The 62,377-nt window shown below is 34.3% G+C and overlaps 4 protein-coding genes across 6 annotated transcripts; 1 reads left to right on the forward strand and 3 right to left on the reverse strand.

Annotated features, from left to right (window-relative positions):
• Positions 1–3,056: 3,056 nt before the first annotated feature.
• On the reverse strand, positions 3,057–8,182 carry LOC131929806 (transcription factor MafB-like). The gene has a single exon (XM_059286192.1). It carries the CDS (start codon positions 7,839–7,841, stop codon positions 6,696–6,698), a length of 1,146 nt encoding a protein of 381 aa, XP_059142175.1. The 5' UTR covers positions 7,842–8,182; the 3' UTR covers positions 3,057–6,695.
• A 2,634-nt stretch (positions 8,183–10,816) lies between these two features.
• Positions 10,817–22,660, reverse strand: LOC131929808 (uncharacterized). 3 transcript variants are annotated; one of them, XM_059286196.1, is made up of 11 exons: positions 22,641–22,660; positions 16,108–16,395; positions 14,427–15,698; positions 14,209–14,323; positions 13,904–14,088; positions 13,672–13,764; positions 13,211–13,292; positions 12,792–12,962; positions 12,497–12,692; positions 12,076–12,200; positions 10,817–11,856 (listed from the first exon to the last, which is right to left on the reverse strand). In XM_059286196.1, exons 2-11 carry the CDS (start codon positions 16,364–16,366, stop codon positions 11,475–11,477), a joined length of 2,880 nt encoding a protein of 959 aa, XP_059142179.1. In that variant the 5' UTR covers positions 16,367–16,395; positions 22,641–22,660; the 3' UTR covers positions 10,817–11,474. The 3 variants fall into 3 exon arrangements, with proteins under 3 accessions (XP_059142179.1, XP_059142180.1, XP_059142178.1); XM_059286197.1 differs by lacking the exon at positions 22,641–22,660 and adding an exon at positions 22,625–22,639; XM_059286195.1 differs by lacking the exon at positions 22,641–22,660 and having other exon boundaries at positions 16,108–17,263.
• Positions 22,661–23,179: 519 nt separating this feature from the next.
• On the forward strand, positions 23,180–50,523 carry LOC131929807 (protein fantom). Its single transcript, XM_059286193.1, has 37 exons — positions 23,180–23,316; positions 24,406–24,507; positions 24,721–24,847; positions 25,098–25,153; positions 25,569–25,666; positions 25,779–25,859; positions 26,268–26,392; positions 26,614–26,676; positions 27,160–27,300; positions 27,754–27,859; positions 29,179–29,325; positions 29,875–29,948; positions 30,562–30,701; positions 31,523–31,629; positions 31,995–32,112; positions 33,027–33,145; positions 33,639–33,740; positions 34,748–34,822; positions 34,986–35,063; positions 35,295–35,410; positions 35,653–35,722; positions 36,125–36,254; positions 36,840–36,934; positions 37,399–37,558; positions 37,977–38,131; positions 40,990–41,211; positions 41,948–42,133; positions 42,755–42,935; positions 43,189–43,242; positions 43,392–43,493; positions 45,783–45,808; positions 46,011–46,044; positions 46,180–46,346; positions 47,028–47,217; positions 48,979–49,063; positions 49,179–49,321; positions 49,917–50,523. Exons 2-37 carry the CDS (start codon positions 24,441–24,443, stop codon positions 50,027–50,029), a joined length of 4,053 nt encoding a protein of 1,350 aa, XP_059142176.1. The 5' UTR covers positions 23,180–23,316; positions 24,406–24,440; the 3' UTR covers positions 50,030–50,523.
• A 1,835-nt stretch (positions 50,524–52,358) lies between these two features.
• LOC131929809 (ER membrane protein complex subunit 4-like) lies at positions 52,359–56,582 on the reverse strand. The gene is made up of 5 exons (XM_059286198.1): positions 56,466–56,582; positions 55,453–55,573; positions 54,117–54,270; positions 53,483–53,640; positions 52,359–52,641 (listed from the first exon to the last, which is right to left on the reverse strand). Exons 1-5 carry the CDS (start codon positions 56,510–56,512, stop codon positions 52,606–52,608), a joined length of 516 nt encoding a protein of 171 aa, XP_059142181.1. The 5' UTR covers positions 56,513–56,582; the 3' UTR covers positions 52,359–52,605.
• Positions 56,583–62,377: the final 5,795 nt, after the last annotated feature.

Raw genomic sequence — 62,377 nt, forward strand, 5'->3', positions numbered from 1 at the left:
GACTTTTTTCTCCGGGGGGGGGGGGGGCACTTGAAATTTTCGGGGGGGGGGGGGGGGCGGTAGACTTTCTTCGGGGGGGGGGGGGCGGACACTGTTAAAAGTATATATTTTCTATATAAATTATATAAATTTCATTTCGTTCGGGGGGGGGGGGGGGGGGGGGCGATAAAAAATTTTCGGGAAGAGGGGGGGGGATGCCATGAAGAAACTCTGATAAGGATAAATATAGCCGATACAATCAGTGTTAAGATGTGAGCATATAAAAATCATTATAATTTACCCCACCCATCGTTTGGTGGATGGGGGGGGGGGGGGGGGGTAACTACCTTTGGAAAATCTCCACATTTTTTATTATTAAAAAAATGTTGTCTACATGCATTTTGTCTTTATCTTTATTCAACCAACAACTACTGTAGGCTAAATTATGATGTTCGCTTTGTGGTACCTGCTGTCGAAATAGAAAAAAACAATTTCACTCATTTTATTTTATTTCAGATCGACACTGGTATCGCTGGTAGAATTGGTATCGCAGGTAGAAACTACATTAAACACGAAAGTATCGATCCACACAAAACTCTTGTACTCAAATGATACACATACTTTTCATTTTAATTATATAGTGGAGAAAATAAAGTTCTCTATAACACAAATTCAGGTACTGGTTACTGATAGGCAGAGAGGACTTTACTTCGGTGGGTATAATCGATTATGCTCGCCGGAGATCGAAGATCGATTCTAAATCTCACAAAATCTCCTTGACGTAAACTAGGTTACTAGGTCACAACACACGATTTGCTGTGTTGGGCCGCAGCATGGGGTTGTTTGTAGTATATTTTATCTACCATTACTTCCATGTGTTTGACTAATGCATTTTGCTCCGTACTTTTCGATTAATCATTCCCATATTTTCCTGATGTTATTACGACCACTAATAATGCCTCGACTCCATTCTAACACTAGTCATTGCTCTAGCCTTAATTAATAAGGGTTAAGTTAAGGTTTTAAATATCCCTTAACGATTCGAAATTTTTAAAATTTCGAATCGTTAAGGGATATTTTAGGTATGATGCCATTGCAAATCGATAAACACAGTTTCTTGAGGTCTAACGGAGCAGTTTAGTATTTATAATATAACTAGATCCTTTATCGTTCTATATAAATAAGGAGGCAATACAACTAACTAGGCCCTAGACTCTATACACCAGTGAGCTTTCCCACACACCTCATATTCACGACAAGCCTCAACCTATCCCTAACCTAACCCCTCATCTCCAACTCGGGCCGTGTGGGCGTTTCGTCTGATGGAAAGTGATTTTGTTTTAATTAGCAGATGTGTGATAATAGTGCCATTTCGCTAAACCCCGAGATCCAATGATAAAGTTCAGGAAATGCCATTAGTCAACAACTTATGTACATCAATGTTTGTCAGTAGCAAAGGACATAATTAATTAGATAATGAATGGCAGAATGGTAGGGAGATCTAGTAAGCGTGGAGCACAAACATTTTATAGTTTATATCAAATTATAATTACGTAATAATTTATTATAACTTTTAACTTGCGCAGGAAGATGATTTTAAACTAGACCCAAAACACAAAAAAAAATATATAAAGCTTGCCAGCTCCTAGACCTAGATAATTAAATTTGCATTGAACTATGATCAGGTTGAACGTGAAATGATTCTGCTTAAAAATATCTGAAATATTTAGAACCAAGATAGGCTATTCGGCTATATGAACATGAAGCCTCCATTAGGCTGAGGCCTTTTGAGAACCACTCGACTTCTGATGATTTACACTTACTGATATGGATTCATTGTATGCCTACTATTTCAGCTTTATTAATGCAGTGGTAGCCCAAACAGCATAGGGTGGCTTTGAAGAGAAAAAAAGTTTTCCTTCTAGATTCTAGATCTAGATAATAAAACAACGTTCCACCGAACCCACTTAAACTTTCTTAGCCTTTCGCCTCATCATTCGCCCTACCGCTGGGAATGAGATAATTAAAAATTAAAACACACTGCGAGCACACTTTAAGAAGAAAAAAAGACTGACATAAATATAAAAAACGCCATAGCCACATACATCTAATAATCTAGCTCACTTTCTACAGCCATAAAATTAAGCTTCTCGAAGTACCAACTAATGCCTGCTAAAAACAAATTGACACATCAAAATCCAACGGCTTTAACTTTACCAAAACCCATTAGCCAGCCTAATCGACTGTATCCATCTCAATTATAATATTATCTAGTCGATAGATCTCTATTCTATATGCCATACATTAAAAAAAAAAACTCTTTAGGAAGGTATTCAGTGAAAGACTATTAATATAAGGAATATAGACTTGTTTAAGCGTGGCAGTATTATTTTTTTTTCAAATGAAAACGTAAATTATTAAGTTGGGAAGAATTAGATCTAAATTTACGCACTGCTGAACACTGAGTGTGACAAAGTAACAGCAGCGCCGCCCTTAGGTCGATGTAATAACCATAACACACCGTGTTCCTGTTGCACACACCAAGCCGGTTCTTAATGATTTTTCCCCCACACCCATTTTATAACGATTAGTAGACGATACAGTATTATTTCAGAGGAGATGGCTTAAACCCAAGCACGAGTTTACTACTACTGTGCAAACTTTTGATCCAACACACAAACCTGACGGATTCTCATTCAAATATCGAACCATTGCCTATGCCAAGACTAGGCAAAAAGGAATCCATGAAACCGCTACAGGCTGTGTGGCCTAAACTCTATTGATCACAGGCATAGATACACCCAGGTTGTTCAGAAGAAATGTTGGAATATTGATCATTTCATCAAATTGAACAATGGAAATAATGTTAAAAGCAATACAAAAATACTGTATAATATACAGTGTATATAATTAACTGTACTTCTGTGGTCTCCAATGGAGCAATATATTTTCTGTTTAGGTTAACTTCTCTGTATATCATGATTGAGAGCTAAGATAGTAATAACTTAAAGAGAACTTCAGCTCATCCCTGATGTCAAAGCTAAAAATAAAAGAATCAGTGAAGAAAAAAAACAGTATTCAATTGATCAGGTTATTTTATTACTTTGAGAAAATAAACAGCAACATACAAAGAGAACATAAGTGCAGGAAACAACTCAATGAAACATATTTTTTTGAGTTTTCCATTTGACCTTACATTTTTTTTTTTCCTTTTTATATGTGACACGCTTGAGAGAATGCTCTCAAGCAGTTGAGAAAGTAACAGACTGTCATTATATGAAGAATAATAGTATATCATACAAACTGTACAGGATGCATTCATTTACTGTTGCCCATGAGACACAAGGCACAGAAAAGCTTTATCACATGTTCTGTACATAGGTATTGGTTACAATCATGTTTGCTCTCATTAACTTGAACAAAGTGTTCAAACAAACAAAAACTGAACACGGTAAAAACATATTATAAACAATTGAGAACATCCGCTAAATTCATTAAAGTAGCTGTGGGAGGGGGAAAAATGAATTAAAACAAAGTTGATAAGAAAACAATTTGTTACCCTATATATAGCAAAGAGTGAAGAGATACAACACAATAAATATCACATTAAGATCTATCTTTTTAGCACTCCCAAAATTTCTTTTAGATCATACCTTGCTCCATTTATTGCTCTTATGCAACATAGTTTAATTATCACATTCTAAAAAGTATTGGTTAATAAAAAAAAAAAAAACATGCAGTTCCTCCTTCATACATAGGCTTAATTAAAAACTAGGAATTCTGTGAACAGCACAAAAAAATTATATAATTTAAAACATTTGCTTCTTCCAGATCATAGTAACTTGTGAATAAAAATTAACAGACTTCATGCTGTTTTTGAGTATACTGAATATCCTTTGTTAATTAAAATTTTAATTTATGATCTTAATATTAATTAAGGCAGTTAATTTTCATGTTATAGGACAGTCTGATGTCTCAAATAATGGATTAGACTAATTTCTTTTAAAACCTAATAGATCTAGATCAAATCTTAAATTTTGAATAAAATGTAAAAAAAAAAGTATTACAAAATAAATACTCCAAAAACAATGTTACATTTTTTTTAACAATATTAAAGCAAAATGAATGTAATTGTGTAAAATTATAGTTTGTATTAATAAACTAACTTAATTTTAACATAAAAACCATTTCTAGCAAAAAAAAAATGAATGAGATCAAATTACTATGAAATAGTAAATAAAAGTGAAAAAGAATACAATACTTGTTAGCAAAATAGTAATTTGTGTATACATGAATTTATTTACTGAAAAAATATCTGATAGACTGTGCTAGGGGATTCAGTTATATTGATACAATACTACACAGCATAAATCAAACTCACTACATGGACTACTGTTTCATTCATCAAATTTAAATAACAATGCAAAAGTATAATGGTGTTTGCTGGGGGTATACTTTAAGCTATAGTAATATTACATGTAGAGACGCAAAATCATTCTACACAAGAATATTTGAAAAATACAACAAGCAGTGCAGTTAGTTTGGTACTAAAACATAATCAATTGTCTGCAAGTACCGAGTGAAAGCAGCCATGAAATGCTTCACAAATTAGCTGCCAAAAGTACAATACAACACTGAAAATATTTTTTTTTTACAATATCGCATTGTAATTCAACTTCATGAACATAGACTGTTTTGAAAAATATACACGCATTTATTATTGATAATTCTTTTGTTAAAATGTGCTTTAAACTACGCCCAGAAACACTGCTGCAAAAGCTACAAATGTTTTATCATGAAAAGTTATTAGCTGCTTTTTATTTTAGAAAGAAGTTTGGTTTACCTGACTCATAACAAAATTATTTCAATCTTTTTAAATTGTTTTTTTTTTCCAAAAAAAAAGTTTAAAATTGTTACATTTTTAAAATTCTATTATTTATTACTTTTAGAAAACATATCTTTTTAAATTATTGGAAAAGACTTATAAACAATTTGATAAAAACAATTCTTTTAAAAAAAAATATAAAAAGTTAAAAGAAGCTTCTATTGAATTATTTTAAAAATTTGAGATGTGCAAGCCACAGATGTTTAAATTTGCATCTTAAAAAAAAAAGAAATAGTAAAATAACACTCAAAATTCAACATAGCTATACAACTTTGCTTGTCTGCTTATGTGAGGTACATAGAGTTGTTTACCAGTAGTAGTAGTAGTAGTAGTAGTAGATTTAAAGGGAAATAAATGATTTGTGAAGTATCATAGTTCACCACAAGCGGTCACCGTCCCATAGTCAGCAAAGTAACTATCACAGAGTATATGATGCAAACAGTAACAAAAAAAAAAAGTACAGATACAAATGCTTCTTTTTAAAAAATGGTCACATGATCAAGCATGAAGTTACAGAATAGACTAAAAACCCTGATCATTATGGATTAAACAATCCAAATTTATTCTTATTAAATGACTAAAAACAGTTTTATCACAAGCCAATGATAGGACAAAATGTTATTTCTTTGCTTAGTATTTACACAGGTAACAATTGAATGGGTTACTGGTTGACGAAAGACTTCATAGTGTATTTCTTAAGCGCAACAGTCTTGTAAAACAAAACAAAATGTCAAAAGTTTTGACGAGAAAATCCATTGTTTTAGAATTCTCCCCTAGGCCATCATTTAAATATTATTGCGTAAAATAGTTAAACATGAAAACATGACCTGCAGGCATTGATATATAATAAAATGCAAACATGAATGCTACTATAAGTTATAAAGTATACTATAATGAATGCCATTTTGTTTGAATAGTGGATTACTTCTTGGAAAATAAAGGTTTGACTTAGACATAACATACAATAAGATCTTAAATATTGTGCTAGGAGTTACTATAATATATTTAACATACATATTTAAGAATTAATACCTTATTTCTGTTGACATTAAGTTCTTATACTTTTAAAAAACAAAATAAATAGTTATGATGCCTAAAACTGTTCTACTTTTGTAAAATTCATACTGGTATGTTTTTTATGTTAGAATTTATAATTATTGACTATATGAGGGTATAATTGTGTCTTTTTGTTTTTACCACATAAACACTGGGGACAATTGCTGCCTCTCATTTTAAAGAAAGGAAAAGTAGAAATAATCATAATGTTGAATATATTACAGAATTGAATGTCATCTGATACAAAACAGTAAGGACACTGAACAAAAGTACACAAATGGTGCTGCTTAATTCATCTCACGCGATATCAAATTTAAGCATGATATGATATGAATGCTACCTCAGAAATCACAATGACATGGATTTGTTGAATTTAAAATAAGTCCTAATTTCCAATGGTGAACTAAAAAAAAAATCTACTACATTAGCTTTAACTCTATGACTCGACAATTAACATTTACAAAACAGTTTATTGAATAATTACTAGGAACTACAAATTTTTAAATGTAAATATAGGCCTATTATAATTTATATTAATTGTATATTTAAATAGCTCAAAGACCTTTTATTGATCACAGGTAAAGAATAACACAATATCCTTATATTTAATTAGAGTATAATTGTTTACTATAAATTGTTATTTATAAAAGTAAACACTTTTAAAAGATTTTTTTTTCATCCATTAAAAATTTGAAAATGAATGTATACATATATTTTTTTAAAAATATTTCAAAGTGACTGATGACAAAGATTGTTCTGCAAGACCTGCACTAATCTAGATAAGAAAATTGTCACTTCCATTGGGGGCTGCCTTTGAGATTGAAGCATTAACATTGGTGTTGCCATTATCTTCTTCTTTAATTCTAGCAAGGAACTCTGCGAATTCCGGCTTATTTTTCAGATTAGAAACCGTTGCTCGAGATGCACGCACCAACTCAGTCTTGAGCAGCTGGCAGCGCTGCCTGTAAAAATCTCGCTCTCTTACAGATGCACTAAGCTGGCGTTTCAAATCAGATATTTGTTGCAAAAGCGATTTGTTTGTCGTTTCTAATTCACTTTTTTGCTGCATGCGTTTCGACCGACAGTTCTGAGCATAGCCTCTATTTTTTAATGTGCGCCTTTTTTGCTTGAGGCGCTGAACTTCGCTTTTTGGACAGCCCTGCAAGCGCCTGTTCAGTTCTCTAACAGGTAATGAAACCAAATCATCATCATCAATAACAGAGCTTTCAGGGGACATAGGAGGTGAACGTACAGAGTTGCGCCTGGATGATTTGATAGAAGTCATACAACTGCTACTGGCAATACTTTGAGAATCATCTTCTACATCCAATTCGTTATCCTCATCATAATCTATATCAAACTCATTGTTACAACGCCCTGAAAGATCTTGGGTTTCTGACTTGACAGATGGTGAAACTGGGTTATGGTGAACATTTGCTGGCTCCAAAGAACGTAATAGCTCATCGAGAGTGCTCGACTTGCCATCGGGCTTAAGGGGCAAGTTGTTGACAGCATCTGAACACTGGGATCCTAGTTTTAAAAACCAGTCCTCAAAATAGCCCCGGTCTCCGAAAGCGCTGCCAAAACTGGATAACGATCGAGTAGGCGAAGGAAGGGATGACTGAGAGGTTGGTAAAGGAGTACTCGGAGAGGGAGGGATGGAGTTGATGGGAGTAGTATGAGAGCTGCTAAAATTGCTGCTAGCACCAGCTGACAATGGTGGGCTTGGGGGGACTTGCAGCTGCCCGGTGACCTGACCCGTGACCCCAGCACCAGAACAGGTTTGCTGCGGCTGGGGGGTTGCCGCACCACTGCAGAGGCCTAGTTCTGACTTTACCATGGAGCTGTGCAGCGGATGCATATCGTGCCCGTCCATGAAAAGATCGAAGCTTTCGATGTAACTTTCAGCAAGCTCATCCATGGTTGAAATGAAGGGAATAAAGTAAAAGACCTAGTTTAAAAAAAATAAAGGTTCAATGTTAGTTTGAGCCTGGTGTTGCCTCGCTCCCAAGACTAGGTCACTGGTTTTTATCAAGCCTTTTAACTTGCGAACAGTTAGCAAGCCGACAATTCGTCTTTGAGTTGTGTGTAGTTTTCTTCTGTCAACGTGATAAGAGAATTTATTCCACGTGAATAATGAAGATAATTTCACACAAAACAGAATGATAATATCCAGTTAAAATTACAAGCACGGACTGGTAGTTCACCAGCAATTCAGTCACAGCACAAATTCAACGAACTGCACAGGCTGAGAGCTAAGGCAACGACAGGCACTGAGGGGATCCCCGTCGGCTTTTATACTGCTGCATACGTCACAGCTACTATTTCAGGATCAATGTTGTTGTCAGCCAATCGCTGGGCTCAGAATACAATATTTTAGGCAGCTTGTTCAAGGCTTTTTGCGATAAAGAGGCTAAGGTGATATATGCTGGTTTTTACCGGCTGAAAGTTTCAGACTAAATAAAAACCATACAATACTACAGATTTGTAAGAAGTCATACATATTATGCTTGGAAACATTCTTGGTCTAGTAATTGATTAGATCTAGTTGTGAAAAGCAATGTTTTATAATAATTATTATGGTCAGCCTGTTGAAGCAACTGGGATTAAGCCCTCTATCGTGGGCTCGGTTTCTAGCCGGTAGCCTGCAAATTGTTTCTGAACAGGATCTGTCTATTTTATAACCGAAATTGTCAATTTAAAAACCACCGAATGAGAAACATTCTGCTCATATTTGCTCACTGTCGGAACTTTTTAACTATGGCCGGCGAGATCGGCACGTGCCTACTTCATGTTTTACATGCGTCCTTCACCTTCGTAAAACAATTTTAAATAAAATTGTACTATTTCTTATTTACACAATTTAAAATGTATTTAAACGTGTACTTGTCAGAATTTCTAGTATTTTAATAGCGAAAGATATTTTTTAAAACCATTTTCTAGTGCCGGCATCAAAGTCCCCGTTTTAAATGTACAGATCATCACTATAAATAGAAACTGCTTCCACGAAACCTTTAACCTCTCTCCTTTCCCTTTTGCGGCACAAAACCGTCTTTGAATCTCATCGACCGGCGTTGTTTAGCATAATATAAATCCCTGTCCATATTCATCTGAATAGTTATGATATTAATTCCGACATCCAAGTTAAATTAGTAAGCAGGGCTGTGATTGGGTATAGGCCTACAGATGCACATAAGGGGCCTAAAGTGTTGGATCAGCTGGAGGCCTATATCATGTTTAGTCAACTTTGAAGTAGTGGATAGTTAAGGCTTTAAAGTTTAAGGTCACTCTAAGACCTACACATTTTACTCATCGGCCTGCTATTTTAACTGAAGGCTAACTATCGGTTACCTAGAGTGAAAAAAACGAACTCAGTTTAAAAACTAACAAACGCCTATTTGTTAATGATAATAATAATAAAAAAACCCACAAGTTTTCTACCTAATTAGTTAAATAGGCTATATGCACCTTTACATTCGAAATAAACAACACTACCTACACATGTAATGTACCGATAACAGTTGAGTAGATAAAAAAAATTAAAGCAACGAAAATGCCCCCCCCCCCCCCCCTCCATTGCAAATGGGGAAAAATACTGTTAAGAAATTATAATAGATAAAACATTCTGCCATTTAGTTGTACAGTCAGTTACGTAGGCACACAAGTGACCAAGCGTGTGCCTGGACAACACACAATGTTGTACTCTATAGAGATGGGAGAAAGTGGTGGTCGTGTGCACAACAGTGTTTCTCAGTTACGTTAAGTCACTCAATTCACTAAATCAAGCCGTCGAAAGTAAGAATTTAACCAACATGCACATCTTGAAATGTCTCCATTATAGCATTTCCATAGACTGACCTTTGAATGCAGTGCATCTCTAACCACGTTTTAACAAAAAAAAAAAGCAACAAAAAACAAAACTTATTTGTTTTATATACTCTGGTGGTCAGTGGGACAATGTGTGGTCATTCACCTCGTCAGCCTGGGATGAACCTGGTGTGAGCCAGTCATAGAGTAGTTGCCAAATCAGGTGGATATGTGTTATATTAAAACTTGAAGGGGATCCTTGGCTCTAAACCATCCAGGACCCTAGTGACCATTATGTCACAATGATAATGTAAATATTATAAGGCATATTGGGGTGGTAGCGGACAAACTTCAACTCTACTTCATCTATCATCTCTTTATGCCAACAGGAATTTAAAAAACAAAATACTAAGTTTTTCAACAATATTAAGTTTTTATAAAATGTTCGCTCATGTTAATCCTTTTCTCTTGCTATTACTGTTTTATCCCCCCCCCCCTGCAGTTGTTCATTTATAATAATTATTAGTAAAACAACTTTTTCATAAACAATTGTGTAAGTTTACAGTTACACTGATTGTAAACTTTCATTAAAAAATACAGAAACAACAACAAACAGAATTAATAGTTAAAGAACAAAAAAACTCCATTAGTTCTCAAATATTCTTTTAATAAAAAAAACATTTTTAAAAATGTATATGGTACTTACCTTGCTGTTAGCCTTGGTTGATCTACAGGTGACCCATGTTGCTAAAAAAAACTTTTGCAATATTAATTACAGAGATTAAAATAAAAAAAAAATATTTATAGATATTTGTTTTTTTACAAACAGGCTGCCTAGTAGTAGTACTTGTACAAGTGGAAAAATGCTCAATACGTTTCATAAATCAGGTGTGTTAAGTCAAAATATCTTTCTTAGTTTTTACTCATGCATACATTGGTAATAAAAGCCAGACAGTAGTGCAAATTACATGTGTTTACGGTGTATTTCTTGTAGTTAGCATTTCTGTAAACAAACAAATGTTTCTGCACAATCTGAAATGTTATCAGGTATAATTTCATTCACTCACTGCAACAATTTTAAATAAAATATTTTTAGGAATGTGACGAGTATTTTCTTGAGGCATTACTGTACTTGAAAAAAAAAATGTAAATGTAAATACATTTTTTAATAAACATTTATCTTCTCTCAGATCATTATGTTAGTTTTATGTTTCATTAAAAAGTTAGTTCTAATTTACAAATTAGCGCCAAATTTAAAACAAAAATGAAACTCTACTTATGTACTGTCCTATAACTACTATAAGGTAAATGCAGTTCTTTGGTTTTTGGTTGTATTTTAACTGTAAAGTTTTTAAAAACTTTAAACTAATATCACATTGCAATAAAATGGCACCAACTCTACACTGAATGGAGCAAAAAATGAAAAATGGTAAGCAAGTACTGGCAAGGCAAGAAAAAATATTTTTTTCCCCAGTTGATGTTATAAGTTTATAAACACTTTAAAATCACAATTTTAAAATACTAGAAGCTGCACTGAAGTGTGTCCATTTCTAAATTTAAAAAAAGTCTCAAAAAGCATATCAACAAAGTTCAGAAGTAAACAAAATGACATTTCAATTCTAAATTGTTGTCACTAAATATACCTTGTTTAGTTTGTGAGGTTGTTGATACTTTTAAAAACATTTCAACTAGATAAAATTTTTATCAAGTGCTGTATAAGTAGTTCATAAAAATTCAATCAAAATTTTTAAGGCATAAATGATGGAGTGATCTTAAACTGTACGTCCTTTATAGGTTCTTCACTTATACTGTCTGTCATCACTGAATTATTAGCATCTGGTGGAGATGACACGGAGAGGTAGATTTTATCATCAGTGTTAACATTTTCAATATCATTATTGCTGCAACTGGCTGTAATATCTGATGGTGAACCAGATAAAAACATTGGTCTTATCCGAACTGACTCTGTGGTCTCCGAGGGCTTCACGTCGTTTGTTTCCCTGGACCGCAGCGAAATAAAAACTGGTTGTGATGTCAAAGGGGCAGAAGTCACAGTCTCAATTGCAGGGGGTTCCCTGGCAACATTTGGGGGTTGACCTACCTTGTCATGGCATGATTTCAACCTTTTACTGTAAAAAAATAAACAAACAAATACATTCTAAAAAAAAAACAGTTCACTAAAATTTAATTTAGAAACAAATCTATTTTTTACAATACCAGAAATAAGTAAAGTAAACCTTACTTTAAAATATAGGTTGTATAAAATACCTTAAAACTTTATTTAAATGGTATGTTTTAATTATTCTTTATTTGAAACGCTTCAACTTTAAGTACATAACAAATCTTACATTTGTCCATAGCGTACATTCTCTTCTTGTTTCCGCTTCCGGTGCAACATTCCACATTTATCACCACGGATACATTTCCCAGTGTCAGCAAACAATGGACAGACAAACGAGTGCAGCTTTTTACACTGGTAGAAGAGAAAAAGTAGCCCACAATAATAATTAACAAATTAATATTTTACTTAGATAATGAACATCTGAAATTTGACCACAAAACTTTTAAGTTTAAGGGTACCATTTCTTGATATCCTGTGTTCATAACAAAATTTAAATTAAAGTAAAAGAATGAAGTTTTAACACCATACTAAATAATCCATAGGCATTAATAAAAAGTTATTTAATATCTGCTGCATGACTAGGCCGCTGTAGTATACATATTACTATCGAATGCCAAGTAGATTTTTGAAGACATATTAGACCTTACCTTATCTCCAAGAACACAAAAACCATTAAGAAAATCTCTGCAAACAGGTGCAGAGGGGTTAAGCTTGACGTGAAGGTAAGGACAAGATTCCCTTGAGCACGCTCCTCGCAGGTAAAACAGGCACACTGGCATTTTCTCAACAGATGCCTTGTGGGAAAAGGCACAGTTGGTAACATTACACTTTCCACGCAAAAATCTGAGGGAAAAGAAAAATTAACAATTTGTTACAAATCTTATAATAAATATTGTTTTTAACTGATATTATCAAAAGGTATAACTACTATAACCACTTTACCTTGTGCACATGGCAACTTTGTTTGGGTCATGAATGTAAGGACAGTTATCTCCCCTGGAACACTTGCCAAACCGACCAAAAAAGATACAATACTGTTTGCTCCTTTTAGATTTTTGGTTGTCCTTTTTGAATTTGGCAGCTGCTATGACAATACTTCTGTGAAGAACTCGGCTGGGGAATAAACATTTTTAATAATTCAGCTTATCTACCCTAACTGTTTTGTCGTAGCTTTTGTTTTCTGATCAAACTAAGTTCTATTGATGAATATAAATGTGTTGTAGCATAGCATAATTTAAACCTTCTTCAATCATCATCAATCTGTGAGCACTCTGAGAGGAATCAACAATTATTCTTCTTATTAATAAACGATAACCTTTACCACATAAACTGTAAATATTGCTCAAATGTGACTTTATTACCTGGCTGCAAGTCTTGTATGCTCCCCCACTATTTGCGCTAGTGCTTCTTGTTTAATCCCATCATGCTTCACTTCATCCAATACTATTAAATGTAAATATTCAGAATATAAAATTCTATAAAAGAATCAACCAAACATGTTACTTAAAAAGAGAGTTTTAAAAGTTAATTTAAAATACAACCTTCCTGTGAATTACACTCAGATCAATTACCCCTCCAATTCCCATTTTATTTGACAAAATTCGAATTTTAAAACATGAATGAAAATAAACTATAGTAGATTACAAAATCGTAATCCAATAAGTTTAAGACTAATAGTTTATTTGAAACATAGAAATAGCCAAGATTACTGAAGGCTTGTATTTATATACTTATGTTTAGAACATTTTTTTTCTAAATGTTGACTTACCATGTTGGAAGCTCTAAAACAAACTGTTACAGTACTTTCTTAAATTTAAATTACCTTTTTCAGTTCGGCAAAGTTTCTTGCCTCTTGCATCAATATTGAAATGTATACCTCGTAATGAAATAAGTTTCATCTTTTGCCTTCTCCAATCTAAACAAAAATAAACAAAGAGAAACAGCTAATAGTTTAGTGTTGGGCGCTGCACACTATCTTAGTAAGATGTGGCCAAAGGAATAAGTTAAAAGAATAATTTTCAAATATGACAAAATAAATTTTTAAAATTACTAACTTTTCTCACAGGGGGAATTGATCTTCTCAAAAGGAAATTTCCAAAGTCTGGAAGATGGACTGAGAACGTTTCTCCTTGCTACAGTAAGTTTCCTGCCATTAGACTGGTAGAGAACATCATCAATACGGATCAGATTTGGCTTGCTGGTTTTATAAGGCCTCCAAGTGTTTCTGCTATTTCTGACACTTAAAAGCATTTAGAAATCATTATAACCATAAATAGTAGTAGGTAGTTTTATTATTTATTCAAATAATTTATTTTATTATATGATTCAAAATGTTATAAACAATAAAAAAATGTCTTACCTTGTAAATCTGGAGGATCTAATATACCCATGTTTAAACCTCTGTTTCCAGTAAAGTTTTTGTAAATTAAGGTATTGAAGATTAGTTCTGGACCATTTAAACTGTGACCTCAGTCCTACAATAGTAAACAAAACTTTCTAGCGTACAGAAAAATATTGGCTGAAATTAAACTTTTACTTCAGGTCTAAAAAGAACAAAGTAATTAAAGACAACCTTACCAATAGGTGTAGGAATCTTTGACCACTTATGCCGTGTAGACATGCGTTCATTTAGGCCAAAAGTTGCTGATTCCTGTTTGAGGATGTTATTTGTTTTATTTCGTCTGTCTAGTTTATATAGTAGTTTATTCTGTGGCAGCACAGCTTTTGTTTTCACAGATCTTTTATCTATCTTCATTTTACTATTGACATTCTCTGTGTTGAGACTTTCTTTTGAAACATTGAGGAAAAAGCTGCTTTGGCTACGTTTATGTACATTCTGTGAAAGACTAAGTTTAGCAGAGTGACCTTTGACAGTGCCGAAATCATCAAAGATTTTTCTGGGGTTGTGATAAAAATGTGGGTTAATTTTTGAGGCAGATGTGGGGGAGAGCCTCTTTAGTTTATATTTACTGACTAGTTTAGCTGCGCTTTGTATATTTAAAGTTGGAGTTCTTCTCGTCACAGCCAGTTGGTGTTTCTTTGATGGAGTTGACTGGGCCATTCCTGGAGCAGGTAAAATACTGTCTTTCACATTTGAAGATTCGCTGGTACTTTTTTCTTTTGGGGTACTGGTCTTTTTAACAAATTTAAATCGACTAGGGCTCTGCTGAGCAAAAGAAAAGTTGTGTTTGTTTGCAGTTGTTTGTTTTGTGGATTCAGATAGCTTATGAGGTAACGTTCTATTGGTCATTGGGTTATAAATAGCTGTCGTTTTGGTCGGTGAATGGTATGACTGATTCTTGTTTAGATGAGCTGGATCTTGTCCTTTGAAAATGTCTATTTGTTTTCTTGCACTGGTTAGGCTAGAGCCAGTAAATGAAGAACCAGCAGATAAAGCTGAATTACTACTGCATACTACGTCTGTATCAGTAGCTGTTTTTAACAATTTAGATTTTATCTTATCCCAATTATCTGTTGACCCATCTAGTTTGAGCTTATTATATGAAGTTTTGCCTGTTTTGTGGGCTTGGTTTCTAGCTTGTAATTGACTCTGTTTAAATTCTATGTCATTCTTCATGTATCGAATCTTAAGTTCCATTTCCTCTAGGCTTTCTGGTAATTGTTTCAGGTTGAGTTTACTCTTCGTCTGACTGCCGGATTCAGATTTTTTCTCAACAGGTTTGTTCGTCTGATTTCTAGCTTGTAACTGTCTTTGCTTGAATTCTATGTCATTTTTCATGTAACGGATCTTGAGCTCCATTTCTTCTAGGCTGTCTAAATACTTCTGTGGGATCACATTGTCAGTCTTAGTAGTATGATTTGTCTCAGACATCTTGGGCTGGATTTGGCCTGTAAGGAAAAATTTAATTTCACAAAGAGAAATAAAAGAAAAATAACTGTAACTGATAGGGAAAAGCAATCATAATGAGATCATTTCAGAAACGTTAAGACCACATCAAATATTTAAAAAACATTGTTTGGGAAACATACAACTGTAATATAGTAATAATTAAATTATTTATGTTAATTATGATGTCCAGATTACAAATTAACAAAATATAAATTAACAAAAATATTGTCCAAACCTCAACAATTTTTCAAGCTGTGTGTTGATGGATTTTTAGAATCACATAAAATAATATATAGTTAAATATTCGTTTTATATTTTACAAAAATAAAAAATTATTTAGAAAGGTGGATATACATTTGTTTAACTAAATCGGATTCCTACGGGTGTAAAATAAATTTAAATATTTACTCTTTGGAGGGACAACAATCCGCTGTTCTAAATTGTTTCCATTGTTTCTGGGCAGAACATAACGATGATCATTTCCAGTCCTATCAACATCATATGCCAATTTAGTTCTCCCTTCTACACGCCTGTTAACTAATGTACAAGACAAATGGTCAACATTTCTACTAGCTGCAATGTTACTTATGACCAATCTACTGGATGGGGCAATCACTGTCCGCTGCGAGTTAACTGAACAATTACTTCTGTTCGAGGCATTTTTCATGATGTCCAAAAGATATGAAATGTTCTAATCTATATATGATGAAAAACTATTATGAATTACAAATGAGCCAGCAGTGTAAGGAATTCTAATAAAGCTTAATAATTATTTGATGTGTACGAAAAGTTGAACATTTTAAAATAAAATTTCTTAGTCTTAATTATGAATTAACTTAATAAAATGAGTTATCAATTTGGTTAAATTTTTTGAGTCGACTGTTTGAATCCCTGGCAGAACAAGCCCCAGTGTGGCCTCAACCTACTGGCAGCTTGTTGCAGAGAGTTAAACAATCTATACTGAGTAATAATTTAGTTACAAATTTTGTAAGACATCCTACAAACTATAAATTTTTAAATTTGTGCTGTTTGTAAGAAGGTAGCTGTGGTAGTCTCACAATATAGTGTTGGTTAATATTCTGGAACGGCATAGCAGAAAAAAACCCCAGTAAAACAATGGCGTAGTCTGTCACGAAATTCTGGAATTCATTGGGAGAACTGTAAACCATGTTTTATTTTGGCACCATCTTTTTTCTACACAGAACATTTAAAAATTTGGATAGATTGATTTAACTGCATTTCAAATACTGTTTAGCTAATCATTTTGTATTGCTGATTATTTTTAAGTGTTTTTTCAAATTAATGTTGCTATATAATTTTTACTAGGCCCAGGGGTGGGACCTAGCAACTAGGTCTAGAATCTGGTTGACACAATTCTTCTGATAGTTATTTCTGTAACTTAAAAAAAAACATTAAGTACTACATTCGAATTTATTATTTATATTTAGATCTACTAGATCTGATGAAATAGTCTAGAAATTATTTGAAAAGCTCATTACACATTTTAAAATCATATAATAGGATGTTATTAAAATAAATTTGGTTATAAAAATCAACTGATTTTTGTTGGACTTAACTAAAGATTTGATGTAATTGATGTTTTAGTATTTTAGGTAACTAAGCAAAATTTTTTTAAAAAAAAGGCCAAAAACAATGTTTTTATTTATCACAGAAATTGAAGACAAAAAAATGGTGAGACTTAAAAAATTGTATCGACAAAGTTTTGAGTACAAATTATTACGACTTTTTTTTAAGAAGTGGCGTTTTCAAAAAATATATCACAGAATCTAAAAAAGCACGTTTTTAATCCATGTCATGATGGAAGGATTCTAGTCAACTACTAGATCTAGATCGCCTCAGTTAAAACATTAGGCCCTAATAATAATATTCATAATAAATATTTTAGAATTTTAGTTTTAGGCCCCCTACAATCTGATTTAAAATGGAGACAAGCGTGTTGACGAGATTCCTTCCATAGTGTTGTTGACATGGAATAAAAACGTGCTTTTTTAGATTTAGACCGTAAAAAAAAATAAAAACTTAAGCCTAAAATTAATTTAGAAATTTTATATTTTTAGAATAAATGCTATAAAAGTTGCAAATCCAGAGAACTTGAAAATAATTTGTTGAGTTTAAGGCTACATTTCTATTTATTTTCATCAAGCCTAAGTTATAACCGGATGTTTCACTTTCGTAAGACAAATATTGATTGGCTGTACAGTAACTTAGTGATCAATAACTATTTGTTTACAAAACTTTGCAGATCAAGTTTTTAAATAACAATGCAAATTTAAAACCCCATGACCTAGTTTTCTATTTTTAGCTTACAATGTGTACAATAAAATTTTATGTCGGCCTATCTAATAGCAGGATGCCATTGTTTATGTCGCCATTACATGTGAAAACCAAATTGTTTTTGCTTTTTTTTTTTATTTTTATTTAGTTACCGAAAATATTAAAAACATCAAATACGTCCAATCTTTAGTGAAGTCCGAAAAAAACCAGACAGACAGGATTTTATAACCATATTAAGTGTAACTACGCCGTGCAAGATTTTTTAAATTAATTTATACACCTCTCAAATACCTTTGAGACTTTTCTCGCTTGTGTCCATTAAATAGTTCTCAACAAACATTACTGAACTGAATATTTGCGGTAATCTATCGTTTTAGCGTAATCAATTCGGCTGAGATAGTAATGTGCGGGAGAGGTAACTGATGAATATATTTGTTTAAATAAGTTTATTTAAGTCAAATTTTACAAAATATCACAGATAATTGATTTAAAATAACAATCAGTGACCAAAACAATTAAAATAACATGAAACTAACTTTAAACTAGGTGTTTGAGATAAATATTAGTAGAAAAAAACAGCGGCCATCTTTCCAAATAAAATTTAGAGTAGTTTCCCTTGATAAAAATGTCTATTCGTATGTATATTGTGTTGATTTTGATGTTTAAAATACATACCTGAAGAATATATTCGTTTTCGTTAGAAATTGTGATTAAGGGTTCGGGTATAGTAGAACTGCGATATGATATTAAATCATTATCTTGTTTTTAGTAACTATTGGGTGAGAGGGCAATCGTCGGGAAAAGTATGACGTCATTTATGGGCGACCCATTTAATTAAGCCTAGCTGTTTATTTTGTCTGTAGACATTAGTCTTAGGCCTACACTTTTTCTAAATTAAGATTATTGTGTTTTTTAAAATAGGTTCAAATTTTTATTAGTTACATTTGAATACCACATGTTTTTTTTTTCTTTGTCTTCTGCTGTCATCAGTTTTTGATTTCTTCAGTAGTCAATGTTTACCCCTCCCCACCATCCATTATACAAAAAAAAAAATAAAACACCCACTATATATGTCATAGCGTAGATATATAGAATTAGACGAGTAGAGGTTACTAAGGACGGTACGAACTTGACGGTAGACGATTTGGTGCGAGAGTATTATGCGCGTGTTCAATAAAATATGTGTGGCGTGAGTGTGACGTGAGCATGGTGCGACAATGTACCGATGACGTAAGACGCAGCAGTGAAGTTAGTTGGGGGTTAGATATAGTAGAAGACGGACGTATTTTGTTTTTGATATTGTGCAAATGACCTATAAGTGTGAGTTAATAAAGTTCATGTTATTTCATAAACGAAGTTGTTGACATTGTTAATGGAGGCGAGCGAGTTGACGAGATTCCTTCCATAGTATTGTTGACATGGAATAAAAACGTGCTTTTTAGATTTAGACCGTAAAAAAAAATAAAAAATAAAAACTTAAGCCTAAAATTAATTTACAAATTTTATATTTTTAGAATCAATGCTATAAAAGTTGCAAATCCAGAGAACTTGAAAATAATTTGTTGAGTTTAAGGCTACATTTCTATTTATTTTCATCAAGCCTAAGTTATAACCGGATGTTTCACTTTCGTAAGACAAATATTGATTGGCTGTACAGTAACTTAGTGATCGATAACTATTTGTTTACAAAACTTTGCAGATCAAGTTTTTAAATCACAATGCAAATTAAAAATCCCATGACCTAGTTTTCTATTTTTAGCTTACAATGTGTACAATAAAATCAATGGCGGCCTATCCAATAGCAGGATGCCATTGTTTATGTCGCCATTACACGTGAAAACCAAATTGTTTTTGCTTTTTTTTAAATTTTTATTTAGTTACCGAAAATATTATAAACATCAAATACATCCAATCTTTAGTAAAGTCCGAAAAAAACCAGACAGACAGGATTTTATAACCATATTAATTGTAACTACGCCGTGCCTGATTTTTAAACTAATTTATACACCTCTCAAATACCTTTGAGAGTTTTCTCGCTCGTGTCCATTAGTGTCTGCGGAACATAAGAGTGATTCCCGTCCTCCTCACGAGTATAATAGTTGCCGTATGAATAGTAGTAGACCAGAATATATTGAGATTATATATAAATCGCCCATCACAATATAGTGATATCTCCCTCTAGAAAAAAAAAAACTAGATCAACCTACAGTTCGTAGGAAAATTAGAATCTATTACTTATTCGTCTGTTAAAAAAAAAGAAATACGTCATTTTTCTCAACCACGCCGTTTCATCCCCCACTAAGCACAACGTCACAAAGTTCGCGGCGCGCGTGACGTCATTTGTCATTAGGCTAATGTTTAAGAAAGAGATACCGCGTAATTAAAAAAAATCGAAACAGGCACTAAATGACTATGGCGATGAGGCTTTAGCAACATTTAGCCTGACGAATAGATCTAAATGACTTTAGTTCGGTGAATTATATTGGTGTTTAATTTATTTCAGTGACATGATGTTCTCCCTCTACTATACAAATTCACGTGCTTTTAAATTCTGCAACATGCTGCCCTGAGACGTTCGGCTCTAAAATGCCCGTGACACAGCGGCTTCGGTAAATGCATTTAGGCTCCCGGTCCCACCTATAAACTTCGTTTTCCCATTAAGCTCCACGCAAAACGTGTGATTAATATGTGGACATAAGCGGCGCTAGTGGTGGTGTCAACAGGGGCCAAGCTCAGCTCTTAAAGGTGCTCCGCACTTCATAAAAGACAAAATTGATGTTCAGATATCGTCGGACTCTGGCGTTTTGCCGACGGCCGTACTCCTAATGCACAGTCTTAGAGGCTGTCCACTGCTAACACTATTTTATGTTAAATTTAAGCCAATACTGAGCTGTGGCTTTACATTAGCTCAGTGGCGTAGCGAGGTCGAGTGTCACCCGGTGCGGCACTTAATGGTGTCACGCCCCCCCCCCCCCCAGAGGCGACAAATTTTCGATTTGTCCCATTTTACCTGCTAGTCAATAATTGTCTTGGACTCTTGTCGAATATTGTTGCCAGGAGCTACTTAATTTGAGCCTTGTTGTCAGAAGTTATTTCATTTGGGGTCAATATAGTGCGCCCTATTTTCGTCGGTAGGCATTTAGTGGCAGGCCTTTTTTGGCGGGGATGATGTGCTGAGGTTGTTTAACACCGCTTAGGACAACAGGCATGCAATAGTTATGATCATTCGTTATGGCAAAGGTATGCATGAAAATGAACGCTTTATGTTCCTCATTTTCATTGAGCACAGCTTTATAGAAGATTCCAAAATAGACGTCACACATCCCCCCCCCCGACCACCCTGCGTAAGTTGACGTCATATTAGCATAGCATATGTGACATCGTTTATGGACAACCCCATATAAATAATATAACTCATTTTGGGTATTTGGTATCAACATTTTGACAACAAAGGTTATTCAAAATGTATAAAGGACTTGACATCTACCATAAATAACATTGCACACTTAAGGGGTGGAGTAACTGGTTTTGAGACGACGTTTTACGCGGGAAGGGGGAGGGTAAGAAACGTGAAACGTTAAGTATTTCGCCTAATACAAAAATGCTGAAAATATTTCTTTTTTGTTAGAATTATGGCTTGACTTTTTAATAGACAGGGCAAAAAGGTAATTTTCGACATTACGACTATTTCATGACGGCGAAAATGGGGGGGGGGGGGGGGGGGTTTAAGGTGAAGAGAGGTCAAAAAAACGGGACGTCATTTATGATTAAATCACTAATTAAAGGAAAAAAGCATGAACATATTAAATGAAAATAGCAAACAAACAATAACACAAACAATAAGAATGAACTCAAACTAATATTTAAATAAACATTAGATATGTAGTGGTAGCTCTATTAAAAAAAGGGAGTATCTTAATGTATAAAAATTGCATCTCATAATAATAATTCTAGAACAGATGTTTATTGTCAGTCAATTAAATTTTTTAAAGGGCAGAATAAAAAAAACGCATGCTTTGTATTTAAACACAAGACTAACGTATTTAATAGCAAACATCAATACAGTTCCATACAAATAGAAATTAAAGGGAAATGACTCAAAATAATAATTTCTTAAGATGGCCGCTGTTTTTAATAGCAAATTTAGTATCTGGAACATCGCTGTTAAACCTTAATTTCATGACATTTTTATTGATTTAACCCTTAAATGTGGTTTAATATTCAATTACCTTTAGTATTTAAGTAGAATATGCAAAAATTTATTCATATTTAAGCCATATGTATTAGTTACCTTATCCCTACATTACTAGTGAGTGACGGCCGAATTGATTACGCTAAAACGATAGATTACCATATTTGCCAAGGCTATAATATTGTGAAATTACCATAACTGTAGTAAAGTATAAAAGTAGTTTATGTAACGCCTGTACTCATTGAGTAACTCAACTGTACTGTAACAGTTACAGTAACAGCAGTAGTGAGTAGTGCAGTCTGGCGAAGTAACGGAAATCGAAATGTTTACAAAAATCCCCCTCCTTTCCCCCCACCCCGTTACGGTTAAATTGGCTTAAATTCAAGTAAATGTATTCAAAATTAATTAAATGTTAGCGTAAACTTATTAAGTAACAACATATTAAATTAATGACATGTCGTATGTCAACAGTTATCTCAATTCTTGTTTACTGACTGGATTTAGTTGACAGAAATCTAGACAAGCTCTAGATTCTATTTTTAATCGTGATTTCCGCTTTCGAGTCAAGTTTTTAATTTACTGTTGAGTGTAAAGTCGTGTTTCAGTAATCGCGTTTTGCTGCGCTTTATAAATAATGATTTTTTAAAACAAATTATTGATCTTGGTATATAAAAAAACAATACTTTATCTCAGTCTTTATAATTCTTGAATTTATAAACAATAATAAATTAAATGTAAATAAATAATAATAATAATTATTGAAAGACTCTAATAATTTGAAAAAAAAATCAAAATATAAATATTCCATCTTTAGCTAGATAATAGCGCGCGGGAGAAGCGATCACGCAGAAGTGTCTGGAACAGGAATAAAGTCTCTTAAAAAGACTGATAATTAGTAATCACTTGTGTTTCACACTCCTTCCTTATTTTAATAAATTTAAAACTGTCAAGACTAGATTTCCACAAGTGAAAATCGTGTATCCAATAGCTGCAATAGACGCCCTGACTAAAGTATTTCCGGGTGAAAATACAGAAATGATTGAAAATAAATATTGACATTCTTTTGGTTCTATAATAAAGCATCTTATTTGAAAAAAAGTAGTTTAATTTCTTCATCTCGTAATATTGAAGTAAGTTTTGAAAACCTATGTATAGTAAATTAATAATCAAATTCTTAAATAAACATATCTCTTGTAAAGCGCCACAATAACTGAATAAACAACCACAAAAAAAACATGCTGAAACATGCTACAATCCTTGTTGATTTATTAATTTATTATTAAATTATTATATTTTATTGTTATATTTTATTATTATGTTTCAAAGTTAATTAACATAAATGTGTCTCTTAAATGCAAATCCACAAGTTAGTCAAATAGTAGTATTAACGATTCATTAGCCATTAGTCAGCAAGCACAGTAGGTTATTTCATAGGCCCTAATTATAATAATATCATAAATTTGAGATAAAATAGTGACATTAGGGCCCAATATATAATAATATTTATTCATTATTAGTAGAATAATACATGATTAAATTGGTCAGTCCAATCATCCAATAATACCAACCCTGTAATTGTATCAATTTCCCTAAACAACCTCTAACCAAAACAATGGTTGGACTACTTTTTATTTGGTTTCAATAGTAGAATGGACGTCCTCACTGGGATCAATAAAAACACTAACAAATGCTTGTCTTGCAAAAAGGAGGCAAGATGTGTGAGGTAGAGTAAGAGAAGTAGGGTGATCTATTCTATGTTGGGTGAGGATTCCAGGGTGGTGTAGTGCAGCATTTAATTTTCAAATGGGAAACCAGGTTATTTAGTTTAAGTATAAATAACCTTTGAGACATAAAAAAGGATGCATATTTTAATTTTTTTTTCATTTAATTTTTGATTGGTTGCATTTTCTTTTACATTTTAGTTCATTCCAGAGTTTTATTTAAAAAAATTACTATGAATATTAAAATTTTTAGAAAAATGTTCATAGGCTTCCTAGTAATATATATTATACAATTGGAAACAATGAGGGAGAGTTGTTTTTCAGTTTGAGGGTCATAAAATGTAATAATAATTAGCTTCAGTGAGTCTTGCAGTACTTTGCTCTTTCTTTGTTTGGAATCAAATTATAATAAATTTGCCTTAGTGTGTAAATACCACAATTCACTTTTTTTACTGAATTGTAAGCATATTTTAAAAAATTGCTTTGTCACTTTTTCAGATTGAAACAAATGGTTTAGGAACCTGTAAGTTAAAATGGCTGATGATTTAATACCAACCAGGGACACTAGCAATAATGCTCTTCGAAATGTCCCTACTGAAGGTAAAAGATTTTTGTAAACCGTTTTGAACTTGATTTTGTGCTTTTCATGCTTAAACCATTTTTATTGTTACTTTAGGTATTTAGAAAATCTTATAGGCATGTCTAAATACCACCACACCATCAGTGAATAATCTGCGTATTTAACATTGGTCTAGCAAATTTTATAAATAGTTAATTAAAATTTGGTTTATTAATTAGATGAATTTATTACAGCTGCTGTTCAGCGCCCGCAGGTCAGTAAATTTACGAGAGATGAGCTTGAGGACAGGTTCCTCAGAATGTATGATGAGTATTACATCCTTAAAAAGTATGCCAGGAAACAAGAGGATAAGATCAAAAGGTACACAGAGTTGTTCCTTTAATGTCTGTATGTAAAATCTTTTGAAAGTACAAGAGTAAAAACCTTATTTTTTTCAAATTTTAAATAAATCTTGAAATAATGTCTATTGAAGAGATACTTGAGAACTTTCACATGACTTAAAAATGAATATTTAATGTCATAATTGCACTTTTTCTTTAAAAAATTGTGTGCTTTTCTATAAAACTGTTTAATTAGATTTATTAAATTTATGCAATAATTTATACCTTAGGATGGCAACTAAACTCCTTCGTCTAGTTAATGACAAGAAAAAGCTTGAAAAAGAAGGTAATTTTGCTCCTATTATATTTCTATGAAAGCATTATTATCCAAACCAAAGACGTAACCCATTCATTATTTATTTTCATTTTGAACAAAAATTGTAGCGTAAGAGACTTCATAACTACCTTTTTTCATTAGGTTTATAAGTCTGTACTTATAAATTCTGTTGGATATGACACTATAACTGAGTAATCATAAACAGTAATCTGGTTCCATTTCATAACCCCTAATCTGACTGATATAAACAGATACCCCTTAAAGTGACTCTTCGGCCACCCTACCCAACCAGATTAACCCCTAGCAAAGCATATTGACCCTTTTTAAAATGTTGGTGTTTTACCAGATAGTTATGAGCTGTTGATACTTCTATGGTAGCAAAACTATTTATAGTTGCTCACACATTGCTACTTTTCTACCCTAGGTAAAGGTGGGAAGAGTATCGAGACGGAGGAGAAGTTTGAAGAATTAAATGCACAGATCAGAGCTTTGGAGAAACAAAATGCTCAGTTAAGAGAAAAGGTAAATTTGTTTTCTTCAGTTTTGGGTGATACTTAACTTTTTATTTAAAACTGTATATGAAATACAAATGTTAAAGCCATACAGTACTGATATCTTGAGTGCTCTGTTACAGTTGATGTTGACAAAACAACAGCTGACGTCAGTGGGGACCAAACGAGGGACATACAATCATGTCAGGGCTGTCATCAACACGGTAATATTTCAGCTGTTATTTTATCTTGTTTTTATAAGGAACTTTTCTACACCAGCTTTTTCGTCATACATAAACACACATATTTTTTAAAACAAACACCAACACACAAACAATTTAAAAAATTCTAATATTAGAATGCAATCTATGATATTACTTAACTGTCCATAGTTAAACATTTTGAATCTCCTGTTTTTCTCAAATTTCAAACTATTAGTTATATTATGTATTCAACTTCTAATATTGTTTAATTATTTAAACTTACCATAATTTTATTTATTAAAAAATTATTTGGGTATAGAATATTACAAAACTGTAATAAACTAATTAAAATTTTAACAAGGCCAAGATTTTTAAATTTTGGAATTCATGCTCATCTTGTTTTTTTTTGTTTTTTTTTATTTCACAAAGAACCTTCCTCCCGGTAAACAAGGAGCCACAGTGCATATTGACCCACGAATAACTCATAAAAATCTGCGAGTTATGGGCCCACCTCCAGGGGCCCAAACCCTGTCAGAACATCAGCTGATTAAAAGGTGAATTGAATTCTTTAATGTATTTGGTTTTGTTTTACTTAAGATTTCTTTAATTTGATCATCATTAGGTGAATAAAATGGAATTAGTTCTGGCATAATTTACATACATATTAATTATTGGGCAACTTTTTATTATGAAAGTCGTTTTTATTTCAGCCTACATTATTCTGTAATGATTAAGAAAAATAATCAATTTTTAAAAATTTCAAATATCTTTTCAGTTCTCCACCAGCTCATTATGGTCCAAGCATGCTAGAATCTACTGTTGCTGAAAAACATAGACTGTAAGATTGATAACATTTGTTATTTTAAGTCAATAGTTTATTAGTTACATCTAGATTCTTGTAGCTCATAGTAAATTTGACTCTTTAATTGGCTTGTTGATATTTATAGGTTAATAATTGTTTTGAGTAAAAATGTTTAAACCATTTTATAGACTTTGATAACTATTAAATTAGTTTTACTTAAAAATCAAGTTTAGAAAAGCAATTTATTTAATTTTTCTAATTTTCCCAATCTATGGGTCACAAACCCCATTGAGGAGGGGGGGGGGGGGGGGGGGGGGGTCACAAAGGGTTTTCTGAGGGTAGCCAACTTGTAGACTAAATTAAATAATATTATTTTAACTGTATATGGGTTGTGTGAAACATATCTTTTATTTAAAAGAGATCGTCAGCTTGGGAAACAGTGGTTTAGCAGAAGTAGAACAGGTGATTACATATTTCCCTTTGAGTTTGATTGTGCGTTCATTTATCTGTTGCTCCCAGTGACCAGCTGGCCCAGATGCGCGAACAGATTGTCATCTACGAGATGGAGATTGAAAACTTGAGAGAACAGAATAAATTACAGAAAGCTGAGTTTGATGAAGATTTGTTGAAGATTAAGCAAAAAATTACATCAGAGCAGAAGTAAGTGCAGTTAAATGTATTCACATACGCTGATGAGATCTGTGTGAGATATTTTCTTTTTATAGAGTGTTTAAATTAATATTAATCACACAACCATGCATAATTTGTTGTTGGAGTGTAAAAATACATTTGATTCATTTTGTAAAGTATTCATGATGTATTTTTAAAATGTTATTTTTTTATTAATATATGCAATGCCCACCCATAAATTATTATGCACCTGGGAAGAATGGATCTAACTTGTCTGATGTGGTGAATGTGGATATACTTAGTGTAGCACTGTATACACTTTAAAAACAACAACAAAAAGCTTGTATCTAATGTTTAGAACTAGCATGTAAATCAAAATTTAGGGAATCAACATTTATACGACTTACTTTTTGACAGACTCTTACTTATTGGTTTAGTAAACTCTGTTCTTAAAAATGTTTATCTATAAAAAAAAAACAACAGACACACCTTACAAGAGAATATTGATATGATCAAGCTACAGCGTGAAATTAAAGAAAAATCCACAATGTTGATTGCTCTACAGGACAAATATCAATACTTGGAGCAGGTTGGTTTATTTAGATGATTCACTTAATTTTAGTTGGTTAATTATTTAATATCACTTTTTTTTTTTTTTTTTAATTTACTTTTAAAGACAGCATTTGTCTTGTCAAACTTCAGGTTAGGTTAAAAGTATTGAGAGTTGTTTCTCAGGATTTCACTGTTTGGGTCAAAAGTAGGGTTTAGAGTATGAAAAGGATTATGATTAGGTTAGAAATAAAATAAAAGTTAATTCTGAAGCACATTACTCTTCTGCTTTCTTAAAGTAACTGATACGTTATTATTGACAGTAGTTGTACATTTATAGAATGTTAATTCAATAAACCGGGAGTGATCTCTCCTAAACTTTCTCGAATATTCTAATATAACACTACGTGGGATGGCAACTCGGAATATAGACATTATTTTTGTTTACTTAAACTTTTAAAAATAGAATAAAATCTAGTAGAAAAATGAATTAGTACTTTATAAATTTACATGCGTTTCTGAGAAATCGGAAATTGCGTAAATTAGCGTCTTCCGGTCAACGGAAATTACTCAAAATTTGATAGAAGGTAGAGAATTAGATCTTTTACTTACATGTGAAATTTCATTTATCTATCTGAAATAGTACTCAAGTTTTAGGCTTTTGAAAAATTCAAAGTAGAAAAAGTACCACTTCCGGTTATCGGAAATCGCTCAAAAGTTGATCAGGATCTACGATTTTGATAAAATACTTATATATGAAATTTCATCAACCTAGCTGTAACGGTACTCAAGTTATCGTGTTTACACACAGACAGACAGACACACAGACAGACACACAGACATAGGGACAAGATTGCAAAATTATGTTTTTCCGTATCAGTGAGGTGTAAAACGTCAAGATTTGTAAAAATCTCGTACAAATCTCGATTTTTTTTTGCATGATTACAAGACTTTCTCTATACTTCGTATATACGAGAAAGTAAAAAACACGTTACTCTGTTGGATTCACTAAAGTATAAGTTTATAGCAAGAAAAATTTTTAATAGTCTATTGAAAAGATTTTTCCTTAAACATGGTTGCAGTGTTTGTGATTTAGGATTTTTGTGATAAACTGTATCTATAGATGTTTCTTAACATTGTGAGCAAAGTATTTCTTCACTAGTTCATACTTTTGTTTCAGCATTAAAATTTTAACAGCAGAATTTTCTCAAATTTAAAATAACGATGACTCTTTAAAATATACTCAGATGTGAATTACCAATTCATGCATTTGATTCAGCATAAAAATGTTCTCATTATTAAAAACAATGCTGACTCTTTAAAATATATTCAGATATATTAATATTAATATTTGAATAGAATAGCCGTGTTGTGAAGCAGAGCCATGATCAAATCCTGCACGAGATGGAAAGTTTGACTCTACAGTTCCAAGAGGAACAGAACAGGAACCTCGCCTTGCAGAATCAGCTGAAAATGACAGACAACGACCAAAGGAAGATTTTTGAGGTATGCTCAGTGCCGGCGCCATGTTATTTAGCGCCCTAGACAAAACTTATTAAAATTTTACCCTGAAGATGATATTTGATAATTTTTTTACAAAAAAACTTTTCTGCACATTGATTGTAATGTTTAATTTGGATAAAATATGACATAGAATTGATAACAATGTTGTTTGCTTACTGCTACAATATAGGCTTATATCTTTAAAAAAAATCTGAATTGATCAGTTGCTATAGCTGAATTCCACCACTGTTAGGTTAAGGTTTATGTTGATTATGTAAAGCACATCCATAGCCAGTAGAGCCAGATATAGCTGTGTGGTTATTTGACCTAGTGCTGCAGGTAAAGCACAGCCATATTTATAGCTGTCTAGCCATTGTATCCAGTGCTTCAGGAAAGCACAGCCATAGCCAGCAGTGTAGCTTAAGACTGTGTGGCCATTGAACCCAGTGCTTCAGGAAAGCACAGCCATAGCCAGCAGTGTAACTTAAGTCAGGGTGGCCATTTAACCCAGTGCTTAAGGGAACAATATTACAGTTCATATTTCTTGTACAGCTGCAGGAGCAGATCAATGACCTACAGAGGGAGTGTCAAGTCCTGAAGGAAGCCAATGAGAAGCTGGTCACCAGGTACAGTCACTCTTCTGTTGTTGATGTGCCCTTGCTGGTGTTTGAGTTTACTGTTGCCATGGTTACTATTCCATGGTGGCTATTGCCATATCTATAATTAAATTCATTATTATAATTTTTTACTTTCTCGTATATGAAGTATAGAGAAAGTATTGTAAATCGTGCAAAAAATCAAAATCGAGATTTTGACAAATCTAGTCATTTTACACCTCCCTGAGTTGGAAAAAACCTAGTTTTGCAATTTTGTCTGTGTGTCTGTGAACACGATATCATGAGTACCATTTCAGTTTGGTGGACAAAGTTTGGAATTTCGGTATAGGATTTTTTTTTCTCGATTCTCTCAAATTTTGAGGGATTTCCGGCGAGCGGAAGTATTACTTTATGCTAATTCTGATTTCTGAAAAAAAAAATCGCTTCTACTGGACTGACTTTTCAAAACTTTTCATGTAGGTTTGGACTCGATGACAATACATTGTGACATACACTTTGGCTGAATTAGATGTTTAACTTTAAAAAAATTAATCTACGTTTCCTTTATGAACTCATCTTCATCTGTCGTATTGACCACCCTGTCTGAAAGGGTAACAGTTCTCTTTAACACTGCTGTTTTCAGTGCCTTTGACCTGGAGAGAGAAAGAGAATGGAGACAGAAAGAAAACACCCTGAAGGTTCAAATTGCGCAGCTTGAGGCCACACTCAAGTCTGACCTGGGGGAGAAGGGCAGCATCATAGATAGGTACTCCATGGAGAGAGGTAATTAACCAATGTCACTTTAATTGTCTTGTTTGGGTAGGATATAAATAAAAGAGGGAACCCAGTTGCAAAACTTGCTGAATCAACTTTTTGAAAAAAAAAAATTTCTCCTAAAAGCCTGTCAATTATAATATACGAGCCGGCCCGCGGCATAACATACGCCGCTATTTAGTTGTTTCTAATTTTCAATAATTCATAATTTGTGAATTCGACAGTACCAAAGCTGACACTGAAAATATTTCTTTAAAACACTATAAGTAGCTCGTTAAGGACCATAACCCCCCCCCCCTTCCTTCCCTCCCCCCCTCCTCCCCCCCCCCCCTCCTACGTTTAAAATCGTTGGCTCTGCTTGTAAACATTTAGAGTGAACACAGCTCACTAAAACCATGTAGGGGTGGGGAGGTAGGGAGAGCGTTTGCAGCTTGTTTTCTAACGGCTCGAAGAAGAGAATTATATATATATATTACACTTTTATGATTTAAAAAATAAAATCAAGATTTCATCTTTTAACAGTAAAAAATCATTTTAAAAATTTTGAGTCAATTTCTAGAAAAATCAGTCTGAAAGTTACTTAGCAGGTTTTGCAAGTGAGTTCACTTTTAATTTGAGATCTAGTTTTGTTGTAACTTTTGAAGCAGATCCAATAAAGCCCTCACCAACTTGTGTGAGTCATGTTAACTTCAATAAGACATTCCAGTAAAACCCTTACTGAATGATCCTTTTATCTATTCAAGTCCCTGAAGCTTGTGGTATATCACATATCTTACTGAAGCCTACCCCTAGCTGATTTTCCTATTATTTTCCTTGTAAAATTTCCCCAGATGCCCATGAGAAGCTGCAGACAGAACATCGTGAACTATCCATCAATTATTACACCCTCAAGGAGCAGATGGACGACTTGAATGAAAAAATGAAATTCTTCACCAAGGTTTGTGTGCAAGCACATCGATGAGTATAAATAAATTATGCATCAAATTGGGGTCATATTGTTTGGGGCCATGTTGTATGGGTCCTTTTGTTTTCAAATGTTTTTGTTAAAACTGAATCATTAGGTTTATTTTCTCCCAATTATTTGTTTACCTTATAAGTGTAAACAATAATTTATAAATTTTAGTAATGTGTATTAAAAATTAAAAAAAAAACTTGCAAATTAAAGAGATAATACAAAAGTGTAGAAAAAAAATCAACCAAAATAATGATAGAAACCAAGTTAATGACCACTATTTATAAACTAGTTGAGCTAAAGCAGACTAAAGTGAAAGTAAACAATGTTTAAATTTTCCTCCATGACAGGAGAGCCAGGTTGACTTTACAGAGATAGAGGAGGCCCTGGTGCTCATCAAGCAGAAGAAACAGAGAGAGCAGAAGCCACCAGACTTTCTACAAGCTGTTGATGATGAGCTCTCACAAGGTCAGCGTGTGTTCTGCCGCCTCATACTTTACAGCTACTGCTGACCCCTACATGACATCTAATGCTGCTTCATACATGACATCTACTGCTTCCTACATGACATCTAATGCTGCCTCATACATGACATCTACTACTGCCTCATACATGACATCTACTGCTTCCTACATGACATCTACTGTTGCCTCATACTTGACAACTACTTCTGCTTCCTACATGACATCTACTGTTGCCTCATACATGACAACTACTGCTTCCTACATGACATCTACTGTTGCCTCATACATGACAACTACTTTTGCTTCCTACATGACATCTACTATACAATATGACATCCTCACAATACTTTTTAATTTATTTATTTACTAATAATTCAACCAACTGAAGAGTTTGAAAAAATTCTGTGATCACACCATGTTAAGGTATAGTATAGTCAATTCTAGCATCCTAAACTTTCCCAGTCAGATGGAAATTGTACCTGGATTGACATAGTGACTTCCTCTAGACAAGCACCTGTTTTGTTACCATAGACAAGCTGGATACTCATTGGTTTGCAGTCATTTGATTGGCACCTGTTCTACATAGATATTATTCTGTGCTGGTCTTCTCAAGGTTCTAAGACAGGACTTAGAATTGAACTGTTAGGACTTTGTATAGTATTTCAGCTCTAATTTGCTTCTGACATGGGTCAGAGAAAAAAATAAATGGATTTTTACAGTGCTGGCAAGAAATTATTGCCAATAATGGATCTGAATACATCTACTATATTTTTTTGTGTGAATCACTATACCCAGCCATCTTTATACTCCTTAATGTGAGTCAGGCACCCATGATAGCTGGGTTGGCTATGATGAGCATTTGAGCTCTGCTACACAGTCTCACCAGATATAAAAGAATTCAATACAAATCATTTCCAGATCACAAGAAAGCTCTGGTCAACCTGCAGGCGGAGTTTGCTGAGACAGTCCATGAGCTGGAGAAGACACGCAACATGTTGATAGTACAGCACAAGATCAACAAGGATTACCAGGCAGAGGTGGGGGTCACAGATCATGTGTCACACTTCACAATACATAGTTCACAGTTCAAAGTTCACACTTGACTGCCAACACCTACACTTCACACCAAAATGCTTCACACTTCACATTTCATGCCGCACACTTCACATCTCACACTTCACACCTCACACTTTATACCTCACACATCTCACACTTCATACCTCACATCTCATACCTCACATCTCACACTTCACCCTTCATACCTCACACTTCATCATACCTCACACTTCATACCTCACATCTCACACTTCACCCTTCACACCTCACACTTCATACCTCACACTTCACATCTCACACTTCACAGCAAAAGACCTCACACTTCATACATCACACTTCATACCTCACACTTCTTTATATTTCATGCCTCACACTTCACACCCCACACTTCACAGCTCCTGATGAAAGTAGAACATTTGAAGTTGTGATTAAGTCCTATGTCACAGTTGGCTGAAAGTATTTTTTACTCTGTAGGTTGGAATCCTAACAGGCAAGATGGATGAAGTAAAGAGAGAATATGAAACCAAGTTAGATGAATATGCCAGGCTTTTGGATATACGCGCTGCCAGAATAAAGGTTATTTTATTTATTTTTTATCTTACATTCCAAAGTAGCATTGCTGGGGAAAAAAAGAGCTAGTCTATAATTTTTTTAAAATTAAATCTCAGTGATATATCAAAGTTAATCTTCAATCAGCATGGTAAGTAAATAAAAAGTCTAAAACTATTACTAACGAGAAACATGGCCCGTTGAGGAAGGGTACAACGGGTGCTAGGCTGATAGTGCTGTCTCTTTTCTCTAAACTAAAACCAACCCACCCCCCCACACACCACCCCCACCCCACACACCACCCCCACCCCCACACACCACCCCCCACACCACCCCCCACACACCGCCCCCCCCCCCCACCCCACCCCCCCCCCCCCCCCAAAAAAAAACATGTCTACCGTCCCATTCAACGAAATATAATTATATACTTTTTCCAGTGTCCGCCCCCTCCCAGAAAATTCTACCCCGCCCCCGAAAATTTCAAGTACTTCCACCCCTCTCCGGGGAGGAAAAAGTCTGAAAGAAACACTGGTGTCGCGCTTAGCCACTACCCGAAGAATTGCATTAAAAGAATTGCAAGAAAACCACTTTTTAGACACATTAATTAGGCGGTAATTTTATTATAGAGTATCGATGAAGAAATTTCTTTTGAGTTAGGGAGGGGGGGGGGGGGGGCTCAGACGTTCTTACGCGGGGGTGGGGCTTCGCCCCTACCCGAAGAATTGTATGAAAGAAACTCTTCACGCAAACCACTTAGATAAGACAAAATTTCCTTTTTATTCAATGTTTACTCTCCGGTTTGAGATTATTTTCTACTCTGTGCTAAATGTGTCGACGTCATACTTCGTTTTTCGAAATACTATGCATGTTTTTAATTTCCTTGTGTTTTCTCTAGAGCGTTCTTGTCAGACAGAGCGTTCTTGTCAGATAGATAGACAGACAGCGAAACTATTAGTATTAATGCTGTTTTTTTGTTTACATTAATTAACCAATTTTTTCTATAAAAGCATTAACAGGGCATTTTTTTTGTATAGAAACTTGAAGCCCAACTTCGTGATGTTGCCTACGGTACAAAACAGTATCGTCTACCCCAGGCTGATGATGATGATGTAAGTCATGGAAGGCTTTTTTCCAGTGATACTTTTTAGCTAGCATTAAATGTAATGTATTTAAGTTATTTATTACTGCTGATTACTGCAACATGGCATTGTGACATCATTTTAAGCTGGAACTAATTCTGAATGACATTTTTTAAAATTGTTACTTTGTCAGAATGAATCCACAACAGACTTTGATGAAACTATCAATCTTGAGAGGGGACAAAATCTGTTTGAGATTCACATAGAAAAGGTAAGTGGTGGTAGATTTAGCTTTATCCCACTTGAAATTTGGCCCATTTATTTTCTATTTAATGACTTGTCTTACAAATACACTAGATGTGAATGAACTTTGCTTACAAATATCTTTTTTTTGTCTACAAACATCTGTATCTAATAACTATAGTTAACATAAAAATCATTAATTTTTCCTACATATGTCTTTAAAGGTTATAGACATAAAAATCATAAATTTTTCCTACAGATATCTTTATCTAAAGATGCCCTGGAGAAAATTGGTGACGAAGAGCCCTGTGTTTTCTGTACCTGGGAATTTTTTGAGTTTGAAATCCAGTCCACACCAGTTGTGCGTGGTGCCAGGTAAGTCTCAGTCATTTTTGTACTGGGTAATTCATGCACGATCTCTAGACTCATCATCAATATAACGTGCTAGATAAGTCACTCTCACTTATTGTATATCAGTATAAATATTAATAAACTCTTTTAATTGTAAAAAAAAAAGTAACATTAGTTTAATTCAACTATTGTATCAATGAAATCCTGTGTATGAATTGATGATGTTCATTTCTATGAAATTAAACCCCATGAACTTTCTGCTGCAGGCCAATGTTTGATTTCACATCCCAGTACATTGTTAGGGTGGATGATTTCTTTTTACACTACATTCAAAGAGTAAGTGGTTTTTAATGTATTTATATCTTGATTGCGCTTATATTAAGCTAACCTTTTTTTCCCCCCAATATTAGTATAGCAGTGTTAAGAAATGCTTGACATTTCATTACACAAATTTAAAAAAATGCTGCTACTGCTCAGTGGCAGTATAATTAATGCTGGAGTAGGAAAAGTTGTGGTACCATGTTAATAGTGCAGCACATTATCATTTAGATTCAGAAGATTTAGAGTTTGTTTATTTTTCAACCCATGTTTTCACCTGCATCTTATTTTTAAAAAAAACAAATACCTTTTAGCTTTTATAGTAGTTAAATCTTCAAAATTAAAAAAAAAAAAGAATGTTTAACTACATTTAATGTACCAAAAAACATTGTCAATTATGAAACTACTCTATTATTTTAGGAATCTTGTACAGTGGAGATTCACCAGTCATTTGGCCAGGATTATAAAACTATAGCAGCATGCCAGATGGTATTTAGAGATATTTTTGATAAGCCACATGGGCGTATTCATGGGACAGCTTCCTTGACAGGTACAAATTATTATGGTACATGTTGTATCAAGTGTAAACTATTTAAAAAATATCGTAAAATAAATCTTAAAACATTATAAAGTGTTATATGTATTAGTTACCTAAATTTTTAATTATATTAAATGCATTAATTGGATATACCTAAATTTTTAATTATATTAAATGTATTAATTGGATATCCCTACATTTTTTAGTTATATTAAATTTATTAATTGGATATACCTACATTTTTAGTTATATTAAATTTATTAATTGGATATACCTACATTTTTTAGTTATATAAAATTTATTAATTGGATAAACCTACATTTTTTAGTTATATTAAATTTATTAATTGGATATACCTACATTTTTAGTTATATTAAATTTATTAATTGGATATACCTAAATTTTAAGTTATATTAAATTTATTAATTGGATAAAGAGGAGAGCTGTTGAGTACATAAATAAATTTTTTAAACCCACTAATGTTATAGAAGAGCTAGAAAATACTAATGAAATCATCAGAGTATATTAAGATAAATTTAGTTAGGCTGTAAATATATTGTGATGATGCAGATTTCTAAATGTGTGTTCTGTTCTCAGGTGTGGTGGAGGGGGAGACAGGCATAGGGTACGGAACTCTAGACTTCTGGGTCAGGCTTAGGGTACCCATGGAGCAAGCGTTGAGGCTTTATAAGGTGAGATCCTGTCCCCTGGTTAGTTTTATGTTTTTACAGTTTGAGGCTGGTAAATTCCATCTACCTTTTACTCTATAAATATTATGCCATGTCTCCACATGACTGAATGTTTATTTTGGCCTGAGCTACGTTATAACCCCAAACATTTGTACTAGTTATGTGATGGTGTGGCCTAGCGATAGAGCGCTAGCTTGCTAACCTGAAGGTCTTGAGTTTAAATTCAGTTTAAGTCAATAGAATATCCGCGAGTCCAGCAGGGCATATGGCTGACCACACTATCCTTTCATATGCAGAGGTGAACTCTACTTCACTTGCCCCAGGTCAGGTTCAAAAAGGGAACTTTTTATTAGTACTAATTACAGCCCCCTTTTAAATTTTTTTCTTGATTTTATAAATATATTTTTTTAACCTAATATAGCATGCTTTCAAGAAAGTAAATAACTTAATTTTATTTGTTTCTACAGGAGAGGACCAAAGCCCTGGGCTACATCATGACTAATCAGAGACTGGCAAACCAAGCGCTGGAAGCTCTGGATGACATTGCTGCCCAAAGACCTCCCAGCAATGTCAATGAGATGCACGTCAAGATCATCCGCTGCTCCAGGCTGATTCCACGCAGGAAGAGTAAGTAAAAAATTTTGTTTTTTTAATGTTGCTAGCTTTGTGTGTGAGAAAAATTATTTGTTGAGTAGTTTAAACTTAAGCTGTAAAGCACTTAGAAAAAAAAGTGTCTGGCAGTTTAAAATGGAAGTTTATATTCCAGCAGTTGGTGAAAAAGCTACTGTTAAAAGATTTTGATATTTGATTGAATTAACTCTTGTCGGCCTATTCATATAAATATAACCACAGTTTAGAAATTTAATAAGTAATATATAAAGAGTAAAATCACTATAATGATTTTGTTTTTGTTTAATGCTAGATAGTTTTTTAATTATATATTAAAGAATTAAATTGATATAATGATTTAGTTTTATTATTAAATGATTAATAATTTTTTGAATTTAATGATGAATAATTTTTCATGTTTGTTCTGTGACAATAGATGTGCAGCCGTCACCTTACTGCGCCTACAAACTCCTGGACTTCCCTGACCATGATACAATCATCCTGCGCAACACGAATGACCCAGAGTTCAATGACCACAAGATTTACAGTGTTCCCATCACCTACGAGGCGGACCAGTACCTCCGCACTGCCGTATGTTCAGTCTCTTTTCATTCTCATTAAACCTGACTGAACAAATGAAAGCCTAGTTTAACAGAATGACATTTTAAAATATTATAACTTCTGGGTTGTTGTGGTAGAATTAAGTCTCTTTTCATTCTCATTAAACCTGACTGAACTAATGAAAGCCTAGTTTAAGGGCATGGGCGGGTGATGAGTACCAACTTTCTTATTTCCGAGTCTAAACATGTAATACTTGGCTAATAGTTATAACTCAAAGAGTTAAGCATAAAAATATTTTTTTTAATTTTTTAAATCTTGCGTTGCCATGGTGACGGCGGCCATATTGGATTTTATTGACGATTTTTAAATGGAAATAACTCAAAAATGGTTTGTACAAATTTCATGAAAACTTAATATAGTCTGCAGACACATGTGTTTAAGACTTCTGATAGATTACATTTTCAAAAAAGAAAATAGTTTTTTTTTTACTTTTTTTTTTCAAACATCACTGTAAAAATTTCATTATTTCGTCCAATTTTTTCACTATTTCAACAACAAAAAAATTTTTTTTACAAAAATTCCAAAAGTGTTCTATCAGTTTTATTTGAACATATATAAAGAGTAACTGGAGCAAATTTAGTTCAGTTCTGATAATTATTAACAAAGTTATTTCAACAATTGTACAAAAAAACATCAAACTGAGAAAAACGCAAAAAACTAACAAAAAGTTGCAAAAAATGAAAATTTATCGCTGTATGTCACTAAAATCGACCACATTTATAGCCTGAAGTTTGGTGCTGCTGAATATATTCCTTCTGAGCTTGTTCGGCTGTTAGTTTTATTTTTTTCTGGCGCTCTTTGTTTTACCTAGAGTTGTAGTAAAGCTGTTGTCATGGCGTCTTTTTTCGCGTCCTTCACTGAGTCTTCGACTATGGTTTCCTTCTTTTGACAGCAATGCCATAGCATGCCTGGGCCCAAAATTGAATTATGCTATCGCAGAAACAGAAGTATATTTTGCATGGTCTCATGTCTAAAGCCAATTATGATAAGACGATGTCTTTGTTTATTGTGAAAGGCCTTGTTCTGGATTCTTTTGCAGTTGTATACTTACGGTTTACAACATTTTTATTACTGCCACACCATGCTTGAAGCAAACCCTTTACACTTTTTTCATCAATAGTAGCCACTACATCACATGTATTGATAACATCAAGAAGCAAATCACAGTCGACAATAATTCTGCATGGCTGTGGTTTACAATTAGTACTACCAGTACGAGATGTAACAGTGCTTTCTTCTGTCTGTAAAAACTGTGTCTTACATTGCCGCAGTTTCTTAGTAAATGTGCATATTACATCTGCACCAGTGCTTGTCTGAATAGTGCTAGATTGAGTGGAGGTAGCTGCAATCAGTTGCATTCGGACGTGCCCTAGCTTTAGTAAATTAGTTAGATGTGTGTAGTGTATCTATTTTTAGCGAGTGTTTTGTTCTACGCATTATCGAAAGAGAAACAAATTAAATCGCCTCACTGCTTATGATAATTCACACAAACTAATCTAAACTGTTAATAGTATATTTAATTGAAATAATTATATGTTAAAATAATGTAAGTATTTTACAGAAGCTTAGAGAAACAAAACTAGATCAAACTTAGCAACGCGCTGAAACTAAGGGAATGTTTACTTACGAAGCGAAACGACCAATCGCTAACTAGCTTCCGCCGCCGTATGCCAATGAAAAAATTGAGGTAAAAAATTTGCATACCGGAAAAACCCGACTGAGTAAAATAAACAACTTTATGACGTAGAAAAATAATCACATTAAAATAGGTATTTTGATTGGTCATTTAATTTTAGAACAAATAAAGAAAGGAGGTCACGGCCTTTCCATTGATATGAAACACATTAGGTTTCCGCGAAGCCTAATAGTACTTTTCTAGGTCGAAAAATTGCTATTTTTACTAAAAAATTAAACAAAAGACCCTGTACACACTACATTGAACCCGGTTTTTCATAATTAAATACTAATTTTAGGGTCATAACAATGTCATTTTTAGATTCAACGATGGTTATTCTGTATAGATCAAGTAAAAGTGGGAAATCGATGATTTAGTGGATTTATGACGAAAAGTACACCCGCCCATGCCCTTAACAGAATGACATTTTAAAATATTATAACTTCTGGGTTGTTATGGTAGAAAGGGTGTGGCAGGGTAGTAAAATACACAACTGCTAGCCTTAAGTCTTGAGTTTGAATCTTGGACTTGAGTCTGTAAGACGTCTCTGAGTTCACCCAGATCTGACAGGCACCTGCTTCACATTAGAATTGGTTATAGAACTGCTCCCACTATTCATTCATACGTCACGGTCACAGAAACCAATGAACTCTTCTTTATCTTAGCTATCGACTGTTGGTTGATAGTATGATTTTGAATACAAAAGTGACATTTTATTCAATCAACTAATTTTAATTTTTTTATTAGTTTTTTTTTTCAATAGAACGATTGTGCCAATATAAATATTTTTGTTTAATTATTATCTGGAAAATTATGTATTAATTTATTATATCTGTAAAGTATTAATCTGTAATATTTCATGTATTCTGAAATCTGAGATATAAATAACACTCTTTCACTGCTGATCTTCATTTTCATCATCAACTTTTCCCTTTTGTGCCCAAGACACATAGGGCAGCCATATAAAGCTCCCTCAAACTTTAGTCAGTCTCCAGCAATTTTTCTGGCAGTCCATCATACACCTCCATGTCTCCCTTGGCCTTCCCTGCTTTCTTTTTCATTTTAAGAAAACAAAAATAATCATATTTTTTTATTATTTATATTACATAAGAGTAACAGTTTTCAATTGCTTGTTTTTTCCCTCCCTACATAGAAACTGCAAATGTTTGTGTTTGATGACCTTGACCCTGAAGTGGAGGCCTACCTGGGTATGGCAGAGATCCCACTTCTGCCCCTGGCACACGACAAGCAGGTGTCTGGTGAGTTCCAGCTGACCAGAGGCGCTGGCAAGGCACCGGCGGGTGTCATAGAGGTGGAGCTGAGGTGGCAGTACCCTTACCTGGCTCCCAAGCTGCCGCACCATGAGCCGCAGGAGGTCAGTTAGTTTTACTTTTTTTTTGTCTCTTTATCAGATCTCTGACTTGATTCTGTAGGATGTCCCTGAGTCCACTTAGCTATGATGGGTAGGTGTACCTGACTCACTTTAGGGAAAGTAAAGGTGGATGGTCAAAGAACTACCACCTTATCCCTTTGTATGTTAAGGTCACAGAAACTCTACTTGATCTCCCTCTAGACCAAAAGGTCTGAAAAGGGCGAATTTATTAGATAACATATTATGAGTCAGGGTTTGAAATGTGCCTCTACTTCATGGTGTTTATTTAAACTATTTTTATTTTGAGTTTAAAATTTCATTAGTTATTCTTAGGGGTACTATGGTATGATATAGATTTTAGATCATTCAAATACTCACAAAAAGTGAATGTAAATTATATGATCAGTTTCTATAAAAATGATATGTATCAAATGAACTGTAACTAGTCTTAGGACAGGAATGAATTATAAATTATGTGAAGTAGGCAACCATAATAATCATAACAATCATAGTTTAGTTTTTTCTTTTTACTCAGTTGAAAAAAAAACAACGGTTAATATTTTGGTTAGCTTATTTAATTTTTTTAAATTATAATTTTTAACACAAAGCTACCAAATAAAAATAGAACATGTCTTTCTTTAAAAAAAAAGGTATCTTATTAGTTAATTATATCTGTAGTCATACCTTAACAGTCATCACAAACTGCACTGTGCAGCTTAAAATGTGTTTTTCTGTCCAGCTTGAAATGGCCCCCAATGAACCACCCCAGCGGCTAAAGCCTGAGGGTCAGGTGACCCGTGAAGAACTGGTTGGTCCAGTGAGACCAGAGGCTGCCCACAAGCATCGAGCAGGTCCATCTGCCACCTCCACGCCAATAGACAAGAATAAACTGAAGGCTGTTGAATCTCAGATTATCTCCCCTATGGTAAGGGAAACAACTGCAGGGAGTTTGAAATAAAATAGTAATGAGATAAAACAAAATTGGGTTTCAGCTAAGAATATTTTGAGATTCTTGAAAAATTTCATTATTTTTCATAAAAGCTTACTATTATTTTGTTAGATTTTTTCCTCATCAGTGAATCTAATTTTTCAGATTAATTTCCATAGAAATAGCATGTATTTGTCTACTTAACAGAGAGAAATCACTGATGCAGTTCAATTAATTAAATTAGTAAAGAGGATGCCTACCCAGTAATTTCACCCTAGCCTTACCAAACCCTACAGAAGTTTTCTGTGGGACCAGCTAGGGGTCAGGGGATGTTTGCCATTTGGCCATAAAGAAAATATTTTTTTAGATGTATGATGGCATTGTTGTAAACCAGCAACTGTCACAGTTTAGTATTTTGTATTACTTGAGACTTATGAGACTAGCCTAGTCTCCCATGTCCCCTGACAGCCACTTGTGGTTTATGTGTTTGGGATTATCTCATAACTGAATGATGAATGTCTACACAACAGTACTGACTCTTATACACAAAATACACAATACAGATGGAAAAAAATTTAAGAGGAATGAGTGAAAAATATGTTCTATGTTAACCCACAGCCTAAGCCAGCATCACGACGTAAGGTCCACATCTCAGAAGATCAGCCCACGTATAGCGAGGCCCACCATCACTCAGGGGCCCACCACAACAACGCAGTGGATGACACTGTCTCCCAGGTGGTCTCAGGGTTCATGCCCAACTTGTCTGAATCTCTTTCCTCTGTACCAGACATGGCCACAAGTAAGTCAAGTGTGAAGACAATTTATTTACATGTATATTTGATCTGGAAGATGCAATCACTTTTTACTGAATAACATGCAGTTTTTTTTTTTGAAACAGTGGTAATCCAAATAAGTTTTTGTAAAATAACTCTTTTAAAATATAATGTTTTAACTTATACAGTTTTAGATCACACCTTCCAATATTCTGTTTTATAGTTGTCGACTTGTACTGGCTAGTCATTTAAAAAATTTTTTACATTTTTTTTTTACAGATCAGAGTATCTCCAGTCACCCAGCTAAGCATCTTTCTGATGATGAGAAGTCAGGTAACTCAAACTTTCCCTTCAAACACAAAAAAATGAGTTTAGTTCTATTTTTTATAAGACTATTCTAAAGCTGGTATTTGTGTGACGTTTATTATCAAATCCACCTACAAAAGCAGTTCTGTGATTTGTCTTTATATTGCTGTCCCCAGTGTTACACACCCAGTCTATCGCTGAGGAAATAGAGGAAGAGTTATCTGCAAGACCCACCCCTCCTCGTGCTTCATTACAGATGGAGTCCGGATCTGAAGATGGTAAATTTTGGTTTTTATCTTCACGATTTTAATATTTTACATTTTTTATGTATCATTACAAATACATGATCAGATGTCTACCTGACATAAACCTATACTTTTGGGTGACATGAGCTTATTCACAAGATGACATAAACCTATGCACTAACTTATTCACAAGATGACATGAACCTATTCTTATTGGCTACATGAACGTATTCACAAGATGACATAAACCTATGCACTAACTTATTCACAAGATGACATAAACCTATGCACTAACTTATTCACAAGATGACATAAACATATGCACTAACTTATTCACAAGATGACATAAACCTATGCACTAACTTATTCACAAGATGACATAAACATATGCACTAACTTATTCACAAGATGACATAAACCTATGCACTAACTTATTCACAAGATGACATAAACATATGCACTAACTTATTCGCAAGATGACATAAACCTATGCACTAACTTATTCACAAGATGACATATACCTATTCTTATTGGCTACATGAACGTATTCACAAGATGACATAAACCTATGCACTAACTTATTCACAAGATGACATAAACCTATGACTAGAACTATACAACAGGGTTGACATAAACCTACTTTTATGTTTACTTTTGTCAATATTGAATTTTTACCTAACCTTTTCTAATTTGTTAATATTTTCTCCAAACACTATTAAATCAAAACCTAAGCCCTAATCTTTTTTAAATAAATGAGAGTTTTCCTTATGAAATTATGTCATCATACCAAGCTGACCTTAGCATTGTTATCTCCCTGCCCTATTACTAAAGGTTACTTCTATAAGTATTACTAAAGCTTACTTCTATAAGTATTACTAAAGCTTACTTTTGTTTAAAGAGACCAGCCTTACACTCTCAGCATCACAGAGCAGTGCCAGTAAAACTGTGCCTACACCCAGGGCTCGAACCCTGTTGTCATATAGTAAGGAAGACAAACTTGCATGTTGTTGATGCCGTGTGGGCTGTAGAAAGTGAATGGTGCCAGTGTTGTACACTAAAAATATTTGTTCCGATCATGTTCTTTCTTCACATTAACCATTTAATGTGTTGTTCTTTTATACAGCATTGTATATAACTATAGGTGCTCGTGTTGTTGCCTTGCATTAATGAAGTGAAATTCTGAGTATTGTTTTGTTAAATTTGGAATGGTATATTGTGCTTCCTGGTTACCATTTTTAAAATACTTTGTACTTTCATGTCATTGTCTTGTATCCCAAACTTACTCTTTCTATGCCATATAGAATTATCTTAATGTTTAATTCCAATTTTGTTTTAGCTCAACTATATTATTATTCTCTACAGGAAATTAATGGTAATAGGTTAAAAATATGAAACAGATTTGTTATCAAAACAATTTAAACTTTATATTATTGGGAAATTGGTGGACAGAGGGGAAATTTATAGTTGTTGTCTCTGGATTGGTGTTCTGTAGTGCATCTCTTGTCTTGGGACACACTTTCTTATCTGGATGCACAAATTGTTTCTTGTTTAATGCATGGTGTTGCCTTGAAGATTCAAACAAGTTGAATGTTTTATTTCCGTCATGTACATGTTTATGGTTGTGGTTTTTACGAGGCTCATGGTGCATGTTGTCCTGTCATGTCAGTGTCATCAGAACTGACACTTGGCATGCTTGATGTCAGCACTAAACTGCTTAGTTCTCTCAGTGAAGTGTGGCATGCAAATATCTGTCTAAATATGACATGACTTTGTGAAAGTTTTTTTTAATTTTGTGTCTGCATTGTGAAATACCTTTATGCTCTCAAAAAATAAATAATTATAAATTAATTTGCATATATTTGTGGTAAGGGCTCATTTATAAATGATTCTACCTCTATTCTCCACAGCCATCCCCCCCCCCCCCCCCCAACTGACATCACACCTCAGCCTATTACATTGAGTAGTATTAATCAATCTCTATTACAGTTAACAAAAAATTTCTTTTAAAAACTCAAAATAACTTCTCAAATTCATTTTCCAACATTTTTTTAAATAAAGTCACACTCTCCTCCTCATCACAAATTGTCACAAAATTTTGACCCCCTCCCACCCCTCCCCAGGAGCCTTGTGTCATGGACTACACCTAAGATATATTTTTTAATAATTTGTTTCAGTGTTAATAAAGTAACATTGAAATATCTTTTTACAAATTATTAAAGATGTTTTTATGGTAATTTTAAATGTCTTTTGAAATAGCATTAGACTTATAAAACACTACAATTTTCCAAATATTAAATCTAAAGATTTTTATTCTGTCTTCAGAAACAATTAAAGAAACACCAATTAAGGTAGGTGGTTATTTTGTCTTCAAACAGAGAAAAAATATTCTTCACATTGTCTGAGCTTTTTAAAACAACAGTTTCATCCCAACTTTTTATTATTTGATGTAATGAAATTGAAAACAAAACTATAATTTATTAGTGCCATAAATATTAATCAAAATGTTTTGAATCTTAAATAATCTAATTACCTGTATCTTTACTTCCCCAGAAATCTGTATCCCATTCTGTAACCGATGAAGAAGGTAAAAAAAAAATTCATACTATTTTATTTAATTTATTACGGTTCAATATCTTTTCTCTTTTTTTTCTTAATTTAAATATATCCAATACAGAAATGCTCTATAAAAAAATAAAAACTGTCCACCTGTTTCCTGCAGATATTAATGAAGAAATTGATGAAGAGATCGCTGAGAAAGAACCAGACTCTGCCAGAACCTCTGAGATGTCAGAAGCTTCAGAACCAGCTGCCGTTGAGTCTGACAGTGAGGGTGTCATGTTAATTTCAACGCCAAAATCAAAGCAAAAAAATAAACGGCCAAAACCAGTGAGTTTTATTTAATGGCTCTTTAGTTTATTCAGCTTTTTACTCGCATTTTGCATCAATTCCTGTTGCTGAGGTTTTAGAAATAGCATGTAGTTGATGAGTTACTATACCCTAGAGGCAGTGATTAAGTGGTTGAGAGACAGAGAACCTTCATTCATAATTTGAGTCTCCTGGAAACTCCTTATCTTCAATGCTCATGAAGATATATGACAAACAATTTGTTTAAAGATAACACAATTTTATCAAGAATATTAGGCCTTTTAAATTGCCATACAATCCATTATGTTGTTAGACTCAAGTTAAGGGCTATAAAAAGGCATAAAATTAAAGCCTCTAAAATGACAGTAGAACCCATTAAATAAGGGGAAAGTTAAGGCCTAAAATTTGGTAAGGAAAAGTTAAGGTCCATAAAATCCACACGAAATAATCTAGTTTCATGCATGTCATATGTACTAGATCAAGTTTAAAGATTATTCTGCTATTCAAATTTTAAAGATTTTAAAAAATTTCTTTGGGTTAACAAAACATGATTTAATAAAATTTTGTATTAACAGAATATTGAGTTAATAAAAAAAAGTTAACACAAAATTGATACTACATTTGACAAACTGTTTAACACAACTGCAGCAAAATAATTAAAAAAATATGAGTTAAAAAAAATGTTGAAATTCTAACTCCCAGAAGGACACAGTTACCATTGTCATATCAGAGGTGACCTTAGAGGAAGACTCTCCTCCCATGAAGGATGAGAATGTCAAGCAGCTGTTTGTGGAGTACAGGTTCCATGCTGTGGACCCCATGGAGACAGAAACACCTTACTCCCTCCCCAAACCCAAGCCCCACCAGTCCATCTTGTTCAACTTCAGTAAAAGTAAGTTCATCGTTGGTTTGTAAAACTGATTGCTTTTATGTCATGTCTATTAAACTAAGTAGTTTATATCACATTTTTAGCCTTATGGTTAACACTACATAATTTTAAAACAGTTTTTATTCTTACTGTAAACACAACATATTTTTCCAACACTTTTTAGCGCAATTTCCATTCTGGAGAATTGCGTTTATTAACTCGTCTTTTCTGGGAATGTGTGTCCGGGCTTTAAGTCGTATCTCCTCCTCAACGAAGCAATATCAATGACTAGTTCCAAAAGCAATTATGTTAAGCAAGTTACCAGGATGAACATAGGCCATAAAAATTCCGGGTTTCTTTCATGGATTTCCCGGAAAAGCCAAAAAACCTCGAAAAAACGCAGTTTTTGGCCCATATCTCGGCAACCAGACCACTTAGTGACTTGAAACATGTACCAATCGATTCCTGCCATAATTTAGAACAATATTGCCGAAGAAAGTTTTCAAAAATATCCTTTTGTTAGGTCACAAAATTTTTTTGAATTAATTAAAATTTGGACCGAATTAGTAGGCATTTTTATCCAACCACACCACACGCGTCATCACGTTCAATAGCTGCGCCATCACGTTCAATAGCTGCGACATCACGTTCGGTAGCTAGGCGCACAATGGTTTTTAGTCATGTTACTCTATTGTAAATAAAACATGTAAAATACTGAAAATTTTTTTTAATAAAAAACGTTTTAATAACTAACCAATGGTTTTACTAACCCTGCTCTTGATTTACGCTACAACAGAGCTATTTTTAGATAACATAAGGAAATTGCGCTAAAATTGTCACTAGACTTTTTTTAATTACTTGTTTTATCATTACTGTAAACCCTGTTACCAGTCCATCTGGTTCAACTTCAGTAAAAGTAAGTTCAACGTTGGTTTGTAAAATTGATTGTTTTTATGTCATGTCTGTTAAACTAAGTAGTTTGTATCACTCTTTTATGGTTAATGCTACATAATTATAAAGCAGTTTTTATTCTTACTGTAGACACAGCATATTTTACAACACCTTTTTTTATCATTACTGTAAACGCTAAACATGTTTACAGCAGTTTTTATCCCCACTGTAAACACAATATATTTCAACCTTCATTTTATATACTATAAAAATTATATACTATAAAAGTTACTTACTTGTACTTTCATTTTCACATTACTCAAAACCTATGGATGATGTTTACTCAACCTGTTTTAGTGTTTAATATTTGTGATTTTGATTTATAAAATGTTGTAGCAATCGGTAATAGCACCTACTGTTAGAATGCAGGTTTATTATTTGGTACCCTGGCTTATGTCCATTGAGAGTGCTCCTGCAAATTGCCCCACCCATTTGAGGCATGAGGTAAAAGCCTGGTGCAAGAAACATTTGGTTGTATATTCTGTTGCTGCCAGAAGGGGAAAATACCTTATGTTAATTCTTCTTGTGTTAAGCCTATCTGAAACAGTGATAACTAGACTGTGAACATGATGTGAATAGTGTAATATGATATTAACAAGATGGTACACACTGCATGAGTTATTCAACAGGTTGTGGATTTCTTAGTTAAAGGCAGGACAAAGGCTGATGAACCATTTTTTTCTTTAAACATGTTCTTACTTTTTGCTCATCATTTATTTTCCTAATTTTATATTTGCCTAATATGATTGATTTTAATGGGGTTTTTTTGTTATGCTATTTATTTATGTATTGTAATAAAAAAAAATTTAAAATCTGGTTAACTTTCTTTTTCAGCTATTCCTGTTGATATGGAAAAAAATTACGAGCGGCGAAGCTATTTAGCTAGCATATTGTTGCCTAGTCACCCCGACAAAGGGAGGTAAGATATGTTATCATCGTTAATATACTCTACTGTAATACCAAAATTTATGTTTTGTAAAACCGTTTTAAGATATATTTATAAAAATTGTCTAAACAAACTACCTGATGTACAGGTTAAAGTTCACCCTGGTGAGTGAGCCTCCAGAAAATCCTGCGGAATCAACTGAGATGGAATGTGAGGATGTGGGCGTGGCTTATGTGGATATCAAGAGAATGCTGCGGGAGGGCAAGGATCTCAAAGATCAGAACATCGACAGTAAGTTCTCCATCCCCCAAGCAGTACACATTTTTTGTCTCTATTTGGTGTAAAAGATTGGGATCTGTTCTTGCTAAAATTGTGTTATAGTTAAACAAATTTTTTGTTTATGTAAATGTGTATTTGTTGAGAAAATGGCACAGGACATCCATATCCCTGCAGTGGTGACAGGCAGTGATGTGATAAATCTGTATTTGATAATCAAATAGAAGTAAATAAAACAAAGGTTCTATTTCTTTGCCTTTTTCAACTCCCAGTGAAGCATAGGCTATTTACAGTATCCCTCCGTGCATAGTTTCTTCCAGGGGGTGCAGAGAGAAAGTCCTCCACCCCCCCCCCCCGAGACAAAAGTCTGGGAGAAAAACTGCCTCCATTCTCTTTGCTGTCCTTTGCTATTGTTTTCCATTTCTTTCCCTTTTTCAATTTCTCTACATCAGCTCTGTCTACTTTTCTTGTTCCTTGTGGATTTTATGGCCTATCCATCTCCATCTTCTTTGCCAAATTTCTTGCTCTACAGGAATTTGTCATGCCCTTTCCCATACTATTAGTATTACTGTTGTATTAAAGGAAAGATAACCCTTGTTTTTTCTTTCAGTCCTGGATGCTCAAACAGAGAAGGTTGTCATAGGTCACATGATGGTCACTGTGGAATGTGTTGATGTCATGCGGGCTATTGCAAATGAAATGGAGGTCGATGGCACTTACTAGTAGAGGACTCTGCCTAGTTTATTATTAACTGCTAGTACACAAATATACTCTGATTAGCTGCATGCATATGCTAATGACAAATGCCTAAAGTTATTAACATTGCTTAAAGTCCTGTGTACATGGACCTGAATGAAAAGCTATTTACAGAATGGGCATTTTTTAGTCAGTTAATGTTTATAAAATTATAAACTTTATGAGCCGTCCATTCAAACACAATTATGAACCTTTTGCCTCATGTGACTTGTTTATTTTACTTTGTTAAAGCCAACTGTGATACATGTACTAGAAGTAAATTAAAAAGTGAGATTTACTTACAGAAACAAAATAAATATACTTGAGCATAGAATGTTCTTTAAAAACACCAAAACAAAATATTTTTTGTTTCACTTTCTATTTTTCATTTATTTTTGTTATCTTATCTTGAATGCTGCATCCATTACCTAGCTCCAAGTTTATAGACACCATCTTTGTCCAATAAACAAATGTTTATTTCATTTTGTTTCTATTATTGCATTTTTAGAATATTGTGTATATTTATTGTATGACATTTTTTTATGGAAAGATAATGAATGGCATGATGTAGGTAAGAATAGCTTATACTATAACATAACCAGATAGAAATGGAATCGCTGTAAATATGTGCAGTGTTTAGGCCATATTTTATAAAAAACAACCAGTTTTTTTTATTGTGGTTAACATACCAGTCATCAATCTAACTCACACATCTAATAATCTCTTCGAAACAACATTGCCTTAAAAATAATTTTAAATATAACTAATAGCCAGGTTCCACTTAAAGAACATATGTAAAGTCAAATTTAAAAAAAAAACAAATTTTCTATTATAAAATGTTAGAAGTATATTTAGCTCTATTATTTAGTTATATATTACAGATTATCGTAATTAGCTAGCTTAGTAAGGTACATTTGTTTTGATAGAAATTGTAAATTCTGCTATTCCATGAAGCAACTTGGGAGGAAACAAGATTAGATTTCTATGCTGCAAATTATTTGGTTACATAGACAACAATCACTTCCAAAACTTCACTCATGCTTTCAATTGTAGAGGGAGTACCTGGTAAACTTTTGTTTTGCCATTTATAGTGATATGTCTTGAGAGAAAAACTGCTAAATTTGTAAAATATCTTTTGAAAAGAAAGTGTAGTTACAATACAGTTCAATAAAAAAAGTATCTTAAATTTGTGTCCCTTTTTAAAAATAGTTGTCTTGTTTGTAATAATTTTTTTTTTTTTTGTGTGTGTAATACAGGCAAAATTAGTTAAATAAGCATAAAGCTACTGGCCATAGACTGGGTTATGAAGATGTCAACAGAGAAAACGCGAAACGGTATACAGTGGACATTGTGGAGCCAGCTGGATGACCTGGACTTTGCTGACGACCTGGCCCTCCTTTCTCACACACAACAGCAAATGCAGGATAAAACCAACAGGGTTGCAAATTTTTCTACAAGCCTGGGTCTGAACATCCACAGAGGGAAAAGTAAAGTTCTCAAAGTCAATGCATCAAACAACAACCCTATAACACTGGCAGAAGAAGCCCTAGAAGAAGTGGATAGATTCACCTACCTTGGAAGTATTGTTGATAAGCAGGGTGGGACAGAAGCAGACATAAAAATAAGGACGGGTAAGGCAAGAGCAGTCTTCAACCAACTAAAAAATGTTTGGGGTTCGGGAGATTTAACCCTTAGAATAAAAATCCGGATCTTCAACACACTAGTAAAACCTGTTTTACTCTATGGAGCCGAGACATGGAGAATAACTGCTATAAATAAGAAGAAAATACAATCATTTATAAACGCATGTCTCAGAAAGATCCTGCGAATTCGCTGGCCTAAAACCATCAGAAATGATGTTCTATGGCAACTGCCAGTGGAAGTAGAGATCCTCCAGAGAAAATGGAAATGGATTGGCCACACACTCAGGAAGCCTGTATCCAGCATAACAAGACAGGCCCTCACCTGGAATCCACAAGGCAGGAGGAAGAGAGGCAGACCAAGAAAGACCTGGAGACGTGACCTGGAAGAAGACACCAAGAAGATTGGATACACCTGGGGACAGTTGGAGAGACTAGCCCTGGACAGAGACGTCTGGAAAGCTCTTGTCAGCGGCCTATGTCCCAGTAGGGACGACAGGCAAACATGACATGACATGAAGCATAAAGCTATGATAGACCTACTTTTGTTTGATGTTTATAGAGTGTTTAACCAATGCTATCTTATGTGTGTTCAGTATTGGCTAGAACATACATTTTTACAGAAGGAACTAATGACAACAACTACATATTCTCACTGCATCAAAACAAAATACATGTAATAAAAAGTTTTTTAATAAACAGCCAAGATCCAAATGGTACAGTTACAATAAAAAAAATCACATTTAAATAAATTTTAAATGGCAACTTCCTGATGTCTGGACTGTTTACATTTGTCACTAGAATCAGTGGACAAAATTTTTCTTTAAAATGACGTGTCACAGCAAGTGGCTGTCCATCAGACAGGTCTCCAAATAATAAAAAGTTAATAAATGCCAAATCATTGAGGAAAGAAATGCACTTTCATTACAGGAACATCCCTCCTCCTGACCATTCCATTCTCTGAAAAAAAAATTCACCTTCATAAGTTTTGTTAACAAAGAAAATATAAAACATTTGAAGGTTTTAAAATGTTTACTGCCTCAACAAAATTAACATCCCCATATGATAATATACTAACAAAAAAACTTTTTCTATATAAGGGGTCATCCATAAATGACGTCACGCTTTTTTGACGATTTAATTTTTACCCCTCCCCTTCGTCACAAAAAGCCTGACCCCCCCCCTAAAATGACATCACACATCAGCCTACAACCCCCCCCCCTCCCCCCCCCCCCTCAATATTGCTGTTGAATTTTTCTTAAAACATCGATATTTTTCCAAAATCTTGTCAGAACTGTCAACATAGAGTATTTTGATCAATTCCTATTACAATTTATTAAAACCGTTTTCTAAAACGTGAAATAACGGCTAAAACTCGTTTTCTAACATTGCTTTTTTATAATGCAAAAAACTGATGTCACACCATCTGAACCCCCCCCCTCCCCCTCACCACCACAAAATTACGGACCACCCTCCCCCCTACGAGTGTGACATCATTTATGGACGACACCTAAGAACATATATCATATGATCAGTTTCAATATATGTTTATATCACTACTCTAACCCTTGCTTTTGTGCTAATTAAATTACCAGAAAAAACAAAAAAAAGTAACAAACATAATATACATGAAATCATTTGATTGAAGAACTGATTAGTTCATTCAACTTCAACTGAAGTTTCTTAGGATAAATTACACAACTTTATTGGCAAAAAAAGCAATAAAAAATAACATTAAGTCTGTAGCACATTCGTGTGCTGGGAGTTTTTTTTTTAATAACATGTAGCTAGAGTGACGAACCTCTTGTGGTTGAACAAAAGCCAGCCAATCTGATGCATGTGTTGGTAGTAGTCCCATTGTCTGACATTTATACACAGCCATGGCTAAACACAGAATGTTGCCAATGCAGTAGACAAGCTTCTGGAATGCCGCCTGATCACCTTCTATACTCTTGAATACTGGGGACAATTGGGTTGATCAGATATTTACTGCCTATTGTTTCATTACAGATATCAAGAATTTAATTTTTTAAATCCAGGTTTTTAAAAGCGTGAAGTTCCCTTTTGGAACCTGACAGCCTATAGGATAAGTAGAGTTTACCTGTTTCTGTGACCTTAGCATATGAAAGGATAATATGCCCAGCTTTACTTTCCCTAATGTGAGTCAGGTACCCATTAGAGCTGAGTGGACTCAAGGATGTCCTACTGATTTATAACCGTATTAGAACTCAAGACTTTCTGGTTAGCAGTCTAGCACTCTACAGCTAGGCTAATGTGCATTGTGAAAAAAAAACATACACCTAAGAGAAGAGTTCTAAAATTTAAAATACTGTTATTCTCTATTTCTTCATTATCAAAAATAGAGATTTCTAAAAACTACTGAAATTCTAGACCTTTAGAGAATTCATAGTAGAAAAAAAAAAAATTGTTCTCACTGTTTTGGATGGATAACATTGCTTGGATAGGTCTAAAAAACATCATGCCGACCATCATTATTGGAAATATAGAGATTGAACTGCCAGCCATCCACATAATAAACATATTCATTGGGACTTGCTTGATTGGCCCTAGAGCGATATCCCAAGATCTCTGTTTCAAAGAGGAGAATAAAAAATAAAAGTTAAGACTATTTTACTATAGGACATTATTACATGTTTTTAATTTTATGACATCACCGGCAACATTTTTATAAAAAAATAAAGGCTCTTAACAATTTATATATATATATATATATATATATATATATATATATATATATATATATATATATATATATATATATATATATATATATATATATATGTATATTATAAACTTTTGTACTTTTTTAATATCTATAAATTGGTATTTTATATACTATTTTTAGGAATTTTGCACTTACAAATATATATAACACAAAAGGGATTAGTCTTTTTTTTATATTGAGTTATATGGGTAAGGGTGGTAGTTTAGAGCTATGTATATTGAAAACTGCCTTTGATTCTTGTTATTATTAATTTTGTTACATTTTTGCCATTTACAATATTTGTACAAAAAGATGGCTGCAACAATCTTACATAAAATTCTTAATTTTAAGACAAATAAATTGGCAGTCAGGTGGTTTAGAAAAATTGTATAAATATGGGAGGTGATGATCTTAGGCAAGGTGGGGTAGAATTGTGGATAAAAATGTCACACTTTTTTGTCATCTATATATATAATTCTCTTCTGCGAGCCGTTAGAAAACAAGCTGCAAGCGCGCTCACTACCATCCCCACCCCTACATGATCTTAGTGAGCTGTGGTTCACGCTATGTTTACCTTCGTGGAGTTGGGTTTAGTGACGGCTATTAGGGGCAGATAATTTAGTTTGAAACGATTTCAAACGGGGGGGGGGGGGGGGGGGGAGGAAGGGGGGGGGGGGTTATGGTCCTTAACTAGCTACTTATAGTGTTTTAAAGAAATATTTTCAGTGTCAGCGTTGGTACTGTCGAATTCACAAATTATGAATTACTGAAAAGTAGAAAAAACAACAACTAAATAGCGGCGTATGTTATGCCGCGGGCCGGCTCGTATAATTTATATGACAAAAAAGTGTGACATTTTAATAAAACTAGTGCATAATCCCATAGGGTTTAGAATAGAATTAAGGATTAAGTATAGAGTTACAGCAGTGGGAGTGAAAAACTGACAAGGAGATTTTCATAATTTTCACCAAAGCAAAACTAAAATCTTAAAATCCTGTCAGCTTTTAATCATTTGTGTATTTTTAAAAATTATTCTGAATGTTTACTTTTGCTATTAGGTTGGGATCTGCTTCTTTAGGCCGCTCTGCAACACTTGAGGAATCTACAAATCCTACAGGTGCAGGCAAGCTTTCTGCTGTGGGTACAAGTGACCTTTCACCTCTGCCCCTAAGATAAACAAAAAGGCTACAGTTAAGTAAGTTTCAACAGAAAAATGTGTACAAATTTAATTTAAGTGCAGTGAATGAAAATTAGTTAATGTGATAATGAACATGTTTCCTACTTTGGATTGTTTAATGTGATTGGGATTGTTATTCCATTTGTTGGCCCCTGAGTAAGTGAAACTCTGTCTGGCAAAATTAGTTTTTAGAGAATAGGCCTAATACATTTTTATTCATCTGAAGAATTTGAGTTTAATTATTAATTAAGTGAAAAATAGTGAATCTAGATTCTATATGATTTATGATTAATTAGATATGCCTACATTCACATTGGCAAAAATTGATTGGTGTAAAAACTGCCATTCAAGACTATGGAGGCGATTTAGACTTCTTAGTTATTAGAGTTGTAGGTCTATACATCGAATTCACTGGTATTATTTATGGACAGTTAAAAACAGTTAAAAAGCAATGTACAGGATGGATGTAACTTTGTTTTGAGATACCTAGCTGACAGCTGGTCACTTGAAAAATGAATGAGATGTAGGCCTATTTAATTTATTAAAAATTTATAATTTATGATTTTATGTGGCTCATTTTGTACTTGGCTATCCAAAGAGATTAAGCCTTAAGCCTTAGCCGCGGCCTTAGCCAAAATAAACTCTTAAGCTTATCAGGCAACTGTCAACAACCATTACTCAACAAGTATAAAGTCTGTTTTTCTGATATTTTTTAACTACTTTGATAACTTTTTAATAATTTTAACTTTGTGTTTCCTGAGTGTTACGTTTGGTAAATTCTAGTTCATTACAATGAATCAATTATTCAACCGAGTATAAACAAAAGAAAAGCATATATTATTGGCTCTGTTTCTGTATCTAGGCTAGATTCTATTGTTTTACCTGCTAGGTACAAATTCTATTGCCCACTTATGCCTTCGTTTCGACATTTTTCTAGACCGTGAATGTTACACAGTCGATTTTACAACTTTTTAAAAACTCGACGAACACAAGATTTCCTCTTCCCTTCAGAAAAATTAAAGGGAAATAATAATAATATTAATGTCGGGAAATCAAGATTGGAGAATGGAATGTACGAGATCATGGTGTGTGTGGGCTCGGGAGAGGGAAACTAGCTTCAATTTTTAAAAATTGTTGCTTTAAAAGCGTGAACATGCCGTAGGCCTAATAAATATTTGACAGAATATAATAGAAAGCCTACTTTTCCATAGTAGGCCTTAATATAAAATAAAGTTGATAACAATCAGAACTTATGACTTATAGTTATTAGTTAGGATAAGTGTTAGGCTGTTAGGTTTGTTAACTTTAATAGTCTGCAACTGTTACTAGTGTTACGGTTGATTTTGTGTCTAGAAAACTAGAGAAAAAAATAGCGGCATGCTACTCAGTTTTGCATTTTATAAAGAAACGTAATTTTTGATGTTATTTCGCTTTTTAAAAGTGTAAATTGCTTAATTAATTTACTCAAAGTTGACCGAGATCAGTAAATATTTTAGGGGTTAACCTCACGCCTTTTTTTGGCGATTCCCCCACCTTCACACAATGTCACAAAAAACCAGACACCCCCCCCCCCCCAGAGTTTCTTCCAGGCATCACTTCGCCCCCCCCCCCCCCCCGGACGAAATGAAAATTTTATAATTTATATAGAAAATATATACTTTTAACAGTGTCCGCCCCCCCCCCCCCGAAGAAAGTCTACCGCCCCCCCCCCCCCCCCGAAAATTTCAAGTGCCCCCCCCCCCCCCCGGAGAAAAAAGTCTGGAAGAAACACTGGACCCCCAGCCCCCCCAACACCTATAAAGGACCTCGCACCTCAGCCTGCAACCCTCTCAAAATTAGTTTTTTTTAAACATCGAGTTCTTTCGTCTAAAATAGTTTATGATTCCAGTCAACATGAAGTATATTAATCAATTTCGATTCCAATTTACAAAACCAGCTACCTAAAACGCGAAGTAACGGCTAAAAATCAGCTCCTAACAACACAATTTTTAAAAATTCAATAGTGTCACGTCACCGTTTCTGGGAACCCCCTCCCCTTCATTACACGTTATCGCATAAATATGACCCCCCCCCCCAATAATGCGACATAATTTTTGGACGACCCCTTTCTTCTTCTTCTTCTTCTTCTTAATCCTGTTCGTGCCCAAGACACATGGGGCAGATGAAGTAGAGTTCATCTGATTCATTGACCTCGGCATATGAAGGGATAGTGCGGTCAGCACTATGCCCAGCCGCCTTTGTTTCCCTAACGTAAGTTAGGTACCCATCAGAGCTGGGTGGACTCAGGGATGTTCCACTGATTTGAACCCGGATGGAAGACCCCTTAGATTGCCCGATAAAGAAATACATATTCTAAAGAAAAAAATTCTGCACTTTTGAGGGCTGGTTGAAGGCTGAGGCAGTGGCGTAGCTAGGATTTTTGGGCCCCTATGCAAAAAGTGTTAGTGAGCCCCTCAGAGGCGTAACGATTTGCACCCCCCCCCCCCTCAGACTCGATTTGCACCCCCCCCCCCTCAAACTTTCGTTTTGCACCCCCCCCCCTCAGACTTTCGATTTGCACCTCCCCCCTCAAACTTTCGAAAAAGGGCCCCTATTTGCCTTGGGCCCCTATGCCTTGCCTACGCTAGCTTTACGGTAGCTACGCCACTGGGCTGAGGTGTGACATTAAAATATTAGGAGCAGAAATTCTCTTAATACGATATCATAAAAATTTCATATTAGCTAAAGATGTCTTTTTTTTTTTTAAATTTGATAGGCCCATTTTAAAAATATATTTTGAACAATTTCCCCGCCACATCCTAGATCTGGGTGTAAATCAGAGTATCTTCCAGGCATCTCTTCGAAAAAATTCTACCCCCCCCCCCCGAACGGAACGAAATTTATATAATTTATATAGAAAATATATAATTTTAACACCCGAAAATTTCAAGTGCCCCCCCCCCCCCATCGGAGAAAAAAGTCTGGAAGAAACACTGGTGTAAATAAGTCTCTTTTCCTTAGTGAGCCCACTGATTAATCAGGACAAATAGGACCTGAAGTACGAGATTGTCAGAAAAATTCATTAGACCTTGGCACACTTTACTCACGATCTACTAAACATCGTCTGCGCGGCTGAGTTGAAAACCAAATTACTGTTGTTTAGCCTTACCTGTTGTTTGTTAGGTCTATCAGCTTGAGCCAACAATACAGTGGCGTTACTAAGGTGGGGTGGGGGTATTTTCCTCCCTGAGCTAAATGTAAATAGGAGAGTAAATAAAAATGAAATTGATATAGATCTAGGCCTGAGTGAGTTCTAAAACAGGCCTGTCATATATATATATATATATATATATATATATATATATATATATATATATATATATATATATATATATATATATATATATATATATAATTCGAGAGAGAAGCTTTACATAAATATATTGTAGACACTCCACTGCAACTATATCACACACACACTAACCCCCCCCCCCCCCAGAGGCGTAGCGACCCCTCCCGGTGCCCGGGGACAAACTTTCGATTTGCGCCCCCTCCCCCCTCGAACTTTTCATTTGGCGCCCCCTAAGGTCGGCGCCCGGGGACATATGTCCCCCCCGCCCCCCCCTCCTCGCTACGCCTCTGCCCCCCCCCCCCCCCCCCAACCCACCCAATTTGTATTTAACCCATACTCCAGTGGTAAACACCTACGACATCCGCGCAACTTGCCAGTGATGAGAATTTAAACGAATCGAGCGAATGTCGTAATCGTGTTGTGAAGGAACTGATAATTATGTAGACCAAAAAAAACGATTTTACTTTTATAACACAAAAAAAAACCGTTTAGGGGTCGCCCATAAACGACATTACACTCCTAGGGGTAATTTTATGACGGTGTGTGATGAGGGGGGGGGGTGTTCATTTTTGCATTTAAAATGGAAATGTTAGACAAGGAATTTTTGTCGTTATATGCGTTTTAGAAATTTGTTTTAGTTTTAGTAAATTGTAATAGAAATTGATTAATATACTATGTGTTGAGGGGGGGGGGGGAGGATTGTAGGCTGGGGAGTAACGTCATTGTAGGGGCGGGGTGGGGTTGTCAGGTTTTTTGTGAAGATGCGTGTTGGAAGGTTGGGGTGGGGTGGGTAAAATCAATCGTAAAATAGCGTACCGTCATTTATGGATGGACCCCTCCAAGTCATGATCCAATCCATTTATTACCAACAATTCAGGTTACATTTACAATTTTTATTAAATTCCTGCGTTTCATAAGGATTGTGTGTGTGTGTGTGGGGGGGGGGGGTCTATCTTTAACGTGGGGGCGCCACTAGTATCCTACTGATCGTCCGCCTCCATTCTACTTTGGCTTCTGTCATCATCAGCGCCTCTTCCAGTTTCCAGTGGAAAAACCCCGTCCGTTTTCTGAGGTTGTCTCCCATTTCTTCTATTTCGCCTGTCTCTTTTTTCATTGTGTGACACTGTTGCTTGCACGAACGTTTTCGCTAGACCTGACGACTTTGTGAAATCTCCTTACCAATTTAGTTTAGGCTTTTTAACTAATTCACCAATTGTGAACTGGTCATCATGCCGACCGTAAGCTACTTTACTCGTCTATAAAAGTCAGAACCAACCTTATGTTACTTTACGCACTTAGTCAAAGATAACTTTAGACCATCTGGCGCCCGGGGCCAACTATCAATCCCCCCTCCCTTATTTATAGCTGTTCAAGTGGTGCGAAAAAGCCCCCCCCCCCCCCTCCCTCCCTCTTTACCACTACTATCCTGTAGCAACTTTTATTTTAATGTCACACAATTGATGTAGAGAAAAAAGTTAAGTCTGTAAATCTATGTAGTAGTCTATTTCCTTAATTTTGTATTATTCAGTAATGCAGCTAAAATGAACTTTTAACTTTTCTACAACCGTTTGGCGCCCCCCCCCCCCGCCCCAGGATCGGCAGCCCCACCCACCCTCTCATAGCTACGCCTCTGCTTTAGATCAACGCTAGTCCAAGGGTCATCAACCTTTGTGTAAATAACAATTTAGACAACATTTATATATTCGTTCTAAACGTTATCTTTTAGGTATAATAGCCTACTTAAAGAAGAAAAGGCATAAAAATTATTGTTGCTCCCTCCTACGCCCCCGTCTTTTATAAACTAATTCTTATCCAAAGAAAATAACCGTACTTATTCATTAGGAAGAACAGCATGCGGCTACGAGGTCGAGGGTTACCGGCCCCTGCCCCTCTTCCTAACGTGAAGTTCAACTAAAGAACGAAAACTACCTTAGACGCCAACTATATCTATGTTTTTGATATTGTTCCTAGCGTTTCGTTAACTCCACCGCGTTCTATTTCCCCAATTTAATGGTGGTGTGGGTGCGTGTATCGGTACCGAGATAGTAACGGCAGCTCACGCGAGAACCCCCGAGAATACGCGTGGCCGTCTGCCAACAGACGACTCAAAAGGTAGACAACTGCTTTAAAAAAATCGACATAACCGCGAAGCTGAAGAAACGATCTACCAAAAAAGTGATAAGTGAATGCTGCATTAGGCCCAGCTGAGTTAGTCTGGCATCAAACGTGCTGTATCAGACGTACACAAAAAACTCGTTATATCACATAATCATCGTTTTAAGTAAAGGGGTTGTCTCATTATATCTATCTATCTATCTATCTATCTGTCTGTCTGTCTGTCTGTCTGTCTGTCTGTCTGTCTGTCTGTCTGTCTATCTATCTATCTATCTATCTATCTATCTATCTATCTATCTATCTATCTATCTATCTATCTATCTATCTATCTATCTATCTATCTATCTATCTATCTATCTATCTATCTATCTATCTATCTATCTATCTATCTATCTATCTATATATATATATAGGCCTATACATATGTATGTTAAATGTGTGTAAAGGCCTATATTTAGGTTATATATGTTTGTAGGTTATATTTACCAGCATATATATTTACATGTATAAATTTACATGTATACCTATATACGCGGTTAAGTAAAACAAATAATGTTATTTTCGTATTGCATGAAATAATGCAAATAGCGTGAATTTAAAATAAAAAACAAAATTAAATAGAAAAAAAAAGAACGTTAACCATCCAACAAAAACACACCTGTGTGAGCACCCGTATGCTGCACGTAGGTGTCACGCCGGTATTCTGATCTCTACTGTGCGGGGCACTTGACAGTGGGGAGGCCCACAGTGTTGTAGGGTGGATATGCTATTCATTTAGGCGACTGGGTAGACTATATACTTTGATACACCTTTAAAAAAAAATTCCAATTAGAAACGAAAACATATATACCCCCTCTCATTAAATGCATGGACTCCCTGAATAAATGCAGGCATGAAACAAGCGGTTACTACAAATGAATGGTATCAGTGGCGTCACTTGGGTGGATGTCACCCGGTGCGGTACCTCCCTCTCATAAAAACAGTAGATTCCCTGAATAAATGCAGGCACGAAACAAGTGGTTACTACAAATGAGTGGCGTCACTGTGGCGATGTCACTCGGTGCGGTGATAGAGGGCGTCACCCCACCCCCGTTTCCAACCACTTACCATTTTCGATTTTATGTCACCCCTACTATTTTATTGCTTTAACATAAGACACTGTCTTGGCAGTAAGTTCTACGATCTTTCGATGTGGTGTCACGCCCTAAATGGTGTCACCCGGAGCAGACCGCGCCTTAAAAACGCCACTGAGGGGTACTCCTATGAAACATACACATAGCATTTTTCCATTGTAGTTTCAAACTTCAACGATTCGAATCAACCGTAGCTCCCTCCCTCATTAAAAAAA

The sequence above is a fragment of the Physella acuta genome, unplaced genomic scaffold (assembly GCF_028476545.2).
Source record: "Physella acuta isolate Inbredline_101_S28 unplaced genomic scaffold, ASM2847654v3 ptg001679l, whole genome shotgun sequence".
Lineage (NCBI taxonomy): Eukaryota > Metazoa > Mollusca > Gastropoda > Physidae > Physella > Physella acuta.

Excerpts from the sequence above, each read along its gene's own strand:
- LOC131929808 (XM_059286196.1), bottom strand. The coding sequence starts at position 16,366 with ATGAAAAATGCCTCGAACAGAAGTAATTGTTCAGTTAACTCGCAGCGG. Across the intron at positions 12,963-13,210 it reads CATACAAGACTTGCAGCCAG|CCGAGTTCTTCACAGAAGTA; the intron begins GTAATAAAGTCA and ends TTTATTCCCCAG. Across the intron at positions 12,201-12,496 it reads TTTGTGTTCTTGGAGATAAG|TGTAAAAAGCTGCACTCGTT; the intron begins GTAAGGTCTAAT and ends CTCTTCTACCAG.
- LOC131929806 (XM_059286192.1), bottom strand. The coding sequence starts at position 7,841 with ATGGATGAGCTTGCTGAAAGTTACATCGAAAGCTTCGATCTTTTCATG.
- LOC131929807 (XM_059286193.1), top strand. The coding sequence starts at position 24,441 with ATGGCTGATGATTTAATACCAACCAGGGACACTAGCAATAATGCTCTT. Across the intron at positions 32,113-33,026 it reads TGATGATGAGCTCTCACAAG|ATCACAAGAAAGCTCTGGTC; the intron begins GTCAGCGTGTGT and ends AATCATTTCCAG. Across the intron at positions 43,243-43,391 it reads TTCTGATGATGAGAAGTCAG|TGTTACACACCCAGTCTATC; the intron begins GTAACTCAAACT and ends TGCTGTCCCCAG.
- LOC131929809 (XM_059286198.1), bottom strand. The coding sequence starts at position 56,512 with ATGTCGAAACGAAGGCATAAGTGGGCAATAGAATTTGTACCTAGCAG. Across the intron at positions 55,574-56,465 it reads ATAGAATTTGTACCTAGCAG|GGGCAGAGGTGAAAGGTCAC; the intron begins GTAAAACAATAG and ends TGTTTATCTTAG. Across the intron at positions 54,271-55,452 it reads ATCCCAACCTAATAGCAAAA|AGATCTTGGGATATCGCTCT; the intron begins GTAAACATTCAG and ends TCTTTGAAACAG.